Below are 72089 nucleotides of genomic sequence, written 5' to 3'. Positions count from 1 at the left end.
AGATGAGACCTCCTTCTGGAATATAGATGAGACCTCCTTCTGTCTCATCTGATATGTACCTTCTGGGGAATTCCGTTACACTCTAACTACTCTTATAGTCTTTAATATAATAACCCTATTTTCTATAATTTATATAAGCTCCCTCTTTAAACTATTTTTCTTGCTATAGAGTCCGCCTAAATCTCTTCTGCTACTAAGATCCCTAGTTTAGCCTCTACTCCTTAAACCTTTCATTATTTAACTCTTATCCTCTAGGTGTGACGGCTCGAACCATCGAACAAATGTCTCGACAGAGACTTGAACGAATGCTTGCAAGATCAAGCGAACGAATGCTGTATTACGAAGATATTAAGCTAAGGAGCAAGAGAAGGTGGTGAGGCCACGTCTATATACACACGCCAAGTCTTAAGCGAACCCCTGACTAGGTGACGCGCTCCAGCGCCGTCACACTAGGTTTCTATAGTTGTTAATTTTATTTTTAGTTTTCTTTAGTACTACTTAGGTCCATTAGCTCTGCGCTATACTATAGTTTCTAACTTTAACTTTAACTTTATTAATACGTACTTTGCGCTTTATATAACTATAAAACTCTATCCTAACCCTTCTTAGTCTACTCTCTTTAGTAGATCCTATTATTAATTTTAATTATTTAATTAATTAAATCCCTAAGAGTATCCGCATCTTCTATTAGGATAATTATGTCCTAGACTTTTACCTTAAGTCCTTACTTATACTATACCATAGGCGCCTTATTATTTTATTTAACTTATATTACTAATATTTAAAACTATATTATATATTTAATTGCTAAAGTTCTTTATACTAGGTTTTAAAGCTTTTATTCTACTATAGTAATTACCTCTAGGTCTTTAAATATCTATATTAAGTATTCTATAAACTCGTTCTAACTTAAGAATATATATTATACCTCCTAGTTAGTAGTTATTATACTATATTTCTATACCTCTATAAGATAAGGCTTAAACTACTTAAGTACCCTTCCTATTAAGAACAATCCTGCGTAAGCAACTTAATCCATAGGCGTTCCTAGTTTAACTCCTTCCTATATAACCTTAAAGTGCATTTATATAAGGAATCCCTTAAGTTTTAACTTCTCCCCTAAGAATCGCTTAATTAAGGGTAACTTAGCCTTAGCTACTCCAATTCTATTAATTCTTTCTTTAAGTATTCTATTATTATCTGCTAATTAATTAACTATTTCCTATAGCTGTCTAACAGTAACTAGCTAAGAGTTAGTATTTACTATACTAGTATTATTACCTAATCCCAATATAGTCGCTGCCGTTAACGCTGTTGTGGCTGCTACTTTTAGTAGTATATTATTTAACTTTGCTAATACTATAACCTTAATAGTAAATGTATAACAAAGCCTTGTAGCAAGAACTATAGTAAACTTATTAATAGGCTAGGTATATAGGTAAACAAGAAGTTAATAACGTAATAATAACTAGTGGAGTAGTTACCTAATAGATTAACTCTAATTATATTTTAAGATTTACTATAAAGAAGAGAAACTATCTATAGAGACTGTATGTCCTTAAATATATAACTCCTTCCCATAGTAAAGGGTTTAGTATATTAGTACATTAGTACGTTAGTATATTACGTTCCTATATTCCCACGTTCCCTTATTCCAAACTTATAACGTAACTAGCCATATAACTTAGCTACCTCTTATTCTATAGCTTAATTGGTTCCAACGCCTCCTATACTATTTAACCAACCCGTTTATATCTGTCCTTAGTAGTCGCACTACTGCTAATATAAGGTCTGTAACATTAAGCAGTTATATAGACTAATTTTCTTTTAGCCTTTATCTAGTAAATAGATCTTTATATTTCTTAAGTTAATTAAATATAGTATTAACTTTTTAACCTTTTAACGGTACGCCTTACTTCCTTTTTAATTTATATCTTAGAGTCTTAAATCCTTAAGATACTATATCCTTCTCTTTTATATATATATAATCTATTATATTATACTATATATAATACTATATATATGGCCTCTAAGCTATAGCGCTATAGTCCTATATATATAAATCCTTTCTAGGCAGCTTAATATAGCATTAATATTATTAAGGTGCTAAGACCCTAAAGGCCTCTTAGAGGTCGTGGTCGTCCTAATAGGGTCCTAGTAGGCTCTTAGCAGGATTTTAATTTTCTTAATTATTTTAGTCGTTTTAATAGGCTCCTAGTAGGCTCCTAATAGGATTTTAATCGTCTTAATCGCCCTAATAGGCTTCTAATAGAAAACTAGTATTTCCTAATTGTCTTATTAGGCTCTTAATAGGAAACTAGTATTTCTTAACTGTTTTACCGGGTTCCTGGCGGAAGACCCCCTAAGCAACACCCTTTTTAATTATCCTCCTATATACGCGTACACGCAATATATAGTGCTATTAGGTCCCCGTTATATTCCTAATAGCCTATAATAAAGCCTTATAGTAGTTACTACGGTAGACTTATTAATAGGCTAGGTGTATAAGTAAATAAGAAGTTAATAATACAAATATAACTAGTAAAGCGGTTGCCTAATAGATTAACTCTAATTATATTCTAAGATTTACTATAAAGAAGAGAACTATCTAAGGTAAGAATGGTAGTCCTTTAAATATACAACCTAACTCCTAAGAAAAGTATTTAGTACGTTAAGTACGTAAGCTCTATAACTTATTATATAACTTAGCTACCCTTTATTCTATAGCTTAATTAATTCTAACGCCTTCCGCGCTTCTATTGCTAGTCCGTTTATATCCCTTTTAAGTAGTTATACTACTGCTAATATAAGGTCTATAATACTATCTCCCTCCTCTTTACCTTTGTCCTTAAAGATATTGCCTATCTTTAGGTTATTAATTAGAGGTATAGTATTCCCGTCTTTAATTTAATAGTCTTTATTATTCGTAATACCTTTTATTATATCCTTATAATCTAAACATTATAATAAGCTTATTATAGCCATCCTTTCCCCAGTAAAATTATACTATCTTATACCCGTTATACTAAGAAAGGGTTAATATATATTATAGTTACAGCTCTTTTTAGTTGCTAACTTCTTTCATATACTAAATATACAAAATTAAATATACGATTGTCCTATAACGCTTAATCCGTTTTTAACGCTAAGTATATATATCCCGTTATTCTCTATAGGCGTTTAGTACCTTATCTAATCTATTATAGGGTTTTGTATTTAATTTAAGGTCTCCTATCTTAAGAGTAAACTTATCTCTACCCTTACTAATATATAGCGTCTTTATATTAAAGAAGCTTATATACTTAACGCTTAACTAGCTACTTATACTTAGTTATACTATAGTAGTATAGATTAGACGACGCCTAGTGTCTTGGCATTTTCCTATATTTATAGAGCCTTTGGCTTCCTTCTTACCTCTATATATATTACAACTCTACTAGTTACTAGAAATACACTCTTTTCTTTTTTTTCCTACTAATTAATTCTAACTATTTTACTAACTAATTATAACTAACTAACCGACTAACTAATAGATAGACAGACTAACAGCACTGTGACTTCCTATCTAAGAGAGGCCTTACCCTCTCACAATACTATCTTAAAAAGAGTTATAAAAAGATATGTTTAAAGAAGTAGAAACTTATTAAATAAGACCTAGTAGAGCTTAAGTCCGATAAAAGAAAGGGTTCTCCTCTAGCTAAAAAGGAAATAATTTTAAGTAGCTTGATAACTATTCTTTCTAGGTCCCCCTTAGGTAACTCGTTCTTTAGCAATGATTTTTTTTATATATTACCTAACCTAATTTCTTCTAATACTCCATTACCTTTCCTATAGCGTTCTTTAGATTTTATAATAGCTCCTAAGTAGTCTTATTATAGCCTATCTACTTAACCTTATACTATATTTTATTATCTATATCTTTATAACTAATAATCTTTAAAACTTACTATTTATCTTCTTCTTATCCTCTATATATGTCTACCTTATAAACTCGTAGCTCTATATCTTTATACGCTAGCTTTAGTATCGTAATATGCTATATAGGGTAGATCTTTATTTCCGCTAGTAAGTTAAGTCTATATATAACTTTTAAAGTCTTTAATATAATTTTAAATAGTCCTAGTTTAACGTAGTCTAATTTCTTGCTTAGTCGTTAACTTATAAAATTTTTATATAGTAGCTATACTTTATCTCCCTCCTTAAGATCTGGTCCCTTAGATCTCTTACTATTATAATACTTAGCTATTTACTTTTATACTATCTTTACTATAAAGTAAAGGTCTTTATAAAGATTTATAAAAGTCTCTATTCTTTACTTTACTATACTACTTATCTTCTTTACATATTGTAGTAATAATAATATTCTAGGCTTATATCTATAATTCGCCTAAAATAGTAATATCTTTATACTTTCTTAGTGTTGTATTGTATATAAACTATATAACTAGTAGTAGTAATACCTAATTATTCTATATATGGTCTATATAATGTCTTAAATACTATTTTAGTATCTAATTTAGTCTTTCTATCTATCCGTCCGTCTATAGATAGTATATAGTGGAAGTTACTACTCTAACTTCTTATTCCGCTAAGAATACCTCCTAGAATATTATTATTGTTACGGACCTTATATTGGCAGTAGTAGAACTACTAAGGAGAGACATAAACGGACCAGTAGTGGAAGTACGGGAGGTGCTGGAACCAGTTAAACTATAAGACGAGGGGTAGCTAAGTTATGTGGTTAGTTACGTTATAAGTTCGGAACGTAAGAATGTAGGAACGTAATATACCAACGTATTAACGTACCGACGTACTTAGTACATTTTTTAGGCGTAGTATTGTGTATTTAAAGGATCACAGTTCCTATCTAGATAGTTCTCTTCTTTATAGTAAATCTTAGAATATAATTGCAGTTAATCTATTAAGTAATTACTCTACTAGTTATATTATTATTATTAGCTTCTTATATACCTATATACTTAGTCTATTAATAAGTTTACCGTAGTTTTTACTACAAGGCTTCGTTATATATTTACTACTAAGGTTATAGTATTAATAAAGTTAAACAACATGCTACTAAAAGTAGCAGTTATAACGGCGTCTATAGTAGCGACTACCTTGGGATTAGGTAACGACACTAGTATAATAAATACTAACTTATAACTAGTTACGGTCGGATAGTTATAAGTAATAGTTAATTAATTAACGGACAGTAATAAGATACTTAAAGAAAGGATTAATAGAATTAGAGTAGTAAAAATTAAGCTATTATCTATTAAGCGATTTTTAGGGGAAAAGTTAAAGCTTAAGGGATTCCTTATATAAATGTACTTTAAGGTTATATAAGAGGAAGCGAAGCTATTAATAGCTATGGACTAAATAGCCTATGCAGGACTATTCCTAACGGGAAGGGCACTTAAGTAGTTTAAGTCTTATCTTACAGAGATATAGGAAAACGGTATAGCAACTACTAACTAAGAAGTATAATATATATTTACTAGTTAGAACGGGTTTATAGAGTAACTAACACAAATATTTAGAGACTTAGAGGCGACCACTATAGCAGAAAGAAAACTTTAAAATTTAGTATAATAAACTTTAGCAATTAAGTATATAATATAGTTTTAGACGTTAGTAATATAGATTAAATAGAATAATAAGGCGCTTATAGTATAGTATAAATAAGGACTTAAAGCGAAAGTCTAAAATATAATTATCTCAATAGAAGATACGGATACCCTAAAGGAACTAATTAATTAAGTAATTAAGATCAATAATAGGATATACTAAAGGGAGCAAACTAAGAGAGGTTAGGATAGAGTTTTATAGTTGTATAAGGCGCAGAGTACGTAACGATAAAGTTTAAGTTAAAAACTATAGTATAGCGCAAAGCTAATAGACCTAAGTAGTACTAAAAAATATAAGAATAGACGACTATAAAAACCTAGAGGATAAGGATTAAATAATTATAGGTCTAAGAAGCAGAGGCTAAACTAGAGATCTTAATAGTAGAAGATATTTAGGCGGACTCTATAGTAAGAAAAGTAGTTTAAAAAAGGAGCTTATATAAATTACGGAAAATAAGGTTATTTTATTAAGGACTATAAAAGCAGTTAGAGTTACTATATAATAATAATTCATTGCTTAACGTCCGATTTAGATCCCTATTAGGCCCACGCGGACTACTCCTTATATATATATAGGGAGAAAACTCCATTTAAGAAAACCCTATAATCCATCTCCCTGCCTTTTAGGACTCGCCTATAAGGCGCCTGCGAGGCGCCTACGAGTCACCTATAGTGCTCCTACTACCTTACTTTTTAACCTCCTTGGGAACCACTGCTGCCGTAGTAAGCCTATGAACGCGCTAGTATCGCAAACTTTACTCTACTACTGTAGAGTTATTAGGGGGCGCCCGTTGCTCGCCCCCCTACCCTTTATTACCATTTCCCTTATAACCCAGAACTGGTTTAGTATATTTTAGCTAATAAGCTACTAGGTAACCGCCTTAAGGCCTTTTTATATTAAGAGCAGTGTATTATAGTTCTCTATGCCAGCTACTAAAAGTATTACTTCTTAGTTAGAGTGTAAGGGGTATAATAGTATTATATATTTTGGTATCTATCTTAGCTAGCTATATTTATATCTTAGGCTACCTACTAGGATACCTACCTAGTAGAGCTAGTTTTTTAGTCCTATTATTTCTGTCCTTAAGAGTATTGCTATTATATTTTCTGCCTTTATTAGGCCTTCTTAGAGCCTAGAGTGTTTATCCCCTATAGCGTTAACCATGCTATAGCTTGGGTTCCTCTTACCTTAGTTAGCCTCTATACCTTTAACTTCTATACGCTTCTCTAGCATTAGTCTAACCAGTATTATATTACGGTAGATGGTTTCCTAGCGTTCTTTTATACTCTACTTTAGCTTCTTTTTCTCTTTTACTGTTATCTTTACTGGCCTCTTACGCGTCTCCCTTCCTCCTCTATATGGGCCTGGGCCCTAAAGTAGCACTATTTTTCTTCTACTTTCTTTACCTGTTTCTCTAATATATCTTCCCTACTTTAGGGTTATTAGTTTATTCTCCTATAGGGCGCCCTAAGGTCCCTCTATAGTTTATTTAGGCGTGTCTTAATATACTTTATAATATTAGAGTTACGTTTATTTTAGGCCCTTTATATTGCAGCGGCTTTAATATATAGTTATAGGGGGGAAATATTAGCTTCCTTTTTAAGTAGTGCTGTGGCCGTTCGCTTATATCCGCCTATTATACTTTAAAGGCAGGCTATTTAGACCTTTTAAAGTGGTTTAAGAAGTGACTTAGGGGGGCCTTTTTTAGATTCTCTAGTGGCCCAAATACTGGACCTATATGTTATAGTTGGCCGGATAACTGCTGTATATAGTAGACGTGACCTCTAGAAGCATAGGCCCTATATAGAATTAACGATCCTGGATAATGCGATATACTATACTTAGCCCTTATGGGCTACTTATACTATATATACGCTCTACTAGAGCTTACTATCTACCCATACTCCTAATACCCTTAGGCCCTAAACTGGTTAACCCCTAAAGCCTTAAATGCGGATTATATGCTAGAGATCTATAGATTAGTTGCGTTTTCTTATAAAATAGATTAGCTGGTATTTCTCTAGTGAGAATTGGACTCTATATTGTCTTGCCTATTTTATATAGGTGTTATAAGCTTTTTCTAGTATTCTGTAATTCTTTGTGGCTAATAGCCCGTATATAATTAGGTTTGTATTATTAATAAAGCCTATCCCCTAGGTCGCCCCTTCTTTAAAGGAGTTAAGTAGGTTGCTTATAAAGAAAAGGAAGAGTATAGGCGAGAGGGGTAATCCTTATAGTATTCCTATTATAACTATAATAGGGGGGCTCTAGTATCTGCTAAAGACTAGTAATGTTTTTTTCTAACCTGTAAACCCTTGGACAAATTATACAATCTATTTTAAGAAGCCTTTTGCCCTAAGGATGTATAGGAGACGCTCGTAGGGTATATTATCATAGGCGCTACTAATATTTAGGCTAAGTATTTGTTCGTACTAACTTAATAGCACGAGTGAGTCGTATCCACGGGCACGAAATACATGTAGTATCGTATGCTTGTTTAGATGGTGACTGTCAATTATATAAAGCAGACTACGTGGTCTATATACTGATGCACCTCCCCCCTAATTAGTTAGTGCTTCATAAGTGCACCAGACGCGTAAGTAAGTGGTTAGTGCACTGAACGCGTAAACGCGTACCTGGTGTACCGAACGCGTAAGCACGCGTTTAGTACAACAGGTGCTGTAATTATACACTAGTGGTACTTAAAAAATAAAACCACCTATATACAGCCTCCGTAATTGCTTTAATAAAACCATAGAATACAAAGGAAAATATATAGGAAATCTCCCCCGAGGTGCCGTCTAGGCTGCCTTCCAAACGGTACCTTAAGCTAGCCGTAAGTCCTGCTTACGGTCCGTAAAATAAACCATACGGCCTTTTAATGGGCAGTAGACGAGCCATAAGTTAGATTTTAAGGGCCGCTAAGGCGCTAGTGCTAAGTAAGCCAATAGCGATTTTCTATACCCGGTATAGAAAATCGTAATTAGTTAATTTAACCACTATGGCAGAATATAGCAGAATTTAGCAGGTTACGTAAGTCCACTAAGTTCTATTATAGCTTTCTACCATTTTTCTACCTAATAGCTTACGGTCCGTAGAATAGGCCGTATAATAAGCCGTACGGCCTTCTAACGGGCTATAGGCGTACCGTAAGTACTCCATTAGTCCCATTCTACCCATTCTATAACTTTTAGGTTAAGCTTATTTATGTTAATTAGGGTTTTAAGGACTTAACACGGCTTTGCCTTAGTTATAGCGTCCGCTAGGTTNTCTCCGCTGCTAATCNATTTAACCTNNNTAATCTNACGTNGTTTATANGCCTAACGTAAGCANATTAGGTTAACTATAAGCCTCTTCTCTTATATTATACCTAGTTTAACTAGGCAGTTATAAAGGGACTTTAAATCGGTATATAAAACTAGGGGTAACTGCTCTAGTTATAGAATCTTCTAAACCGTTAATTTAATTGCGGCTGCTATAAGCTAGTGCATATAGTTTAGAAGCTAGTACACTATAGGTTACTTATTTGCACTTAATTAAAGACTAGTATAGTATATTTACGTCCTAATTGCGGTCCGTAAGTACAATTACAAAGCCGATTTATAATAATAGGTCTTTATTATTAGTAAAGGAGGCGTCTGTAAATACTAGTAAGCTAAGGGAATTTAGGTCTAGTGGTACGAAAGTAAGTCCCCTTACTATATTATTAATTTACCACTAAATACGCTTATTAAGTTACTTAATATTTTCTTCTTATAGATCTACTACCTAGGCCGCAAAGGATAAGTTATAGGCAGATTTAGGTTAGCAGACTATGGCGATATAGGCACCTCTTACACGCTATACAGCGTATTAGTTCTTTATATTTACGGTCTTATAGGTCTCTCTATAGGAACTAGTAAGGTCCGTAGGCTTTACTATAACAAGCTTTAGGTTTTAAGCTTAGCGTTCCTAGGTTAGCTAGATTAAGTTACCCTTTTATATAATTAAGCCTCCGTTAAACTTAATTGGGGTCTACTTAGTTAACTGCTCTTACGGCTTTGCTAGGAACTTAGCTTCTTACAGTTTAGTCTCTTTAGCGTCCATAAATATCCGGTCTACTAAGAAGAGGGTATTATCTATTTAGAGTCTAACAATACTAAGGCCATTTAATGGGCTGTATAGGAGGTAGGGGTTGTAGGTCAACTGTTCTATTTTAAGTTTACTAATATAGTGCTAGTAGTATATCTTAAACTAATGGTTTTTGGCTTCTGGTACTCCGTAAAGAGGTTTTATAACCCATAAAATTGTTCCTAGTTATAGGTTAAGCTTATAGGGTAGTTATATAAAGATATTCCTACTTAAGTAGGTATTAGACTATATATAGGCTTATAAGATGTCCCATAAGTAAAGGGCTATAGATTTAGTTTGCTATAGTCTAGGCATAAGTATAAGTATAATCCGTTAACTAACCCGTTAAATTATAGGCGATTGCGTAAGAACTAGGTCCTTTCCCTAGTTATTATAAGCTTATATAATAAGCCTTAATTTCTTAAAGGCTTTATTAGTATTAGGGTGCTTAATCTTATTAATAAAGCGTAAGTTAAATGTACGGACGCCTTGCAGAACGTCTCTCTCCGTTATAATCGCAAAGATACCCTTTTTAAGTAGTCCGTTAATCTCTTTACGCCATAAGTCCATAAAAGGGGTTTCCTATACTAAAACTAATATATCTATAGGCAGAAATTACTTTGCGGATGTGCCTATAGAGGTTAGGTAGTTCTTTATTACGGGATTCTTATAGGGGCGTCCTCAGCCACGCTTTATAGCAGGTTTAGTAGGTTTAGTAGGTTTCTAGGGGACCTTTAGGGTAGGCAAGGGTGCCTCCAGTTTATCTAATTCGGTAGTCGTTTCTAGTTTATCTGGTTTAGCGGTTGCTTCTAGTTCGTCTAGCTCAACGTTATAGGTGTTTTTAGGCCGAAAGTAGGGTTTTACGGACGTGCTTCTGAAGCTAGTTGGCCCACTAAGAAGCTATACACAGCACGTCTTGTTTTCTACGGCTAGTAGATAGTAAGGTCTATTCCAACTGCTGCTTTTATGCTATATAAGGACTTTAGAGTTAAGCGGGAGGTTATATACTAAGGTTGTATTAGGTCTATTGCGGTAGTATAGGGCGTTATTAATAGTTTGTTTAGCCCGTAATTTAACTATTTCGGCTATTGCCCTCTATATTATAGCTGCTTATTCCGTAATAGATAGGGTAAAGGGGCCTAGGTTACTTATTCTTAGGTAGGCTCCATAAACTAAGAGGGTGGGTACTAGTCCGTTAGGGCCAGCGGTGTTATTAACGGCTTTTACGGCCATCTATAAAGCCAGTTCCTTTTAGATATCCTTATACTCGTCTATAATAATCTAATAAGCTCTCTATAGAGCTAGGTAAGCTTACTTAATAAGCCTAACAGACTAATGCGCCTTAACTAGAACAGCTTTTGTTAATATAGCTATAGCCATAGCATACTGCTAGAATTCCTTATTAATGAAGTTCCTACCGGCATCGTAGGTGATATACTTAGGAGGTCCAACGTACGTATTAATCCAGCAGGTCCGTAAAATATCCTAAGTATGCTTTATGGATATATTTTATAACTAATAGGCGGCTTAGTAGTGGGTTGCCTTGTTAATTATATATAATACTAGGCTGCCGTTAATATATATAATGTCTACGTACACTAAGTGGTTGAAGTTAAGGTCCTTATAAAGGGTAAACTTAAATTAGCCTAGGGAACGTCCATATTTCTAGCAAAAGGAGCAGTATTTAGTTAGGTAATTAACTACCTTCCTATTAACATTATCGTGTCCAGAGCGTTTAAGGACTCTATATAGCTTTTCGGCTAATAGGTAGCTGAAACGGCGGTATAGACGGTAGATCTCCGTATTGGTAAGGTAGCACGGGTTATAGTTAAAAGATTTCTAAATATAGGTCCGTAAAGTCTCTCCCTATATAAGGAACGGGTGTCCAAATTGTTGTATAATTAGTAGGGTAATATACTTGCTTCCTAGGGCAGTTGCGGGGCTAATTAAGGTGTCCGTAATATTGTTGTAGTAAACCTATAACCTATTTATGTCCGTAAGGCAAAGTAAGAAAGGGGTGTCTGCTTTTACTATATAGAAGTTAACTAGGCTAATTAGGGTCTTAACTATAACTAATCTAATTAATGTAGTTAAGCTAATGCCAAATTAGACGTTTACGGCCCTAGTTTGCGTAATATTAATGTCCGTATTATTATTTGCGGTGGTCCTATATACAAGGTATTATTTATAGCCTACAGTAGACTTTTTAGAGGCGCCTATGTCGATTATAACACTATAGAATTCCTTAGGGGTATAGCGTTCTATAGTGATATATGCAAATAGGTCCTACTTATAATCTATAACGTTTATAACGGGGGTGCTTATGGAATAGTTTTTGGGTGTAACTAAGTGTATAAAGAAACAGTCGGCTAATATAGTCGTAATATTAAAGGCTTGGCTGTCCGTAAAAGGTCTAAAAGTAGTTAAGAATATCTCTAGGGTCTCCTGTTCCTGGTTATCTAGGTTAAAGTTAATTATAAGGGCTTTTATTAACTTATTAGGGGGCTCCTCTTCTTCCTCTCCTTTATATTTTAAGATAAACTGGCTAATCCGTTTATTAAATCTCTTCTTAGACCTATTACGTTCTTCCTAGGTATGCCTTATAGACCAACATCCTTCCTTACCACACACGAAGTATTTCTAGCTTGTTTGTTTGCGGGGGTATGCTTTTATATAGGAGTTGCTGCGGGGGTTATAGGTAGGACTTAGTCGGTATAGGTGCTGCTAGCGGTAATAGCGGTCCGTAAAGTGGACGTCTAAGTCTATCTGCGGATATTAAATATTTATAGCAAAGGCTTAAGTGCTGCCTAGTGGGTTTAAGACTTTATATATTATAATAGAGGAGCGTAGGTTATTAATAAGGCTAGCTAAGGTATCTATAGGCTTATAATAGGCGTACTTATAGGGCTCTACTTCCTAGCAAGCCGTAATAAGTTTATTGTATAGGAAGTCGTCTATTCAAAGCTTAGCGTTAAGGCTATACTATAGGTACTAGAGGTCTTTAATAAGGATTTGCAGACACTCTATAGTCGATTTTTTGGTATTCTTATTAATTACGGTCCGTAGCTTAGTTGTATTCCATTAGGTAAGGATATTATACCTATATTCCGGTCCTTTAAAGTAGTTACGGGTAGCTTTATATAGCTTATTAAAGGGGACACCAAGGGGGTTGCTCTTAAGGTTAGTGTAGTAGTAGTTAAATGCTAGGCCGCGTAGTATGGTAGAGTAGGCTTGGCTAAACTCTTATTTAGGAATGTTAGCCTTCTGGTAGAGGTCCGTAAAGATAGTTAGTTTAAAGTTAAAATTATTATTTTCACCGCTATACTTAGATTCGTCGGTATAGAGCTTAGCTAGGTTAGCTAGCTCCTTACCGTAGGTCTTTATTTAGGTAGGTTACGGATCTATAACTTATAGATCTGTGGCTTGCGGATATATAGCTTGTGGATCTATAACTTAAATAGTAGGGGTAATTTAGTCCGTATTTTAGTTTATAGGGGTATTATAATCCGTAACTTAAGAGTAGGGTATATTTTAGCTAATAAGGTTAAGTTTAAAGCCGCTTAGGTTTATGGGATAAATTTAGTTAAGTGGGTTAGGTATAAGGCCAGCAATTATATTAAGTTTAGAAGAAGTAAAGAGTTCTTTAGTTTCTTAAAACTGGTCTAGGATTTCCTCTTTAGTCTATTCCATTTAGTCCTTCTTATATATTATATTGTACAAGGACTATATAACAGTGACTTATTTATTCCTTTTAACCTATACACCTTAGTTACGTAAAAGGGTTTATAGTTTACGGATAGTAATAGGGTTGCAGGCCTTAAGAATAGCTTCCGTAAAGTCTGCAAAGTCTTCCTAGTATTGCTTCTATAGGTCGTCATTTATAAGCTTAAAGTATTTATATTTAAGGATTTTAAAACTAATATAGTCGTTAATGTTGTTTATAGACGTAACGTTAACTCCTTATCTTTACTTTTTTTAACCTTCGCTAACTTACTTGCTAATGTCTGCCATACTATAATATAGTGTAGTGCGTAGTGGGTGGTAGCAGCTTATAACGGGTAGGGGAGGTCTTATAATGGTCCATAAAATCAATTAATAGGTCCATAATAGTTCGTAGAAGGATAGGGGGTTTCCGCAAAAGGTCCGAAGAGGTTTAAGGTTTAAGGGGGTTAAGGATAGGGGTTCCGTATAGGTCTATATTTACGTCTATAACTTCTAATAAACCGTACTAAGACTTAAATAAGTATACAGAGTTAGAAATAAGTCCGTAATCCCCGACTTCTAACCTTCTAGTAGGTCGTACTAGGAGTCTAAACAGGTGGTCGCTATCGTATGTATCGCTTAGGGGGAGGTATTAAGTAATTACTAATCTGTGCGCGCTTACTAATCAGTGTTCGTACTAACTTAATAGCACAAGTAAGTCGTATCCACGGGCACGAAATACATGTAGTATTGTATGCTTATTTGGATGGTAACTGTTGATTATATAAAGCAGACTACGTAGTCTATATACTGATGCACCTCCCCCCTAATTAGTTAGTGCTTCATAAGTGCACCAGACGCGTAAGCGAGTAGTTGGTGCACTGAACGCGTAAACGCGTACCTGGTGTACCGAACGCGTAAGCACGCGTTTGGTATAATAGGTGCTGTAATTATACAGTATTAATACTACAAAGTCCCTTCGCATCGCCTATATAGATTTAATGGTAATAGCGAGTAGCGTAAGTACTAATAGTGTTAAGCGGTTCTTTCTTACCCCTATTTAGCTCTATAGTAGTAGGGCATGTTCCTTAGCCGTGTCTACTATATAGTCCGCTATTACCTTTTCTAAGATCTTGCTAAGGGTGTTTTTTAAGGTAATAGGGCGGTAGCTTTCTGGGATTAAGTAATTTACTTTACCTTCTTTTTATAGGATAACCGTCGTTATAGATCTTCTAAGTTATAGGTAGTAGCCTATAGTAAAGCATACTCTAGCTATATCTATAAGCTAGGGTGCTATAAGTAATCTATAGGTCTTTAAGGCCTTATTTAGAATCCTATCTAGACCTAATGCTATATTATTTAAAAGGCGGCTAATAGTTCTAGCTATTTCCTCTATTATTATATCGCTGTTAACCCGTAGGCGAGTTACTAGTGCTTTACCTGTAATGTTACTAAGGTTTACTAGAGCCGGTTAGGGGAAGAACCTCTCTATAAGGACCTTTACCTTCTTATTATTATTATTAGTGGCCTGTAATTCCCCTGCTCTTTATAGGGTTAGTAAATATAGGTCTTCTGCTAGTCGCCCTACCTTTTTCTTTACCTATTTTGCTATAGCCTATAGGCCCTTGTTATGGGGGAGGCTTAGGTTAAAAGTATGCTCGTTTATAAATTATCTCCAGTTATTCCTTGCTTCTTTTTTTAGGATATTCTTTAACTAGTTTTTTATATCTTTATATTGTCTCTTATCTTTAGGGTTATAGCTACTTAAGTATTTCCTTTTTACTTATTGTTAACTAGTTATAAGAACCGCGCATTATATAGACCATACGTGTCGCGTATAGAGGCCCAGTCTTAAGACCAGGCAGTGCTCTTTTAGCCTATTTTTAATCGCTACCTAGATCCTTTTTAGTCTTTGGTTAATTTCCTTAGGGGTAGCTAATAAGCCTTGCTTATTTAGTATCGGGTGGATTTCTTCTAGGTCTTAGAGTTGTTGTTCTACTATATTAAGGAAACTATCTACCTTAAGCATCCTTATTACATATCTTTTGCTATTTAGTTACGCCTTAATATCCAAATCTAGCTATATCTGGATGGGGATATAGTCTAAGGTAAGTGCCTATTCTTCTTTAGGGTTATACCTTTTAAGTCTCTGGTATAGGCCTTTGTCTATAAATATAAGGTTAATTATGCTTCTAGCGGGTCCTTATTGCCATATAATTGCTCTAGGGGGGGTGGCTAGCTTAAGGCCCTAGGTATCTATAGCTTTTAGTAGACACTCTGCCTATTATTTAGTAGCGACGTAGATACCCCCCTACCGCGGGTAGTAGAGGTTTATATCTCCTAATAGGATAGACTCTATGCCTTTTGTTTTAAGTAGGCTTATTACTAATATAATATTCTCTGTTTATAGGACCCCTTTAACCCTAAGGTTATATATATTAATAATTTGTACCAGTCCTCTATATATCTAGATTATTATAACTATAATATCTGGATTAACTGCCTGCTATAACTATAAGGATAAGCTAATAGTCTTGCTGATTATAAAGCATACGCGTATAGCTGCTTTTAGTTTATATAGGAGCTAGAATCCTTAGGGGCAGTATATTAATTATATGTAGGTATTATAGTACGGCTCTTATATAGTAAGGATATAGTATTTCTCTAGGTCTAAACTGTCTAGTAAGGGCCTTGCAAGACGGTGGTTTGTGTTACTACAGTTATACTATATAATGGATAGGTGGCGGACCCCCAGCGAGGGTCCTTTGCCTCTTTATTATTCCTTACTTCTTCTATTTCTACTTTCTCTACAATATTTAAAACTTCTGTCTCTTATATCTGCACCCTAGTTACTACTTATTTTATATAAAGCTTTCTATTCCTATATCTTATATTCCTACTAGCGCTTCTATATCTAAATCTGTTATTATCTCCGGTTCTTCCCCTATTCTTACTAGTTAGCTATATACCCTTTAAAAGTCGGCTGTAAATGTTATATTTGCCGCGTTAAGTCTAATTCTTAATTATCCCGGTCTTAAGCTTACTATAGCTGTCTATAAGGGTCTTCCTATAGGGCGTCCTCTCCCTTATATCCCCTATAACCTTTATATCCCTATATAGTCTAGTAATATTACGCAGCGTCGCTTCTAGCCTATTAAGGCTTGGGATAGCTAGCCTAGCCCCCTAGTATTAAAGGTAGGAAACGCTAGGAAGGCACCTGCGCCCCCCTAGCTTATCACCTGTTGTTTCCATTTATATAACCTAGTATACAGTTATTCCCGCAGCTATTAAGCCCTTACCTTCCGTCTCCTGTATTTAATGCAGTCTTCTCTCTCTTACGCCTTATATGTGCTTTGGTGGCAGTTTACGCATTTTATTTAGTCTTAATTTAAGTAGTATCTTATGTTATAGGGGCCTGCATAGTGGCCGTAGTATACCTATACTGCGCATATAGATTAGGTATGCCCCTATTATACGTAGCAATAATATTATTTTAGGCGGAGTCTGTGGTTATAGAGCCTTGCGTCGTATATAAGGCTATTTATAATAATACCTTTTTAAATAAGGAGTTTTTACGTTCCTAGTATATGTATGCTAACGATAAGGGAGCTATACGTTTAACTGGTATTTTCCTAGCAAGTCTCTAGCGACCCTTATATTCTTTTATTATTTTTATTATATACTTAGTTTGCATTTTCCTATTAAAGCTATTAGATTTAGGTAATCTTAAGTTCTAGTATAAGGCGTTCTATTTGTTTTACTATTTTATATATAGTTGCTATATTATCCGCCTAGCGTCCCTTTTTTACCCTAAGGCTTAGGGGAACCGCTAGGACTTTAACTAGGTAATTTTCGCGGAGCACTTTTACGCTAATACGTTCTTCTAGCCTGTCCCCTACCCTAACGGCTTATTCCTTTACCTATTGGTCCCTTAGGGTAACTCTAATATCTCCGCTCCTAAGGTGTCGGACTATAATAGCGTTATAGACCTCTTTATAAATCTTTATAAGGACTTCTGTTTCTAATTATCCCCTAAGCCCCTCTACTTTTTCTATATTTGGTTATATTGTAATTATATGCCCAGATATTGTCTTTAGGGGGGTAGGTTTCCTATACTATAAACGCATAGCTACGGCGGCCTAAATACGGTTCGCCAGTAAGGAGGGGTTTTATTTATTTTTAATTTTACTTAGCCGTTAAAGGATTTAATTAAGGGTTTACTAGAGAGGCGCCTAAGGTTCGCTAAACTAGCGGAGCCATTCTACTAGCTATATTAGTTTATTATAGCTAACGGTTACTCCCCCGCAACTATGGATACTAGACGCATCTAATAGGCTTTATATTTTATTAAATGCCTTCTTAATAGAGGTCTTTCCGCTTTATAGTGTGGTATTCGCCCGTTTTTATTGTAGAGGGCTATTGCTAGGCGTGGTTCTGGTGGACGCGCGCAAGTGCAAACCACCGTCGTTTGACGTGTGCCTCCCCTGCGATGCATGCATCTTAGGGGGATTCTCTAGGTGTTTTTCAGGGTTCTTTTGGTTGGTTTTAGTCTTTTTGGGCCAGGTGCAGTAAGAGCTCCTCTAAACGTCCGGAGATCTAGAGTTACTATATAGTAAAAGGAATAAGACTAGTAGATAATATATATATATATATAGAGGGATAATAGTATACTATAAGGAATAAAAGAATATTTAATTAAGAGTTTTACGTTTTGTTATAATAATGTATACTAAATTTATAAGGACGCTAAGTATAGCGTAAGCTATTAGCTATAGGAGCCAAAATTATTAAAGTTTAAAGAAACTAACAAACTATCTCGTAGATTGGATATTAAAGATAATAAATTTAATATAGGTAAAATATTTAGCAACAATAAGGTAATAAAGGCAGCTTACTAAAAGCATGTAAACCTTAAAGAAGTTATAATAGAAGTAGAGACTAAAACCACTATAGAGCAAGGGTTAGTAATGGAAATTATAACACTATTAGATACGGTATCTATTACTTTATAAAATAGAAGGAGAAATATTTAAATAAAAAAAAAGAAAAAAAAGGATTAAGTAAGTAGACAACTACTAGTGCTAGCTTACTACTTAATAAAGGCAAAAGGCTATAGGCTTAAGATTCTTAAGATAAGAAATAACTAAGATTTCTAAGACAGGATAAGGTAGGCTTAAGGACCTATAATAGACGATAACCAATAAAGTAAAGCAATGGCTTAGTTTAGTAATATATAAATAAGCTTGGGATAAAGTTTCCTAAAGGTATACAATTTTTAAAGTAAGATAAGTAAGATTTAAGATTCTTAAGATAAGATAAAAATACTACGGAAGCCTAGTTAAACTAAGGCTAGGGCTAAGCTTAAGGAAGAAGTAAGCTTAGGATTAAGAGTTCTATAAGACTAAGATTTTAATACACAAATAAGAACTATTAAGAAAATTAACACTAAGATTAAGAAGTAAGAAGACTTTAAGGATTTACTTATAAGGCGAAAAACAAAAGAAACTATAGAGGAATTTAGATAGAGAATCCTTATATAGTAAGAACAAAAACTAGATTAGAGATCTAGTATACTAGGTTATATAAGTGTGACGGCTCGAACCATCGAACAAATGTCTCGATAGAGACTTGAACGAATGCTTGCAAAATCAAGCGAACGAATGCTGTATTACGAAGATATTAAGCTAAGGAGCAAGAGAAGGTGGTGAGGCTACGTCTATATACACATGCCAAGTCTTAAGCGAACCCCTGACTAGGTGACGCGCTCCAGCGCCGTCACAATAAGGGATAGAGTACCTATATAGAGAATAATTAATAAGCCTAAGATAGGCACGCTAAGAGTAAAATGGCTTACTAAACTGGAACAAGAAGAGGATTTAGGGATCTTTATTAGGTTTAAAGAACAATATATAAAGGGCTGTTATAATATAGTAATAAGAAGATACTTCCTTACGGATAAGCCGTATATACTCTAATAGTTATATTAAAAGTAGTATAGGCAACGACATAATAATAAGTAGGAAGATTTCTATATATAATTAGATAAGCGAGTTATTTAGGACTACCCTATTATATGTAAAGGCTCAGTTAAAAGAACAAGAATCTATTGGTAGCCAGTAAATAAGAATTCCAAAACAAGGTCTGGAAGAAGGTCGAGGAAAGGACACGTCTATATACATGGCGCCAAGGCTTGGCCGAGCCCCTAACTAGGGTCTATAACAGTGCCGTAACATTATAAAAAAAGCTATAAGTTATATTAAGGGAGCCTTAATTATAATATTAAAGAATATAATAATAATTCATTGCTTAACGTCCGATTCGGATCCCTATTAGGCCCACGCGGACTACTCCTTATTTATATATAGGGAGAAAACTTAACTTAAGAAAACCCCATGATCTATCTCCCTGCCTCTTGGGACTCGCCTATAAGGCGCCTGCAAGGCGCCTACGAGTCACCTATAGTGCTCTTACTATTTTACTTTTTAACCTCCTTAAGAACTACTGCTGCCGTAACTAGCCTACGGACGCGCTAGTATTATATACTTTACTCTGCTACTATAGAGTCATTAGGGGGCGCCCGTTGCTCGCCCCCCCTACCCTCTATTATTATTTCCTTTGCGACCTAGAACTAGTTTAGTATATTTTAGCTAATAAGCCACTAGGTAACCGCCTTAAGGCCTTTTTATATTAAGAGTAGTGTCTTATAGTTCTTTATGCTAGCTACTAAGAGTATTACTTCTTAGTTAGTGTGTAAGGGGCATAATAGTATTATATATTTTAGTGTCTGTCTTAGCTAGTCATATTTATATCTTAGGTTACCTACTAGAATACCCACCTAGTAGAGCCAGTCTTTTAGTCCTATTATTCCTATTCTTAAGAGCGTTACCATTATATTTTCTGCCTTTATTAGGCCTTCTTAGAGCCCTAGGGTGTCTACCCCCTATGGCGTTAACTATGCTACGGCTTGGGTTTCTTTTGCCTTAGTCAGCCTCTATACCTTTAACTCCTATACGCCTCTTTAGCGTTAATCTAGCCAGTATTATATTACAGTAGATGGTTTCCTAGCATTCTTTTATACTCTACTTTAGCTCCTTTCTCTCTCTTACTATTATCCTTACTAGCCTCTTATATGTCTCCCTTTCTCCTCTATATAGGCCTGGGCCCTAAAGTAGCACTATTCTTCTTCTATTTTCTTTACCTATTTCTCTAATATATCTTCCCTACTTTAGGGTTATTAGTTTATTCTCCTATAAGGCGCCCTAGGGTCCCTCTATAGTTTATTTAGGCGTGTCCTAATATACTTTATAATATTAGAGTTACATTCCTTTTACGCCCTTTATATTATAGCGGCTTTAATATATAGTTATAGGGGGGGAATATTAGCTTCCTTCTTAAGCAGAGCTATAGCCGTTTGCTTATATCCGCCTATTATACTCTAGAGGTAGGCTGTTTAGACCTTTTAGAGTAGTTTAAGGAGCGATTTAAAGGGGCCTTTTTTAGATTCTCTAATAGCCCAGATACTAGACCTATACGTTATAGTTAGCCGAACAACTGCTATATATAGTAGGCGTAACCTCTAAAAGCATGGACCCTATATAAAATTAACGATCCTAGATAATATAATATACTATACTTAGCCCTTACGGGCTACTTACGCCGCATATGCGCTCTACTAGAGCTTACTGTCTACCTATACTTCTAATACTCTTAGGCCCTAAACTAGTTAACCCCTAAAGCCTTAGATGCGAATTATATACTAGAGATCTATAGATTAGTTACGTTTTTTTATAAAATAGATTAGCTAGTATTTTTCTAGTAAGAATTGGACTCTATATCGTCTTACCTATTTTATATACTTTCTCTAGTATTCTGCAATTCTTTACGGCTGTTAGCCCGTATATAATTAGGTTTGTATTATTAATAAAGCCTATCCCCTAGGTCGCCCCTTTCTTAAAGGAGTTAAGTAGGTTACTTATAAAGAAAAGGAAGAGTATAGGCAAGAGGGGTAATCCTTATGGTATTCCTATTATAACTGCGATAGGGGGGCTTTAGTATCCGCTAAAGACTAGTAATATTTCTTTTTAACCTATAAACCCTTAAACAAATTATATAATCTATTCTGGGAAGCCTTTTACCCTAAGGATATATAGGAGACGCTTGTGGGGTATATTATTATAGGCGCCACTAATATCTAGGCTAAGCATTAATACTATAAAGTCCCTTCGCATCGCCTATGTAGATTTAATAGTAGCAGCGAGTAGCGTAAGTGCTGATAGTGTTAAGCGGTTCTTTCTTGCCCCTATTTGGCTTTATAGTAGTAGGGCGTATTCCTTAGCCGTATCTACTATATAGTCCGCTATTACCCTTTCTAAGATCTTGCTAAGGGTATTCTCTAAGGCAATAGGGCGGTAGCTTCCTAGGAGTGAATAGTCTACTTTACCTTCTTTACGTAGGATAAACGTTATTATAGCTCTTCCGAGTCTTAGGTAGTAGCCTATTACAAAGTATACTCTAGCTATATCCGTAAGCTAAGGTACTATTAATAGTCCACAGGTCTTTAGGGCTTTATTTAAAATCCTATCTAGTCCTAATACTATATTATTTAAAAGGCGGCTAATAGTTCTAGCCATTTCTTCGGTTGTTATGTCACTATTGACCCTTAGGCAAGCCACCAGTACTTCGCCCGTAATATCGCTAAGGTCTACTAAAGCTAATTAAGGGAAAAATCTTTCTATAAGGATCTTTGCCTTCTTATTATTATCACTTATAGCCAGTAATTCACCTAGTCTTTGCAGGGGCGGAAGGTATAGGTCTTCTACTAGACGTCCCGCCTTTTTCTTTGCCCATTTTATTATCTTCCAAATACCTTTATTATAGGGGAGGCTCGGGTTAGTAGTATGCTCATTTATAAACCGTCTCCAGCTATTCCTTACTTCTTTTTTTAGGGTATTCTTTAGCTGGTTTCTTGTGTCTTTATATTATCTCTCGTCTTTAGGATTATAGCTACTTATATATTTTCTTCTTACTTATCGTTAGCTGGCGACAAGAATTGCGCATTATACGGACTATATATATCGCGCGTAGGGGCCTGGTTTTAAGACCGGGTAGTACTCTTTTAGCCCGTTTTTAATTGCTGCCTAGATCCTTTCTAGTCTTTGGTCGATTTCCTTAGGGGTAGCCAATAAGCCTCGCTTGTTTGGTATTGGGTAGATTTCTTCTAGGTCTTAAGGTTATTATTCGACTATATTAAGGAAGCTATCTATCTTAAGCTTTCTTATTGCGTATCTTTTGCTATTTAGTTGCGCCTTAATATCTAGATCTAGCTATATCTGGATAGGGATATGGTCTAAGGCGAGTGCCCATTCTTCTTCGGGTTTGCACCTTTTAAGTCTCTAGTATAGACCTTCGTCTATAAATGTAAGGTCAATTATACTTTTAGCGGTGCCTCGTTACCATGTAATTGCTCCTAGGGGGGTGGCTAGCTTAAGGCCCCCAGTATCTATAGCTCTTAGTAGGCACTCTACCTATTATTTAGCAGCAATATGGATACCCCCCTACCGCGGGTAGTAGAGGTTTATATCTCCTAATAGGATAGACTCTATGCCTTTGGTTTCCAGTAAGCTTATTACTAATATAATATTCTCTATTTATAGGACCCCTTTAACCCTAGGGTTATACACATTAATAATCTATACCGGTCCCCTATATGTCTGGATTGTTATTACTATAATATCTAGGTTAACTGCCTGCCATAACTATAAGGATAGGCTAATAGCCTTGCTAATCATGAAGTATACGCGTGTGGCTACTTTTAGTTTATATAGAAGTTAGAATCCTCGGGGGCAATATGTTAATTATGTGTAGGCATTATAATACGGCTCTTGTATAGCAAGGATATGGTGTTTCTCTGGGTCTAGGCTGTCTAGTAAGGGCCTTGCGAGACGGTGGTTTGTATTGCCGCAGTTATACTGTATAATGGATAGGTGGCGGACCCCCAGCGAGGGTCCTTCGCCTCTCCTTCGTTCCTCGCTTCTTCTGTTTCTACTTTCTCTAGGACATTCAGAACTTCTATCTCTTGTGTCTGCACCCTAGTTACTACTCATTTTGTATAGAGCTTTCCATTCCCGTATCTTGTGTTCCTACTAGCGCTTCTATATCTGAATCTGTTATTGTCTCCGGTTCTTCCCCTATTCTTGTATTAAAGAATATAGAGGAATAATTAGAGGACTAAAGAAGTAAAAAATAAATCTTAGTACCTATAAATAAAGTTATAATGTTTAGATTAATATAATAGAGGTTTAAACTTAAAGATAAAAATAAGTTAAGAGTGAACCTAAAGCACCTAGCGTATTATACGCTATTATGGATTATATATATAGATAATATAAATAAGATATATAAGAATCTAAAAGAAAAGAATTAGAAGTACCCTATAAGGATATATTAGGCGCTAGATAAGTAATAGTATAAAAATGCTAAGTATATATACGGCTAGCATTTAGTAAAAGTTTAGAAGTTAGAAGCCTTAATACTTTAGCTAAAAAGATTCCTTACGGAAGAATACTTAGATAGATAATAGTAGTAGAAGTGCCTAAAGAATACGTATTTATAGTATATTAAGGATAAGAAGCAAACTAGGTATTAGCTAAAGAGCGAGCTAAGTATATAGGGATTAAGTAGCCAATAGTTGGGAAAAGTAGAGGCCTATAAAACTAGAGGGACTAGTAATAGAGCCTTAAACTCTTAAAGGAATTTAAGAATAATACCTATATTTTAAGTTAATTAGTATAATTAACAGTTTAAAGCACTAATAGATATTAAAGTAATAAGAAACTATATCTTACTAATAGTAGTTAAAAAAAATAGGATTACCTTATAGATAAAAGGAGTAACCTTATCTATTAGTTATAATTTTAGAAGATCTAATAACCTATAGAGGAGGTATTATTAACCTTAAAATAGGACCTATTTAGATAACTATTAAAGGGAGATAAATTAAGATGTCTTTTAATATTCTACCATTAAGATAGGATAAGGTAGTATTAAGTATGCCTTAGTTATAGGAATATAATTTAAAGATTAATTAGGTTATAGGTTAAGTTAATATTAAAGATACTTAATAGCATAAAATATAATAATAAACTAAGATAGTATAGTACTAGGTTAGAGTAATGTATAAAGAGACTAAATAAGGCTTAAGTTACGTACTAAAGAGATACTATAAGTATAGTAAGAAATTATAAAGTTTAGAAAGTAAGAAGCTAGTAAATTATATAGTATAGGACTATAAAATAGAGTTAGAACTAGAAATAAGTTTAAGGTTCTTTCTAACCTATAAGCTCACTTAAGAGAAGTTAAGAGTACTTAAGGAGTTTATCTAAGAGAACTTATAAAAGGGATATATTAGACCATTATAGTTATTAGTAGAATATCTAGTATTATTCGTACTAAAGAAGAACGGAAAACTTAGGCTATATATTAACTATAGATAGTTAAATAGTATTACTAGAAAGGATAGGTATCCTTTACCCTTAATTAGTAAATCTAAAACCGGATAGGTAATGCGTAAATCTTTATAAAGATAGATCTAAGATAGGCGTACTATTAGATTAGAATTAAGGAAGGTAATAAATAAAAGGCAGCCTTTAGGTTAAAGAAAGGACTATATAAGCTATTAGTTATATAATTTAAATTAATAAATATACTAGTAATATTTTAAAAGCGAATTAATAGTATATTAGGAGAACACCTTAATAAGTTTATTATAGTATACCTTAACAGTATTATTATTTATTTAATAACTAAAGAAGAATATAAAGAATATATTAAATAGGTTTTAAAGAGACTATAAGAAGAACAGATGCTAGTAGTAATTAAAAAATGCGAGTTTTTTACTAGGAAGACTAATTTTGTTAGATTTATTATTAAACTAGGTTATATTAGTATAGACCTAAAGAAGATTAAATCTATAGTAAGTTAGCAAGAACTAGAAAATATAACGCAGTTAAGGTTATTTTTAGGGTTTTGCAACTACTATAGAAGGTTTATAATATAATAGTTAAAGAATATTAAACCATTTACTAGGCTTATAAAGAAAGAGGAATTATAGGTATAGGGAGATAAGTAGAGGAAGCTATTTAAAGAACTTAAAAAGTTATTTACTTAGGAACTAATCCTTAAGATTTATTAACTAGGACCAGATATAGTTATAGAAATAAATATATTAGACTTTATATTAGGAGTATATTTACTATAAAAGTATAGAAGTACATAGCACCTAGTGGCGTACTATAGTTGGAAGATAATACTACTAGAGTTAAACTATAATATCTATAATAAGGAGTTATTAGGTATAGTTATAGCACTTAAGGAGTAAAGAGTATTCTTATAAGGTATAGAGAAACTATTTATAGTTAAGATAGATTATAAGAACCTAATAGGGTTCCTAATAATAAAAGAACTTAACTATAAATAGGTTAGATAGGCAGAGATACTTATAGAATACTATTTTAAGATTTAGTATACTAAAGGCACTAAGAATATAAAAGTAGACGTATTAAGTAAAAAGGCCAAACTATAGAATAATAAGAAGCTATTAGGAGCAATACTATATAAAGATAAGGATGGATTAATTAGATATAATTACCTTAAAATAGTAGTAACTTAAAAGAATAACGAACTAAGAAGAGTCTATAAGATACTAAAAAGCTTTTAGGTATAAAGAATTCTAAAAGTATAACTAAAAGATTTATAGATAGATATATATAAAAACTAAGAAGCGAAGTATATCCTATGAAGCATTGTAAAGTATTTTATAGAAGATTTCTATAGGGAAATAACTTAAGGGTATAATAGAGTAATAGGCTTAGTGTTAAGACTTTAGGAGGAGTATATTATTAATAGAATCTAGGGTATTACCAGAAAAGTAATAAAAGAGTATCTAGATTGCTAAAGGAATAAATTAATAAGGTATAGGCTATATAAAGAGCTATAACCTATTAAAATACTAGAAAGACTATAGGAGGTTATATTATAGAACTTTATTATTAAGTTACTAAAGTTAAGAGATCCTATTACTAGATAGGAGTATAATATAATCCTAATAATAGTAGATAAGTTAACTAAGTAGGGCTACTTTATAGTATATATAGAAGAAATCTTAGTAGAAGATATTGCTAGAATTTATATTAAGTATTTATAAGATATAGAGTACTAAGCAAGATTATATTAGATAGAGATCCAAGATTTATAATAGTATTTTAAAATGTATTCTTAGCGGAATAAGGGGTTTGCGTAATAATATTAATAGTATATTACCTGTAGATAGACGGTTAGATAGAAGGATTAAATTAAACACTAGAATAGTATTTAAGATATTATATTAATTACGCATAAAATAATTAATAATAATTCATTGCTTAACGTCCGATTTAGATCCCTATTGGGCCCACGCAGACTACTCCTTATATACATATAGGGAGAAAACTCTATTTAAGAAAACCCCGTAATCTATCTCCCTACCTTTTAGGACTCGCCTACAAGGCGCCTACGAGTCACCTATGGTGCTCCTACTACCTTACTTTGTAACCTCCTTAGGAACCACTGCTGCCATAACAAGCCTACGGACGCGCTAGTATTGTAAACTTTACTCTACTACTATAGAGTCATTAGGGGGCGCCTGTTACTCGCCCCCCCGCCTTTTATTACCATTTCCTTTGCAACCTAGAACTAGTTTAGCACATTTTAGCTAATAAGCCACTAGGTAACCGCCTTAAGGCCTTTTTATATCGAGAGTAGTGTCTTATAGTTCTCTATACTAGCTACTAAGAGTATTACTTCTTAGTTAGTGCGTAAGGGGTATAATAGTATTATATATTTTGGTGTCTATCTTAGCTAGCTATATTTACATCTTAGGCTACCTACTAGGATACCTACCTAGTAGAGCCAGTCTTTTAGTCCTATTATTCCTGTTCTTAAGAGTATTACTATTATATTTTTTACCTTTATTAGGCCTTCTTAAAGCCCTAGAGTATTTACCCCCTATAGCGTTAACCATACTACGGCTTGGGTTCCTCTTGCCTTAGTTAGCCTCTGCACCTTTAACTCCTATACGCCTCTCTAGCATTAGTCTAGCCAGTATTATATTACGGTAGATAGTTTCCTAGCGTTCTTTTATACTCTACTTTAGCTCCTTTCTCTCTCTTACTATTATCTTTACTGGCCTCTTACGTGTTTCCCTTCCTCCTCTATATAGGCCTAGGCCCTAGAGCAGCACTATTTATCCTTTACTTTCTTTACCTATTTCTCTAATATATCTTCCCTACTTTAGGGTTGTTAGTTTATTCTCCTATAAGGCGCCCTAGGGTCCCTCCATAGTTTATTTAGGCGTGTCTTAATGTACTTTATAACATTAGAGTTACGTTCCTTTTACGCCCTTTATATTACAGCGGCTTTAATATATAGTTATAGGGGGGGAATATTAGCTTCCTTCTTAAGCAGTGCTGTGGCCGTTCGCTTATATCCGCCTATTATGCTCTAAAGGTAAGCTATTTGGACCTTTTAGAGTAGTTTAAGGAGCGATTTAGGGGGGCCTTTCTCAGATTCTCTAATGGCCTAAATACTAGACCTATACGTTATAGTTGGCCGGACAACTGCTGTATATAGTAGGCGTGATCTCTAGAAGCATAGACCCCATATAGAGTTAACGATCCTAGATAATGCGATATACTATGCTTAGCCTTTACGGGCCGCTTACGCCGCATATGCGCTCCACTAGAGCTTACTGTCTACCCATACTCCTAGTACTCTTAGGCCCTAAACTAGTTAACCCCTAAAGCCTTAAATGCGAATTATATGCTAGAGATCTGCAGATTAGTTGCGTTTTCTTATAAAATGGATTAGCTGGTATTTCTCTGGTGAGAATTGGACTCTATGTCATCTTGCCTATTCTATATAGGTATTATAAGCTTTTTCTAGTGCTCTACAATTCTCTGCGGCTGTTGGCCCGTATATAATTAGGTTTGTATCGTCGATAAAGCCTATCCCCTAAGTCGCCCCTTCTTCGAAGGAGTTAAGCAGGTTGCTTATAAAGAAAAGGAAGAGTATAGGCAAGAGGGGTAATCCTTGTAGTATTTCTGTTGCAACTGCAATAGGGGGGCTTTGGTATCCGCTAAAGACCAATAATGTTTCTTTTTAACCTATAAACCCTTAAACAAATTGTATAATCCATTCTAGGAAGCCTTTTGCCCTAAGGATGTATAGGAGACGCTCGTGGGGTACGTTATCGTAGGCGCCACTAATATCTAGGCGCATAAAATAATTAGGTATTATTATTACTAGTTATATAATTTATATATATAATGCAACACTATAAGAAGGAATAGGCATATTACTATTTAAGGCAAATTATAGATATAAGCTAAGAATATTATTATTACTAAGTAAAGAAGGCGAGTAGTATAGCTAAAGAAAGGATAAAGATACTAATTAATCTTTATATAGACCTTATAGAATTAGCAAAAGTAGTATAAAAAAAGATAAAAAGGTACTATAATATTAAGAGATCTAAGGGACTAGATATTAAGAAGGGGGATAAAGTATAGCTACTATATAAAATTTTAAGAGTGGACGACTAAGTAAGAAATTAGACTATATTAGACTAGGGCCTTTTAAAATTATATAAAGGATTTTACCGGTTATATTTAAGTTAAACCTACTAGCCAAGATAAAAATCTACCCTATATAGTATATTATAATACTAGAGCCAGTATACGGGAATATTAAGCCACTAATTTATAAAGTAGATATATATAGAGGATAAGAAGAAGATAAATAGTTAGTTTTAAAGATTATTAGTTATAAAGATATTAACAATAAAATATAGTATAAGGTTAAGTAAATAGGCTATAATAAGACTACCTAGAAATTACTATAGAATCTAAAGAATGTTATGGGAAGGATATAGGAGTATTAGAAGAAAGCGGGTTAAGTAATATTAAGAAGGAGCTAAAGATAAAGGAATTTGTTAAAGGTAATAAATAAGCCGAATTATCCAAGAAATCTACTACCGGCGTATTAGTTGTTTCCGCCTTATCTTAATTAGAATCCTTTTTAGCCTCCTTAGCCTTAAGCTTAAAGAGACCTTATTTAATAAGACGTAACTCTTTTAAGCGTACTTTCTTATAAACCTTTACTAGACGGCTTAGACGAGTATAAGTATTTAGTTAGGCTTTTAGAGCCTAAGACGCCTCATTAAAATAATAATAAACTTTAGTAAGGGCCTTAGCTAGCTTACTTTCTAGTTTTTCGGCCGCTACTAATACATAAAACCCTAAGATAAATTAGATAAGGAACTAGACGGTTATAGAAAATAGTAAAACGTATATATTTATCGTTAGGAACGGATTAAATATTATAAGACAATCGTATATTCGCTCGCGTATACTTAGTATAGAAAGAAGGGTAGCAACTAAATAGAGCCGCGATTATAATATATACTAACTTCTTCTCCGCATAATAAGAATAGGACTGTATAACTTTACTAAGAGAAAGAATAAACGTCACTAGCTGGTTATAATGATTAGACGTAGAGGATTTAATAGGAGGTATTAGAAATAATAAAGGTTATTAAATTAAAGATAAGAATGCTATACCTCTAATAAACGACTTAGATAGAAGATATCTTTAAGGATAAAAATAAAGAGGAGGGGGATAGTGTTACGGACCTTATATTAGCAGTAGTAAAACTACTAAAAAGAGATATAAACGAACTAATAGTGGAAGTATAGAAGGTGCTAGAACTAGTTAAACTATAAGATAAGGGGTAGCTAAGTTATATAATTAGTTACGTTATAAGTTTAGAACGTAGAAATGTGGAAATATAGAAACGTAATATACCGACGTACTAACGTACCGACGTACTTAGTATATTTCTTAGGCGTAGTATTATATATTTAAAGGACCACAATCCCTACCTAGATAGTTCTCTTCTTTATAGTAAATTTTAGAATATAATTGGAGTTAATCTATTAGGTAACCACTCTACCAGTTATATTATTATTATTAGCTTTTTATTTACCTATATACCTAGCCTATTAATAAGTCTACCATAGTTCTTACTATAAGGCTTCGTTGTAGTTATAAACCTTAAATCTCTATCCAATATAATCTTGCTTAGTACTCTATATTTTATAAATACTTCCTTAATATAGATTTTAGCCATATCTTCTACTAAAAGTTAGGTACTTCTAGTAGTTTAACTAAAGAGGTAGAGTATTTTAGGTTCTTTGGAGAGGAAATAGTTATTATTAACGCGGAGCTTTTCTTATACTTAAATCCTCTAATTTTTAAAAGATAGGGGTTATTCTATTAAATAGTAATTAGGGGTTAGAAAGCTTAATAGACTTTAATTACTTTATTATTATATCTATACTCCCTAGTATATTATATTTAGTAAAGTAAATAGGTTAGCTAGGGCTTTAAAAAGGGGAAGCTAGGCTATTTTATAGGGTTATAAGGGTTTTTTGGATCTCTTATAGGGTCTCTTATATATATTTATAGTATTATTATTATCTTTAATTTCTAATCCTAACTAGATCTTAGGTTTCTCTTAGGTAGAAATAGTTCTTTTAAATAAGCTTACTTTAAGTGCTATTATTAGCTTTCTAAGGTTTATTAAAATTATATAATTTAGTTTTAAGTCTAGGGTTCTTTTAGGGGTATAGGTTAAGTACAGTCTGGCCTATAAAGTAGGATATTTTAGGGGGCCTTCCTAGGCGGTATAGGGTAAGTAACTTTTAGTGTCTAAGTATATCGCATTAACGCGTCGTTGCAGATAATGGTTTTCTTAGGGTAGGATTTTTTAAGGCCTTCCTAGGCAGTATAGGGAGAGCTTAGTATAATATAACGGGCTTAGATAAATGCCTCTAAGACAAAGCTTATAGATTGCCACTATATAAAGATACTAAGCTAAAAGAGAAGAGGAAGAAGAAGAAGGCCCTTAGGGGTTGACGTAAATACAAAGGGATCGCTAATGCGCTAGTGGTAAGCGAGCCAATAGCGATTTTCCATCCCAGGGATGGAAAATCCTGATTGGTTAATAGAAGTTAGGGTCGGTAGAATATGGCAAAAGCATGGCAGAATTTGGCAGGTGACGCGCCCTAGCACCGCCACATACACGCTTAAGATTAGAGCGGAAACTAACTTAAAAATAGGGCCTCTGCCTCCTTAGCTAAAGTACCTTAACACTCTATTAAACCTCCAGATATAACATAAACTAGGCAAATAAGGATAGATTTTTAACCAGGTAATGTTAATTTATATATACTAAAGTGCTGCCAAAATTTTCAACTACTACTCTAAAAACTCTATCTAAATTGCCTAATTAGGAAACGCTGATAGCGCGCTGTAGTCTTGACCTTGATTTGGGCAGCGCAGCGCAGCTAGCGGTCTTGATTGGCCAGCCCGCCCGCCGCCAAGCCCCAAAGCCGCCGAAGACTCGCTATTGGACACCTTGGGAACATTCATTTCGTTCTCGACATTAATAGTTTGTTGAAGGTGAGCCTCTCCTCAAGGCTAAACTAGCCGCAGCCATAGTAGCTACGAACTGTGGGCGAGACCTGAATGGACCACTATGGTGTACGGATTTGGAGATATTTTTGAAATCATACACCGTTTTAGCTGCCATCAAGCGCCATGCCGGGTCTTCTATTATGGTAGAATTATATAGAGAGCTTGCCTATAAACAACAACTCAACCAAACAAAGGAAACCATCACTCTCTCTATTATATTCCACCCCCCTAAGGGGACTTCTGCCGTATAGTGTATCCATAGCCACACGTACTGTATACCAACTCCACCCCAATTAAATATCCCCTAAGTAGTAATGTCGAGGCCTCCACCTCTTGCGTACCGTGGCGTATATTTATATCGAAAGGATGGCGAATCTAATAGAGGCAGGGGCTGTGGGTAAGCAGCTCAGCGCCGCTAAAACCACGGCGTTTGACACCAAAACGTGGTTTTTCTTTGTCGTAGGCTAGCAGTCGTAGTGCAACGGCCGTTCCTCTAAGTCGTTGACGGCTGTAGTTTTGAGCGCTGAGGTTCGAGGTATTCGGATCGAGGTTGAGTCGTGTTTGTATAGACCCTGTGTACGCGTCGGATTCGATTCGATCGGTGGATGAGAGACTGCCTTCCTCTCTCTCCCCCTATTGTGCGTGGCCGCTCGTGCCGTCGTCCACTCGAACTTGTCTTAGCTTCTCAATACAAGTCGGTTCACCACTCCGACAGGTAAAGATACTAGACACCGGACACCACGAGAAGGTGCGAGTCCATTCGTCCGGCCGGATTTGGAGATGCATGCCCAACTACGCATGTCCAACGGCACCTTCCGGCGGCATTCCCCATGTAGTCTAAGGGGAAACGCCATCTGATGATTTGACGATTCAGTCGGGGGAAAACTTGACTCAAGATCCTCTGAACCCGCATCAACCCCAGCCCTTGTCTCCATACTACCTTTTGAAAGTGCTGCGAAAATCGAGATTAGGCGCACGCATGCACTCGCTTTACAAAAACGCTTCTACAACCACCAAAAATAAGTCTTTAATTTATAAAACTAGTAGATAGAACTATAAAATAGATACTACTTTATAATTTTTAGATGCGTAACAGCTTAGTAAATAACGTGGTTGTAGAATTTTAGTAGTTCTATTTACCAGTTTTATAAAATAAGACTTATTTTTAGTGGTTATCCCTTGCATCAAGATAGTGGCCCGTGCTTAGCCAATTACTATTGCGAAAATCCGATTAAGCGAGCCTCGCCTAAATTTGATGCTGGGTGAGGCTCGCTTAATCGGATCCTCGCAACAGTAATTGGCTAAGCATGGGCCACTGTCTTGAGCACGCATCCATCTATGCAAGGGTTAGAAGCATTTCTGCCAACAAATGCATGCAAAAGGTAGTTTTCCCCGCATTGTTTCTCAGCCCTTTCCCCCACAGCCTGGAGCCGAGTGCATTAAGTTAAACGGTGCTGACAGGGGGCTGTGGCTCAAACTAGGGTAGACGCCGCCGACTCAGCATCGATAGAGCTTCTTCGTAGAAGATGATCCTGGTACCAGAGGGCGCAAAAGAGTTCCACATATAAACGGAAGCTCTCCCAACATCCTAGTTCCGATTGTCTAGTCCCAGTCTCCCTCAATTATTTCATTGTTGTCCAAACTCTTGAGGAAGGATTCCACTAGGGGCATCTGGACTTTTATTTCGTGTTTCAGTGTTTATCTTAATTTTCTCTTCACCCAGCACACCTCGAAAGGCTATCCTCATTCACTTTCCGTGTCCCCGCGCCCACCATCTTTCTAACCAACCTCGCGATCAAAACCTAAGACCATATGGCCTCAGAAGAAAAAGTGGATCCTGTCATTATGACCAAAAAACACGAGAACATCCACGATGTGCATGTTGTCAAGAAAATCCACGCCGATGGTGCTGTGGATTTAATTGACGCACATGCTATTGGTGGTGCGGTCGAGGAAATGCCAAAGGGTTACTACTATAGCCCTCAATTCATTGGCACTGTAGTCGTACGTTCAAGTTGTATTTGTTGGCTGTATTCCTCGCTGATTATATGACATAGGCTGTTTGTCTTGGGAGCATATGTGCGTTTCTGGGATGGGTGTTACCGGCAAACACTCTGTGAGTCATATACGATATCTGTGTTTTAATGGGCCACTATACGTATTCTAATGCTATCCTAGATCACTCATCAATGAGGATATCGGGCCCTCCCAGGATCTTAACTGGGTGGCTACAGTATGGACCCTGGGAACTGCCATCGGGTTCCTGCTTGTCGGTCGTCTTTCGGATATTTTTGGTCGTAAATGGATGGTGATGGGCACTTCGATTCTTGGACTCGTTGGTTGCATTATTGGAGCCATGGCAAAGAACATCGACACTCTTATTGGCGCCAATTTCTGCAATGGTTTGGCAGCTGCTGGACAGCTTTCTTTCGGCATTATTCTGGGAGAACTTGTACCGAACAAGCAGAGAGGCCCTATTATCACCCTTGTGTTTCTATCGTCGCTGCCTTTTGCTGGTGAGCCATCATTAGAGAATCACTACTGAGAAAAGTTCTAATAGTGTTATAGTGTTCGGACCAATCATCGCTCGGTCGTTTATTCTTCACACCACTGCGGGATGGAGATGGAGCTACTATCTCGGCATTATCATGTCTGGATTGGCCATTATCCTTTATCAGTTTATGTATCACCCTCCTACCTACGACCAACTCCACGTTCACGGCAAGACCAAGTTTCAGATGTTCAAGGAACTTGACTTTGTTGGCATATTCCTCTACGTGGCCGGCCTGGTACTCTTTTTGATCGGCCTCTCATGGGGAGGGAGAACGTATCCTTGGAAGAGTGCGGCGGTGATCTGCACAATTGTTATTGGTTTCTTAACTCTAGTTGCTTTTGGTCTCTATGGTAAGTTGAAGGGGTATATGCTTTGGTCTAGCTCTCTAACAGAAAACAGAGGCGTTTGTCTTCAAAGGACAAGCCCTTATGCCGCTGCGCCTTTTCAAGAACGTTGGTTATGTTGCAATTGTCATGGTAGCCACTATCGCGGCTATGGTTTACTATAGGTATGGTATCAACAATGATCTTCTATCATATTATGCTCACAGATTTCACAGTTTGACCATCCTTTGGCCAACGATCATTGGTACAGTCTACACTACGGATGTAATTAAAATTGGTTGGCAATCTGTAGGTTCTGCTTTGTAACTCGCTCGGCGTATTCTAATGCCTTGTTAGTCTGTGATTGGTGGTGGAATTCTTCTTGGCGAAACCTTCGGTGGCTTCGCTATCACTTATCTGCCGAAAGTCAAATGGCAGGTTATCATCCTCAGTATCATGGCTACCGTATTCTTGGGTGGGCAAGCTGGCATGGCTGCTGATGCACACACAACTTTTATTGCACTCGGAGTTATGGCTACTTTTGGTATGCGCCTATTATGTCCACAATTGCTATTCGTCTACTAACATGATCCTTAGTTATCGGCTGGATTGACAGCACTACTTTCTCTGGCGTGACTTTGCTCTACGAAGCCCAAGATATTGGTCTCGCAACGGGTGTTCTGGGCAGTATCCGCGCCGTCGGGGGAGCCGTCGCTCAGGCTCTATACGTCAGCATTCTCAAGAACAAAGTCTCGACATACATACCCGAATATGTTGTTCCAGCCGCAACTAACGCCGGCTTACCAGCGTCGTCGTTGCCGGCGCTGTTCGCAGGCATCACTGCGGGCAATTTGACCACCGTTCCTGGTATCACGCCAGATATCATTGCTACCACTGGCGCGGCTGTCGCGCATGCGTACCTCAGTAGCTTCCGCGTTGTATTCTACGCCACGATCCCGTTTGGATGTCTGCTCATCTTCTTTGCCTGCCTGACGCCGAACTTTGAGAAATACCTGTCTCAAAATGTGGCCAAGCGTCTACAAAATATGGGCAAACTGGATGGAGAGGGGGTGGATGCCGAGAAGGAAGTTGTTTGAAGATATTTCATATGATTATTGCGTATGAACTTTTTGCATATATGGTTTTCTCTTGAAAATCAGAAGCATACTATGGTATCAGGTTTCAGCCAGGCAGGTATCACGAAATGACTTAAGCTGGCTGGTAGGTAGAGACACAGAATTGTACGAGTGATCTGTTCTATTCAAGGTGGCTCTCGAGGGTCTATATATACACGAGGAAGATGCTAGAATAGGAAAGGAGGGAGGTACAGGCAATAGAGATACGTACTAAGACATACGAAATACGAGGGTAAGCACTAGGGTAGTCTTTACATAGGGTACTAGACATCAAAGACAATTGTAATACGGTCGAAAGCTACCTCCGTGGCCAATACACCCCCTTAGATCTAACGTAGAGCGGCAGAGCTAGATTACCGGATTAGGTAGTTAGGATAGACGACCTGGTGGTGAGCTTTGCTGCTATCCGAGTGTTAATTTACCAGATATCTAATATCGCGGAGCCCTACTACATTAACAAATTTTTAATAATTTTGCTTTAAGAGAGCTTTAGTTAGTCCATCTATAGCCATTTCGCTTATTAGTACCCACTATATAACGAAGCTTCCATTTTAGACCTCTTGGCAAAGCTAAAATTAATAAATATCTACGTGTCGGAGCTTTATAGATACCGTAGGAGTTTTTTTCGTTACGATCCGTACTAACTGCTAATTATTACAATTAATAATAATGTCCTATTCTAGGTCGAATCTAATGGCCTTAAATATCCGCACTATATACTTAACCTCCCTACTAACATATAAGAGAGCTAGGAGTTCTACCTCCGTAGTAAACTTAGTTACTACCTTTTATTTAGTTGCCTGCTATACTATAGGCCCATTAAATAAGCTTATTAAGAAGCCCTGTGAGCTCCAACGTATTAAAGCATTATTAGTAAAGCTAGCATTAGAAGCAGCTTTTAAAACCTGGTTTATCTTATACGGTGTAATAGTAGAGAACTTAAGAGCGAGGTATCTAGTATCGTAGAGATAGGTAAGTAATCTATTAATCTCCGCAAGATAAGCTAGTAACGGATTTTGCAAAAACTCAGCCAGCTTACTAACAGAAAAAGCGACGTCTAATTATATAGTAGATACAGGATACATTACAGAACCTACACGGCGTTAATATCCTTTCATCTGATTCGGTATAGCTTCTCCTTCATATAGTGTTAATTCCTGGCCCGATAGTGGTATAGCTAATAGCTTTAGATATTCTAGATAGTATACTAAAACTAGCTTCTTAAGATACTAATCTAAACAGAGCTAGAGCTTTCCCTTTTATCGATCTCACATGACATAAGTATTTAGGAATAACGTGAATTAAGGTATTTTACGGATCTCAAATCGATCTTATAGCTGCTTTAGAATATCCTCTATCTACTATTAACAGCTCAGGTGTCCTATAATTAGGATATTGTTAATATAGAAGAATATAAAAATAGGTTTAGTAGGGTATATATAGAGATATGGCTTATCTGGTACCGCTTTTAAACCCATACTTTATAGAGCAGCAGATATTTCCAAAAACTACAATTTTAAAGATTTCCGTAGTCTATATATTACCTTTCTTAAACGGAGAGAGAATCTAGGTAGTAGGTCTACACCCTTAGGGGGAATAAGGTAGACCTTATTATCAACTAAGGCATTAATAAAGGCGTTAACGGCGTTAATCTATATAACGTCTAGGTCAAAGCTGGCGATAAGAGCGTAGAGCAGACGGAAGGTCTAATAGGCTGCCGTAATAGCTTTAACCTCCTCTTATAAGACTGCTTAAAGGTCTCCACAGACAACTAGATGAGCTTTAAATCTCATAATAAAGCCATCCGAATCTTCCTTATACGTAAAGACCTATATAGTAGGAAGTCGATAAACCTTCTTAACTAGTCGTACCTCATCCCAGGTATATTTTCCTATTAAGGCCTTTATCTCAATATAAGCAGCTACTTTAAACTCCGTAGCGTACCTATAATTAAGCATCTCTTTCTATAACTTTAGTAGTAATAGAAAGTTATCTTAATGTCCGTATGTCTTTATAGCAGTAGTATAAAACACGTAAGCCAATGGTGTCGTATCTAAATTAATAATATTATCACCGTTACTATTTTAAACTATAAAGGCTCGTTATTATAGATCCTAATTTAGCATATCTTTCTTCTTTACCGTAGGCCGCTTTTTACGGCTAAAACGTCTCTTACCTCCTAATAATAAGCCTACTGTTATCTAAGGTTCGGAACGAGGTATAGGGTCTATAAATGGTAGTTTAGTGACTTTAGAAGATGACTAAGTAGTAGATAATATCTATAGCGTAGATACTACCGTAGATAGTAATTACTAAGGCACCGAAGACGCTAATAGTATAGACGGTTCTAGAGTTAGCTTTAGGGTAGGTAGCTAACGGAGTTCTTCTATTAAGATCTAAATGCTTTTTAACGTAGGAGTAACGTTAATACTTGCCAAATACGGCAGTCTTACATCCAGTTCTTTATCAAAGTTCTCCATCTAGTCCTTATTACCATCTTAAAGATTATCTAGTAGGTTCTAGACTTACTAAAAACGGTCCTTTTAAGCCTATAAGATAATAAGGTGTTCTAGTATTTCGGGAAATTGATATCTCTTTAACTTATTAATTTATATATTACAAGATCGGATAATACGGTTGGTAGTTAGTATCTATATCCTATAAATATTTAACGCTTCCATACCAATAAGATAGCCTATTTAGGCTTATAGCTTAAACTTTGCCTTCCTAGGAATGCTATATTTAATAAGTATATAGGTTAAAGATCCGGCTATACAAAGCCCTGCTAGCCATAGCTTCCGTTTATACAGCATCTTAAATAGGGTTTTCCAGTTAATGGACTTAATAGGAGTTTAATTAAGTAGGAACACTGTAAGGAGTATAAACTCGGGCTACAAATCTACGGGTAACTTTGCTTTAATAATAGTAGTCCTTACTTATTTGGAAATAGCTCTTTCTAACCTCTCTATAAATCTATTTTAAGCAGGAGTATCTAGTGTTAATTACTTAATAACACCTCCGTTAAGCTAAATAAGGTTCTTTACCCTAGCGCCTATACCTTACTCCTTATCTATATACTAAATGCGGATACCTTAAGCATCAAATTTCTTCGCAAATGCTATCATTGATTCAAAGAGTGGAAACAGCGTCTCTTACTTATAGTTCTTAATAGGAAAGGCACGATGGTACTTTATATAGTTACACTAAAAATAAGCTATATATGTATCTCTATTAAACCCGTCTTCTTCTATAATAATATCAAAGTATACACGTTTAAAAGGGTAGGTTCCCTTTATGGATATTTTGTGAGATATCTACTATGTTATCTTTCTAAGAACATATAGTTCACAAAGTGGTACACCATACAGAGTTCTTCCTCTGTCTGTCTTAACTACCTTAACCCCATCTACCACAGTCGGCAGATAATCCACTAACTCTATATCGTAGTATAGTAAGCGCTGATGCCATACTTTATTATATGCTGAGGTCTTAAAGAATCTAGTGGACGTAGCGTAGGCAGTAGGAGTAAGTGGTAAGTAGGCAATGGCATCAATAAGGTAAAGACCTCTATATTCCATAAAGTTAGCGAATAGGCTTCTGTTATTCTTATAGCGTAAATAGTTTATAGATTAGTCTATAATTACTCCAACCCTATAAAGCTTTACTATAGATATCAGATTAATATAAAAATAAGGAGCGTACGCTATATTCCTTAATATCAGATACCTAGTTAGACGTTATTCGCCTACCTTAATGGCCAAGTTAATATTACCGTATTTATAGATTTCTGCTCTAGAATCTCCAGCCGTTGCTATAAACATACTTAGCTTAAAGTCACGGAAGTATCTGATATTGTTGCAGAAGTGGGTGTCTACTATAGTATTATACCCCCAGGCGTTAATCAAGGACAGATCTGGATGTTCCTACAATAATAACGATAAGTAGGATGTTATTATAGCAGCTGCTGTAGCTTAGGGCCTATCCAGATCCTTAATCCTTTCAGCAGAAGCTAGAGACGTCCTTAACCTAGGGCCTTCCTTCTTAATCTGCTTAACCCTTTTTTTATAATACTGCTTATTTATTAGGCCCTTAAGCCATTCCTAACACCTCTATAGACACTCGTTATTTGGTACAAAGTTTAGACCTTAAAAAGACTAAAATAGCTGCTTATAATTCTTTAACTTATAGGGTAAACTACAAGCAAAACACTTTACTTTAGGTAATTAAGAAGGTGCTAGGGTAGTAGACGTTATAGGATCTGCAGACGGCTGCCCTAATAGTGTAGTATGGGCGTTATATTCCGTATTTGGATGCTTATAGAGGAGGTTAAATTCCTTAATTATTATCGATATTTTAAGCTTCTCTAACCTCTTCGCTACCTTCTAGATAAAGGCATAGTATAGAGCTGGACAGATCTTCTTACAGTCCTAAACAAAGGCTTATATAACGCTGCTTTCCGTTACCTCTATCAGCCCTTCCTCTAGCTCTTCGCCGTTCTGTATAATAGTGATATAAAGCTAAAGCCATAATTTCAGAGTCTAACGTTTAGGCCCTTGTTTCCTTTTTTTAAGATCGTCCAATACCATCTACTATAGCATAGCTTAAGATGGCTTTGCTACCTTCCTTAACTATCTTATAATTAAATATAGTATAGTAAGGTTCTTAAGATATCCTAAGAAGTTGGTGCCCACGGTGGTATACAAAAGTACTGTAAACGTGTGGAGCTTCTCTTCCTGCTTTAGGTAATCCTGTCGTTATAGCTTATAGAGCTTAAAGAGCATTCTCTATATCTTTAAAGATTACTAAGGTTATTATTCTTGTTAACTTAATAACCTAGGTATAGTTATTCCAGTAGACGCTAGAGTTGCTGCTAGAGCTATAGGGTCCGCTACTAGTGCTACAGGGTCTATAGGTGCTGCTATAAGTGCTATAGGAGCTGCTAGTACTGCTATAGGAGCTGCAGGAGCTGCTACTATTAAAGGTATAGCTAGCTCAGTATTTTACTTAATTTTGTTCTCCGTCTTATCTAGGTTAATATAGTCCCAGATCTTCGCAAAACTTGCTTCTTAACGGATAAATTAAAACTATATAGGCCAGTCTTTCTAGGTTAGCAAAAGAGGGTTCGTAGAGTCCTTGGTTGCCATAGTGGCTCTTGTTTTAAGGTTCTTTTAAGGTTACGTAAAGAGACACGCTTACGCGTAAGGCACGCGATATTTCGTGACGAACTATGCTTAAAGAGGCTTAGTAGTAGTCGTTTGGCCACTAAGATCTCCCTAGTGCTTAGAAGGTTACCAGGCTTATAACTTTCAGCCAGGTAGGTATTACGAAATGACTTAAGCTAGCTGGTAGGTAGAGACACAGAATTGTACGAGTGATCTGTTCTATTCAAGGTGGCTCTCGAGGGTCTATATATACACGAGGAAGATGCTAGAATAGGAAAGGAGGGAGGTANAGGNAANAGAGATACGTACTAAGACATACGAAATACGAGGGTAAGCACTAGGGTAGTCTTTACATAGGGTACTAGACATCAAAGACAATTGTAATACGGTCGAAAGCTACCTCCGTGGCCAACATCAGGCATAAGTTTCGTTAGCATGCGTAGGGCTTGGCAAAAGAATTCCTCTTTTCTCATTGGTTACTTTAAAAGATTATTGGTCGGATGGCCTGTCTTATCCTTGTCAATAATCCATGTCAGACGGGACGTACTAACGAAACTTATGCCTGATACCGTAGTAGCATTGGAGGATAATTGACGAATGATAGGGCAAGTGTTTTGTCGCTTACCGGTATTCTCGTAATAAAAAAAGTCCTCCCGCTTTCAATACACAGCTGGCAAGGGTCCCAAAAAATATTGATTCCAAACCCCACAATCACACACGCACACATTCTCCCAATTTCTTCCACCATACCTCAGGAGCGTCCCCGTGCCATGACCTCCGCCAAGTCTTCCAACCCTTCCAAACCCTTCGACCCTCAACTCACCATGCCTCCCACCCCCAGCACCCCGGCCGCCAACGTCCGCGCCCTCATCGACCTAACCCACACGACGCAAACCCTCCTCTCGCACTTCCAGTCCTCTCTCGCGCCTCAACCCTCCACCCCATCCACATCCGCCTCCTCGCCCTCCTCAAACACATCCTCAGCGCCCACCACAAACCCCCTCGACGCCGCCCGCACCACCGCCACGCTACTGAAATCCCACACCACGACGCTCTCGCTCCTCCTCCTGACCCCGCCCCTCAGCGCGCCCGCCATAAGCCGCAAGATCGGGGACGTCAGCGCAGGCTGCCTAGCCGCCATGGTCGCCGCCGCGAGCCCGCCCACCGCCGACGCAGCACCAACACGACCCGACATCCCCGGCCTCGCCCGCGCCGAGCTCGCCGCCGCCGTGCGCCGCGTGCTGAGCGCGTGGAGCGGCGTGCTGAGCTGCGTGCGGAGCGGGGCGTCGGCGGCAGCGGGGCAGCAGGGCGACGGCGGCGACGCGGCGCGCGGCGCGATATTAGCGGCGACGGGGGTGGTGTGGGAGGGGTGCGACGCGCTGGTCGGGCTGTGCGAGGCTGGGGTGGTGGGGCTGGCGGTGCGGCGGGCGGAGGAGTGGCGGGGGGTGTTGCTGGATGCGGTGGTCGAGATGAGGGAGTGGGGTGAGGAAGCGGACGAGGATGGAGATGGTGATGAGGATGGGGGGGAGGGGAGTGGGGAGGAGGGCGGGTTCGAGGTGTTTGGGGCGGCGAATAGGTTGGGGAAGGGAGATGGAGAGTTGAGAGCGTTGCTGGAGGCGAGCGTTAGGAAGCTGAAGACTGTGGCGGTGTTGTATCAGGCGCTTGTGAAGAGGCGACTGAAGACGTTCCCGCCGCCTTTCGCGTCGGCGCCGTCGTCAAAGGATGGCGATGCGGATGCTGCCGCGGCTGCTGCTGCTCAGCGCGTGCAGACACTGGATGAGCTCATGGCGCTGCTGAAATCTATCCCCGAGTCGGTGGATGAGCTCGCGAGCGCGTTCTATGATCTCGACGGCGACGAGGCAAAGGTGTTGCTGAAGAAATGCTGCGATGATGCTGTTAGAGCTGCTACAATCGTTAAGCAGAACTGGGATGGGAAGGACGATGAGTTCACGGCATGGTCTGGGAAGTGGAAGGACGCCATGGGAACTTCCTAAGCTTTGGTTCCAGCCCAATTTACTAATTGAAGAACTCAAGCGAGCATTACAAGACGCAAAATCGAGAGAGAAGACACCTGAACTATCCTCGCCAAGCTCTGCCCGAGCCGTATCCACCTTAAAGAACCGAAGCAAAAGCATGCCTAGAAGAGAAACACCGTACAAGCTACCTTGTGCTACAGACTGGTTTTTTTCTGGCCGCATAGAATTTAAACACCCTTTTTGTCTACCGTCCGAAAACTGATAGCTACCATTGGCTCCAGTCTTTCCCTCCCGAAGACGTCCTTACTAGTACAATTCCAGAATTCGCCCCAGCAGCTATTCCACTCCATGCCCCGCTTAAATGGCCAGAACGGCAACGACGAGACCCACAACAGCGGCACCAACACCCACCATCTTGCCCTTGACATCGGCAGCGGCGTTGGTGGTCTGGGCCGCCGCGACACCGGTCCCAGAGGACGCAGGGGAAGTGATAGTGGCGGTGGAGGCAGCTCCGGAGGCAGCGGCGCCGCTCATTGTCGCGGTGGTTCCGCCTGTAGAGGCGGAGCTGAGAGCTGAGGCGCAGATGGCATTGCCGGCCGAAAGAACCTCTGTTGGGAAGTTAGAGATGGCGGTTAGAGTGAGTTGAGAGGTCGAGGAAAGCGGGGCGAGTGGGAGGTTGTCCGGGAGGGAGTGGCATCGGGTCGAGATGCGTCAAAAAGATAACTGGACATACAGGTACGGCGGGTCCAATTGGAAGCTTTAGGTAGAGTGCAGCTGGCTACTGTATTGAGACAGAAAAGAAGAAAAGAGCACGTACTAGCAGCATCGTCGGCCGAGCACGACTTAGAGATGCACGGCGTGACTGAGGCGGTGATCTTATCCTTACCCGTCGTGCACTGGCAGACGGTATCGCTAGTGGAGCAGCCCGAGTCTTGGATGGCGGCTGCGAAACAAGCAAGCTGTAATGCAGTCAACACAGTCAGCTCCTGTCTCACTGCTCTGATGCATCTTCTGCAAGATGGATTTGTTTATGGCATTGGGGGCGTGCGGAATTGGCTGCGCCATGGAGGACGATCTCTTTCAAAAATTTCCGATTAGAGGAGAATTAATGACGTACAGAGCATGATGGCAAGCCGCTCACGTCTTGAGCGCTGACAGCAGCGAAAGCAGCGCAGAATGCGACGATGGAGGTGGTGAACTTCATTTTGATAGATAGAAGAGTAGGCTTTCAATTGAGATAGAGAATCAGGTTGGAACGAACGATAAAGGGTCAATTGACAGTATACGCGGGTGGACAGAGCAATCAGAGAAGGAATAGGGTGGTGAAAAGCAATTATCGAGGTTGGGGCTGTGGCAGTGGACAAAGAAAGTGAGAAGTGTTTGAAGCCGGAAGCATCTTTCTTCGTAGCAGAACTAGCGTCAAAGAATAGTAAGGATGGAAAGAAAGGGTGAAACCAAAAAATACCCGTTGTCTCTCACTCGACGACTGGATCACTCAGCAGATGCTCACTTTAGGGGAGCCGCAAGCAGATGATTGATGCATCTTTCCCAGCCAAAGGCTCGTAACCAGCCGTCATAAACTTTCCACAAAGTCGTGCAGAGCGGCAGGGGGCGATCCGCACGCGCCAGAGAAAGCACAAAGCTAAAACCCGACTCGCGGGGTCAGACCTATCATGCCGCCTCTTTCTCGTCGCGCAGATCAGGGGCATCAACCTGCTTTTGCTTGTCGGGGCTGCCAGGGGCATGCAGCTTGTCGGGCCTTTAAGGCGCCCTCTTTTGGTTGGCCGCCGCACCCAACGCCCAGCCCGCCGGTGGAGATATTGGCTGCACGTTTAGGCACCCCGTTGGCTGGGTGCGTGTGCTACCCGCGTATTCGTGATTGCAACCTCCCAATCGCACAGCCGCGGTGCTCCAAGAAAGACTGCTCTCGCACTTGACTCGTGCCTAGCTGCAAAGAGCCAAGAGCCAGCTCCGGCTGCGGGAAACGTTAAGCGGTGCAGTAATGCGTCAATCCGGCGTATCAACGCTGCAATCCTACTCCACTGCTGTGCATATCAGCGTCTCACTTTAAAAGTCAAAGCAATATGACGCATCACCGAGTCCCATGCAGTGAGAGATGCATATACTGTTTTACAAGTTGCCGTTCTTTACACAACTAGTTTGCATAGTAGTACAATGCCAATTCATTCTTGCCCAGAGTCACCCCCTTCCAATATGCCGCCACCCGACCTGAGCAAACCGCCCGTTCCACATAGGCGTGGTGACAGACGAGACAGCGTGCACCACACTCCCGGAGAAGCACAAAATAACATACAGACCCGCTATATGCCAGGTGCGTTCGAGCATGATCACCAAGCAAGGGAAAAAAAAAGGTAACCGTAACCCATCTACTCCAGCCCACTCCGTGTCCTGTTACCCACTACCCTCCTGGACCCCACAAATAAGACAAAAGTATATCGCAAAATGCAGCCACAGATATGTGGAAGAAAATAGATTGGCTCAAGGACAACGTCCAACAACAGATGCAGCAGCCGAAGCTAGGTATTGTGCAAATGCGACGCTACAACGTGTTTAAAAAAGAAAAGGTAGAAGCAGAAAACAACGATATCGTAAGGGAAAATAAATCGTAGAATTCTTGTACTGCTTTTGTTACCCACACGCCAAAACATTAAGAAATGAAACTCCAAACCCAATTCGAAGGCGAAATACTTCGTGTACGGTCTTAAGTATGTAACAGAAAGGAAAAAAGTGCAACTTTGTTGCTTCAAAACATCGCCCCATCGGCGATGGGATGTGGTGGCGATCCATTCGCGCCGCCAAAGGGGTGCGGTGGCATAGCTGGGTTTGATATCACCGGAGCTTGGAGGTTTGCTTTCGCGTGAAGGCTTCGTCCTTCGCTCATAGACTTGCGCAGTTTATGTCGTGTTTGGCGGGGACGATTGTCGGTCTCATCAGCCGAAGCTGTCCTGTATGGTTCCGCGAATGGAGGTTGCGGGGGCTGGACAGCTGTGTCGTGGGCTTCGGAGCGGCCAAACCCGAAGCGACGCCTCATGGGGTTAAGGGGAGGAACGGGTGGAGGTTGTTCTAAGCCACTCCTAAGAGAAGCCCCAGTTGGAAGGTCGATCGTATCCATCACCGATGTCGCAGAGATGAAGACCGGCTCGGAGATGTCCGACTTCTGTATCGATTTCTTACGATGTGAAACAACTCTGCTTGACGGCATCGTACCGTTAGAGCCGAAAGATGAAGCAACTGGCGTGGTGGAAGCTGAAATTGGCGGTGTCGAGTTGGCCGAGAACGGCGTAGGAGACGGTGATGGACGGAAAGAGTTGACACCAGGGCTTACGGGCCCAGGAGGTGGACGAGATGACAGTGGCAAGCCTGGAGACAATCCTGGCGACAAACCAGGCGTCGGACTGTTGGCTGCAGGAGATAGTCGAGGAGACGAACCCAGCATCGGGCTATGGCCTACTTGTAGAGGATGAAGGGACTTCTGATCGAAGTAATTAGCTGCTGTTGACCTACTGTTACTCCGAAGTCTTCCTTGTTGGGGAGCAGCCGCCGAATCTTGCGAGAACTCAGGAGACGGGGATGCGCGGGTGGACGATGTCATATGCTGAGGAATCGATGGTGACATGCTGGAATAGACGCTGGCACTGGATCCTGTTCCCTCGACCATTGCCTTCTCCAAGTCATCCCGATACCGTCCTGTCCGGCTCCTCGAGCGGCCAGCTGATACCTCGGAGCTTGAACGATTCCGCGTTGAGCTCCTGCTGGATGCAGGTGGTGAACGACCCTTGGTAGATCTAGGATCACGGCTGTTCTCCTCACTGGCACTGCGCTGTAAACGCTGTTCTAGTTCTCGTCGTGCGTCTTGTTCACTTTGCTGTGGAACTCGTGACGGCTTCGGCCGCGATGCCGGTCCGCGCTGGCCAACCCTGTCTTCTTCTGACCTCCAGTAATCGTTCGCATAAAACCTCTCACTGGATCCTGCAAGTGACGTAGTGCTTGTACTAGCCGACAGTCCACCCAAACCCAACATCTTTATAGCTTTAGGTGCAGGATCTTGCTTGTTGTTTCCCGTGGCCATGGAGTCTCGACTTGACTTGGATCGCAGCATTCCCAACGCATTCTTGAGGCTCCCTACGGCAGGTGCTGGGCTGGCTGACCGACTATTATCCGAGTCAACTTTATTCCTAAGACTCTCCTGGATTGCTCGTTGACGCTGAGCAAGCTCGTTCGCAAATGCTTCCCGCTCCTGTTGCGTTTCGGTGCTGGCCCCTCGAGTGTGCTTTTTCTTCAGTTCTTGCTCCCAGTGGGGAGTGTTAGAGTCTTCAGAGCCGCCCGGATTAGGATATTCGCCATTGGTAGCGAGAATCCCGGCGTTCGACGAGCGGGCCTTTGGCTTGTGCGAGTCTGTTGGACTGGTCGAGCTTATGCTATCAGCTTCTCCATAGTATGCACCGTCAAAATCCTCAAGATCCCAGGGGTTAGAATGGCTATAGCTTGAATGCGCAGGAGTGTCAGCCTCAGAATTTGGTTGCCCACGGCGGAGCCCAACATCCTGTGTTCGAAGAGCCAAGGGAGCTACGGGAGCATCTCCACACATAGAGGATACTGAGCTAGGGTTGCGAAGATGTTGTCTGACAAGACCGCTGAGTCCACTATTGTTGGGGCCAAGAGTTGGAGAATCAACATCAGTGTCAGACTTGACAACGGTTCCCAATGAAGATCGATTCTCTGAAATCTGGGGAACCGCATCGGTAGATGGGCGGCTCTGCAGTATGGTGTGGTCATTGGCCTTCTCTAGTTGAGAGTTGTTGCGAGACCGTAGAGCAGGATGCTCAAGGATAGGAGGAGCAGGCCGGGTTGTTAGCGGCGCTGGAGGCTGAATCCCCTGAAGCCGACGATCCAATTCGGAGAGCTTCATAGGCTGTGTCTTGTGAGCAACTTCCTCTTCACTACTATCACCAGGAGAAGCGAAGAACGTGGTACGCCGCTCTGGCACTGGCTGCTGCTGCCGAGGGCTCTGGGTAGGCCCAGTCCTCATTTGATTGGCGGCATTTTGAAAGACAGAAAACGCTGATGGGGCTTCTTTCTTTTCTACCGGGGCGGACCTCAAAAGATCGGATGCACCAAACTCTGCACGTTTTCGTTGTTCCAGCTCGGCTCGCTCCCGCAAGGTTGGTTTCGCCGGCCTGCCAGGCCTCGGCGGCGAAGCTTGCCTACCCTGTTGCATTTGCTTAAGGCGTTGCGCATATTGTTGCTCATCAAACTGTTGTTTCGGCTTGTTGAATGCGCCCATCGCAGTGGCTTTGCCTCGATCATTTGGCTGTAGAGCAGACTGAAGCGCATTGTTCTCATCACTATCACTTCCTAATGGACTCATGCCTCGATCATTTGGCTGTAGAGCAGACTGAAGCGCATTGTTCTCATCACTATCACTTCCTAATGGACTCATGCCTCGATCATTTGGCTGTAGAGCAGACTGAAGCGCATTGTTCTCATCACTATCACTTCCTAATGGACTCATGGGAGGTGATTGAGGATGGGATATTACTGGACTTGAGCTGGAAGATTGCGAATCTTTCCCAGTACCGATTGACCCAAAGTTGTTCATAGGGGCAGAGGGCGTAGGGCTTCCCGCTCTAAACTGTGCTCCTGGACGGGCAAAGCGATCGTTGAGATTCGTCGCGCTCTTAGCCTGGGAAAGGAAAGGTGGTGTAGATCTCCCAGTGGGAGCACGTTGCTTTTGAATCGAGTTCAGTCTGCTCATTGCTGAGGACTGTTGATCATGAATATGTTGATCTAGGCCTTGGTCATAAAGTCTCCGCGCTTTCGTAGTAGAACGGTCGAGTCCCGTAGTTGGTGGTATTGGAGATGGTGCGCTTGGAACTGCTGGCGAAGAAGCAGAGACCGAGCTGGCGCCTTGAGAAGCAATAGATGTGGCCGCAGTGGACGATCGGGTATTTGACGGACCAGAATTTGTTGAAGAGGATGTCTCCCGTCTCCGGTTGTATCCTGAAAGGGATGGGGAATAAGACACGTCTTTCACTGGGCTTGATGGTTCGGACTGTCTAATGTCATCTGCCTTCTCGTCTTTCTCCGGGCTGCTCAACTCTTTTTCTCTTTCTTTCTCCCGTTGTTGGCGAAGTTTCTGGAAAGCAGACATTGCGACATCATCGTCGTAAAGCGCTCTTCCGCCCATACCATTACCACTACCCAAGCTCTTCGAAGATCCAGATGCGGGAATTTTGTATATTTTCTGACGACCACCAAACAGCACATTTCCTTCGCCAGGTCTTGCTCTGCTCATGACACTGCCACTCTGGGAATCATCATCCGTGCCATAGCCATCGATAGAGTCTTGTCGTCCAAACGCAAACGGAGGTCGTATGGAGCCATTGATAGATGAAACCTCGGCTATATCAGAAAGGCCGCCTGGGACAAAACTGAAGTCATGTAGACGGGACTGCCGTTTTGGTTGCAAAACGCTATCGTCGCTTGCTTTTCCTATCTTCGAGTTCGGATCGTCTTGTTCTCTTAACATGCTGAACCGAGCGGAAAGGTTAGGCATAATCAAGCTCGTGCGGAAATTATCGGTTGAGGGCAGAACCGCCGTGAGATCCATTTCGACCTTTGGCTCTGGCTGTCCTTTCTTCCATTTTTTTGCCTTCTTTGTACCCGATGTTGCGAGAGGGTTGACTGACGTATCGTCGGGCGCATTCCTTTCTTTCTTCCTGGTCAGGAAGCGATTCATTGTCGCCTTATGTAGGTTAGTTAAAGTTACTTGGCTAAGCGGTCGTCCGCGCATCGAGCTCTTGCGCGACCGCGGGACAAACGACTCGCTCATATTATGTTGAGAGAACGTACAAATTGTATGAGCAACTTGAGCAGGGGTTGTCAAGGCAGCAAGTGCGGAAGCAAACGTTCATCCGATAGAGCTCCCGCTGCCCGTTTCTAATAAATTATCCCACTGTTCTGCGAGCCAGTTTGGCGACTTATAATTTTGGACCAAACTGTGAATGTACGAAGGAGATGCGTGTTACGCTCTATATAATTGGGAGACAAGTGGTCAGCAATGTACATAATTCACTCAGGTATGCGGTCAGCCAAGTCCCTTCACGGTCCTACCAACATCCAGGAGTTGCAGATATGGGAAACGTACAAACGATTGGCAGAATCCCAATTATATTCCGAAATGAGTCGCGGGGAATATTGTCTATTTGTGACAGCTTGTGGCGCGGTGATTGTAGGCGTAGGATGCCGTCTCCATGCAAGCGCAGGGCGTGTGCGAGCAATTCAAAGAGAATTGAAGGTATGGTACAAGGTTTGTGATCGAATATGGTGAGGAATCAAGGTTGAATGAACGGACGCTGGACGTGCAGCGGTAGGGTGTATCGACAAGGAAATTCCTGGGCCAAGGCGAAATCGAGGAGCAAGAGTTGCTGTCCGGGGGTCGGTGCGTTAAAAAAGATTTGGCTGGACGAATGGAAAGGTGAATTAGAAAGAGCGTAGGGAGTAGTGGGCTGTGGAGAGAGAGAGAGGTAAAATTGACGCCAGCGCGCGACAATGCAGTGAATGGAAGAGAAGGAATGAAGGTCTTAGTGCAGGCCAACGAGCCAGAGAAGGAGAGCGATGCTTGGGGGTGCCTGGGTGCTGGTGCTTGGGTGCTGGGGTGCTTGGACTATGGGAAACACGTGAGGAATGGCTCTTGACAGCGAGGGTGTCCCTGGGTGACCGGGAACAATTTCCACGTCCCGGAAATTACCACATGGCGCTTCATCACACCCAAAAAAAGGCCAGCTGAAGACCCGCGGCAGCTGATCTCAGAGGCGGGACGATGATCTCTTGGGAATCTGAGGACGCCGTGGAACAAGCCAATTCGGTCGCGTCGAACAGCCGTCGAACCCCGTTGCTGCCGCGCTAGCAGAGAGCGTGCAGCTCGGAAGGCCTTGGCATGCAAGGTACCAGACTCGACCGACTTCACCGACACCCGGCAGTGCCTGAAGCTGCACTCGCCGACAAGGAATCACCGACTCGCCACGAGCTCGCCATGGCCAGGAGTTCTGCTTCTAACAGCCTGGGGTAGAGAAAGGTACAAGTCTCCCAGCGTCCAAGCGATAAAAGACTCCCAGAGGCACGCAGCAACAATCTGCGGAAACGCTCCGGCAGGCGCCTCAGCCGGCTGGCAGCTGCCCGATCATCTACGGCTTACTGCTCCGAACCGTTGGGGAGAAAGAGTCTGCACAACAGGAAAACTAACTTCATCAGCGACAGCCCATGCGTCTTTTGTCCGCCGCCGTCAGCATTCCTGTGCGATTATTCGAGAACTCAAGTGTGCTGGCTGTGCGGGCGGTTAACTCGAAAGGGGCCTGTGAGAACGTGGGAGAGAGTCTTCCATAATTCCATCCAAACGCCGGCATATCTAGCAACGTGCATAAAAGCGAAGTGCAAGGCTCGTCCCCCAACCGATGCCAATCAACGGCCGTATGGCTAGGCCTTGGCGTGCTCTCTTAGGACAAGCTTCCCCAGCCTACTCAAGCCCGCAAAAGCCACGCGGCCCTTGCGGTCTTGCCAGAAACCCCACGCAGCATCCCGAGATCACTTGAAGCTGCGACTAGCATGGATCACTCTACGCTGCTCTTTATGCGTCGCCACAAAGAGCCTCCACGATCGACGTCCCTTTGCTTGGTACTCTGCTACACGACTGGTGTCTTAGTCCAACGAAGGATGTCGACATTGCTTGTGGTCATGTCTCCGTTTCATCTTTCGCCAACGAGGCTGCCCAAGCGCACAGGAGCCGCTTACGTGTGGCAACACCGCATGCGACATGCCTAATCACATCGCAGACTCCCCCCAAGCCAGAGTGAGGGGTAAAGCAGTTGGAAATGGGATGGGTCATGGCAGAGGCTGCTTCAGATATACGCCTCAGCCAAACGAAGGTTTTGGTCTTTTGACGAATGATCAAAAAGAAACCTGTGGACATAACAAAACAACGGCTGGTGTGCAGATCGGCAGTCTCGACTGGCCCAGCCTACCAATTACTGTTTTCAAAGTCCGAAAAGGCCGCCACTCTTGATATGATTGTGGGGAGAGCTTTATTGGCAGGCTTCCGTCTAGTGCCATTTACATCGGGCAAGGAGGGCCGATATGGCCAAGATAGGAATCACGAGAAAAGGAACCACGACAAAAAGAAGATAATATTGGTTTCCATAGCCTTATGAGTTAATGAAGAGAAGTCTATGGGACCGACGATCAATGTAGGGAGATGGAATGTGTTCCGAAACCCCTTGGAAATTGCTTCAGGATTGCCACTTTCGCCTACAATTGCGGCATGGTGCGCCACGGCGTCATATCGTTCCAAAAATGCGTTAATATCATGCGTTTGACTATCGCGAAAGCTTTTCTGAAAGGGGACGCTCGTCTTTCGTGTGCCCGGTAGCCGGGCCAACGTCGATGTGTCTAAAATCCTGGTGGTTTCATGTTTAAAGACTTACTGATATAGCATGTAAGCATGAATACACAATTCTTTCCCGGTCAGGACTCGATCAAACCGTTATTTTACCAGGCAAATATCATAGTCGCTTTCACTTCGTCAAGCAATCCCTGAACAAATGGCGAAATATATTGCTCCACGGTACCGCTCTTCTTACAAAAGTTACGTCCTGCCAAGCACTGAGAAATGAAACTAATCGTCAACATACCGGAATCGCCGAGGTACTCCAAACGGGGAGCCCTCAGATTCATCCGTGCCGCGGCTTCGACTTGAACCGAGCCTTGGAACTTCAGCGCGTTTACGTTTGCACGGATTGGTGTTCACTCGAACGGCATACCAGCTGCTATCGCAGATCTCTCGATTAAATAGATCTAACTACATTCTTACAATTCATCCTTTGCCGACGCTCTATTGCCGCCTGCCGCCTGGCAGACAGCCGGAGTGCCAACCTCCATTCTATATACGCATTTCTCCTCTTCCACAATCTTCCAGATTTCATCCTTCTCTGCACATGCCAAGATGACTTGAGTGCTACGGTTTGGTCCGTTCCAACAGTGCTGTCCATTTTCATATTTCAATGCGTAACGCTCGCCCGATCCAAGTCCCTTGCCATCAGGAGGGAGGTCTTCATCCACAGTGATCTCGTCAATGCGTGCAAAATTGCCCATATTAGTGTGCCCGCCGCCTTTATTAGATTTTTGAGTGGTTTTATCCATCCAGCAGAACTCATAAGTATATTCACCGGATTGCTTTTCTACGCATTGGCCCTTGAGGGCACGGAAGACTTCATCAGGACCATAATCTTTCTCCAGATCCTCTTTGTGTGACCTGAGCTCATTGCGATCATCTTCAAGCTCCTTTTGGGCTGCGGTCAGTTGCTGACGGGCCTCTATGACCAATTTAGAATCTGACGTATCTGTGTGTGGAGAAGCGAGGATTCCATTTTCGATAAGCATAATTCGAAGGTCTCGCAGCTTTTGATCGAGCCAGTCCCGCAAAGGTTTAGGAAGGTATTCTTCGAATTGATACACTGTAATATGTTTAATGCCACTGAAGCTTGAAATGTACATAGAATACAACTTACAGACTTCAACGTCGTTGTTCTCCGTGCTCTCGAATTCTTCCCAGTTGAGGCCATTTTCAGCATCTGACTTGAGCATTTCATCAAGGTCCCTATCATGTGCAGGATCTGAATCTGACCCCTTGTCCCGAGCAGCATAGTCTTCCCATGCCTTGACGGCCCTCTTGACGCCTTCGTCGTTGAAGTTAGGATTGTATTCCTCTTTGAATGTCGTCAAAATACCCTCTAGCTCTTGAATTCGTGCTCGCGCAACATCACGCTCAGACCGTACTCGTGCCAAATTCTCTACCAGTTCGGTAATCCTTTCTTTCGCCAAAGAACCCAGGACAGTAATTTTGCCACCTTTCCCAGGTCCCTTGATAACTTTCCCCCTCTCCCGCCTCTCGACATCGGCCAACTCCTTCTCCAAATTCACCACCTTCATCTGCGCTCCTTCAATTTGCGTGCCAAGTGTCTGTATTCTATCCTCGACTTCTTTCCTCAACTTCGCCGCATCCGAGACCAGCTCTTTCCTCCTCTTATTTGCAGCGCCCAACGACTTTTGCCTCAGCTCATCCTGCTTCTTCCATTCCTTGCCAATTTTCGCGCAGCGATCCTCACATTTTATTCCTCCGACACCTTCCCATTCATCACTACCATCGCAACAAAGGTCATAATCGCACACACCGTCGTTGACAGTCGTAAATGGTATATAGCTGGGCATATGCCCTTTATTTTTGCAATAGTATCCCGGTAGGGCCAAGGTTTCGTTGAAAACACCGGCTGTCACCTCAGACGGAGATGGGGGAGAAAGTGGGGAGATGTATGTGCATGCTGAGGTCCCAGGTTCGTCAGAGCCATCAGGACAATCGCAGTAATCGTCATTGATCCGGGAAATGGAGAGTCGGATCGAGGGGTTTGATATGCACTCGAAGGTATCCTGCCCCTTATAAAACTTCGCAACTGGTTAAGTTCATTAGCTTTGGATTCCAATACAGCTTGTAGAAATCGGGATGGATGATGAATGTTCACGCACATTCCGGACCCACTCCTCGGGGACGCGGTGTCTCAGAAGCCTTGATGGCTGGCAGCGTAATAACTGAGCACAGAAGTGCAATTGCCTCGAATTTTAGCTTCCCCATTTCGAATAGTGGTCAAGAGATCCTGGGGGTAGCTGTGTTGAAGAGCCAGATTTCGCTTCGGAAATGCCAAGGGCTCGCAAAGGACGCAAACATGTCTCACAACACGTGAACCGGCGGGATGTCCTCAGAGAGTCAACCCGTAGAAAGTTAACCTTACTCCACCACAGAGCTCTGAATTGAAATTTCTCAGCTCTTTATTTAGCTTATTCGTTAATCTCCATTCTGCATCACTAAACTATACTTCCCTGAAAGTTTGCCTGGTCATTCTGCTTTATCGAACAATTTCTCCAATATTTGTCCATTTCTTCCCCATTTTGGAGAATAGTAAATTCCACAACAACCACTGCAACCACTGTGAAAGCCACCATTGTCTTTGAGACCATGTAAGCGTCATTGATCTTGTCCCTACGCGATGAATAGCGATAGTAGTCGGAGATGTCACAGGTTGCGGAAGATAAACCTCGTCTTGCTCATCCATTGCGCCTCCTCGGACGACGAACAGACCAATTCCAACGTTAAACGGACAGCTTCTTTCGGGTTCATGCTTTGGTAACTTTCGGGGTTCTTAGGGTTCTTGGATTTGGTTATTTGCACACGGTGTTCTTAGAGTTTGTAGCTCGTATTCTTCAGACTGAGCCATTCTGACACTATTATACGCTGGTAGCATGTCCTACAAAAATTAGCATATTCCAGAAAGAAAAACTGTAAGCAGGATAGAATAATACTTTAGCGATAGGAACAATCCAGTCTTCCTACTTTAACTATTAGCACTAGATTGGCAGCAACGGAAGGGTATTTAGTGACCTTAGAAGTGAGTGTCCCGTCGTAATGATAGTCTCGGGCGAGTATTTCGTTGTTTTTATAGTCTTCGGAAAGCGTTATGTTTGGCGAACTCGTTGGAAAGTTAGAGAATCCATCTTGCCTATGTTCAGCAAACTATAAGTTGCACTTTCTGGAAGAAATTAGGGAAGGCACAAATTTATATATGCCGCTAACTTATGAAAGTCAGGGTTAAAAAGTCAGATTTTAAATTTGTCAGTCCATACAATTGGGCGGCTCTTTTTGCCGGAGTACCACATGACCCATGCTACGTGGTACATCGTTGGAATTCGTAACAATATCAAAAGATTGCGTAAAGCGGTGTGTGGGTAGGTAGAAACACGGACTTCAGTGCTGCCCACATCTTGTTCGAACAGCAGAGAAATGGTCACACTACACCGCATGTGTTCCTCCTAATTCGGGAGTAAAGCCCTTCAGCAACTACAATTCTACTACTTCTACCCAGTCCAAGTTTCACAGCTTGTCATGCGATGTAACAGCTAACGAGCAGATAATATAATACAGTACTACCCTTCGGACACCAAAGTTTTGGAAGGGTTCTCTATCAGCTATTCTCCTCCTTTCTATAGTGTACACTCTCAATCATATAAGGAGATCGCCTATTGGATACTTGCTTGTAACCAGAGCACAAATTGAACCGCAATCCGGAAGTCTTGTACAAGACTAGTGCACCATAAGAGACCGTTTCAAGCGCGGAATGAGAACTTCTCTATTGATGACATGTAATATCGGAAGGATTATCTAAGTTTTTCTGTTTTCAAATAATAACTAATCTAGTTCACAATTTCCTATTGCATGGTTCTGGGGCTTTGACCTGTGTCGACGTGTGTCGACCTATGAAACTTTAGAAATCGCATTAGTCCTTAGTTAAACGACTAATGTTTAAAACTCTAACTAATTCACTAATTACGTTATAAATTAGATAAAGCTAACGACGGCTTCTTAATATACATATGGTCTCTTTTTCTTTATAGATTAATCTACTCACAAGTTCTCCTTTTCTAACCCTGTATTTTTCGGCTGATAATTATAATCCCGGGTTTCTTCCCCATATAACATTTAGTTAAAGGATTAGTTATAGCTCGTGCCTAAGTATTCACTTATTAACCTCTTTTCTATATAACTAATTTATAACCACCTACGACAATTCAATCAATTTAACTAATAAAGTATCGACCAACTCGATCAATAAGAAGCCGGCACCTTACTACCATAAAACCGGAGCCGTCGTAATAGGCGACGCACAAAGAAGCTAGCACCTTGCTGCCATAGCACCAAAGGATCCGTTGTAATGAGCGACGCGTATAATAAGACGCTGGCACCGCACTACTATAAAGATAACAACATTAAGGCTATCGCAGTAAGCGACGCGTTATAATCAACGAGACGCTTATACCGTACTACTACGACAATCAATTCGTCCCTCAATTCGTCCCTCCTTCCTTAAAGACAAAGGTAACCCAGATACACAACCATTCGATAGAGTCGACCTACTCCACCACAGCGTAACGACCCCACGCGACGTCCAAGTAAGAGCCCAGCTAGAGTAAGATGCTAGAGCACGGAGCTAGAGCAAGATGTTAGAGCACTGTTCTCCTTCAATCGTTAAGTCCCCCACTTTGTCAATTTTCTCCCCCTTAAAAGTGGGTACGCGTCTTTTATCAAGTAATTAAGTGTATATACATTGGCTCTACTTTATAAAGTGAGATAGAATTAAGATTACACAATGCTTATCGGCCCCTCAAAGTCCGCCCGAATGTTACACTATCGAGTAGATATGTCGTACATCATTCACAGATAAAACCTCAGTTCTCGTCATAAATCCAGAGTCTCCGCCAGAAAGTCTCCGCTGGAGGGCCTCCGTACGTAAAGTCTTACTATATAAGGCGTTACTACATAGAGCTTCCCTATATAAAATCTCGTGCAGATCTCTAAGCACAGCTCTACAGAGAGCGAGAGAAAGCTCCGTATAGAGCTCTAGGGAGAGCCTTGTCTAGAGCCTTATAAAATTCACAAATATAACGCGTAAACTTAACAAAACCTACCTCTATTATTATAAAGCTCTATAAATTATATTAAGTTAACCTCTTACTTAATAAAAAGACGCGTATATGCTACTAGGTAGGGAGATATCAATCGGAAGACCAAAAGATAAAAACAATAATAACTCTGTCTTATTGCAAGGGGCTCTAAAGCCTCGCTATATACACTAAGTAGGTAGCAAAGGCTAACGTCAATACTAACGTTGATTTAAAACTATTACCTCATTACCACTTAATCGATATTAGGTAATAGGTAATAAAAAGGTAATAGAAACTAGTTAAGTTATAGGATAATAGGCAACTAGAACAGGAATAAGGTAATTAGCAAAATCCAACCTAGATTGACCCCCCCCCCCAGCTTTAAGCCCCTATAGGTTAAAGCTACATCGCGGGTCTTAGTATAATATTAAGTCAAATATACCCTATATCTTCCTCCTCGCTTACCTTTATTAATTTAGATCTTCTTCTTAATATTAACTAAATTTAGTTAATAAATAAATGTCTTATGCTTCTACTTCAATAGAGCTTTAATTAAACTATCTGCTACTATTACTATAGTAGGCGTCTAGTTAATCTTAATTTAATCGTTATATACTTCTTAAAGTAGCTAGTAGTAGTATATATTAATATAGCCCGCGAAGCCCTACTGCACGCGTCCACGTCGCCGCGGGTGGAAACATCATCAGGAAACCCTTCCTTACGATGGCCAAGTGCAGAGGCGATGGTAGAGAGCCGTCGCAGCGCGTGCAGCGCGCTGTCGTCGCGGTTCTGTGGTGTTGAGCTCGCGACGCGTACGAAGCATCGTACAAAGCATCGCCCCCAACATCACCAGGAGCCTCACTGCCTCCGCTTGAGGCTTCCGCTCTACCATCTAGGGAGGCAATCAATCAAGGGAAACTGGGATACGAAAACCACCCGACGTACGACTACCTAGCTCGTAGCTAGGGCCGAAACTGGCCTTATTAAGCCAGCGGATGCGGACGCGTCCTAGGCGTACGATAGGACACCCTTGGGCTTGCACTAGCTCTGAGATCGTAAAGGAACGCGGCGAGGGCGTAGGGAACCTCTTTTTTATAAGAACTTGTTAAGGTTAACGCGTTGCAGATACCTCGTACGAAACTTGTTAAGGCCCCAAGGCCACCGCGAAGAACTTGTTAAGGCCCTGCCTAGAGAACTCGTTAAGGCCCCTCTACGAGGGCCTATCTGGTATCCGGTACACCCAGGTGACTCAGAAGAGGGTCTTAATAGGCGTGGTGCGCGCGACCTGGACGACAGACGCGACAGCGACGCGATGGCGACGCGACGGCGACCAGACGGCTCGACGAGGTGGAAACACGGGTAAAGCCCTAGGCAGCGGAAACACAGGCCAGCTTCGACGGCCCCATGGCGTTCGACCTACGGTCGACTTACAGGTGACTTATAGGAGGGTCTTAATAGGCGTGGTGCACGCAACCTGATATATATGTATACGTATACGTATATGCATATATATATGGGGGAGGCTGTAGGGGAAACACAGGCTAGTCGGACGAGGTCTCGATAGTTAGAGACACAGGCCAGCTTATAGGAAGGGGGGACACAAGCTTGGTTAGTAGGAGAGGGGGGAGCAGGTTGCCTGGCACGGGACCTGGTCTATGGCCCCCTCCTGCAAGATACGGTTGGCCTGTCATGAGGAGACTCTTATAGGTAACGCGAAACGACTACCTAGAGTAGTTGCGGGGCGTAGTGCGTAGTAGCTACTGCTGGCTCTAGGGACCTTACCCCTTAGCTGGGCTCTGACCCCTAGTGCACCTGGTAGGCAGGCAGGATTACGTCCTGGCCGGAGAGACTATTACGTGGCTTGAGAGAACGGATGCGTGTGTTGGTGTACCAATAGATAGGACTGCTCGCTAGGGCAGTATGCTGGTGAGGTACGCTTAAGGAGCAAACAGGAGTTACTCAGGCGGGAGAGGCTTGGCTAGCCTTGACCGTAGAAGGTACCTAAGGCTTCCATATTGCAGGATGCAGCCACGACGCCCTTATAGGATTACGCCAGTAGTAGGCGCGTGAGACGGGAGTTGCGACCCCTGTAAATGGCAGCTTATGCCCGTGCCGGCGGAAATGATAAAGAGAGGCGTGAAACTAGAGGCTATGGAAGGCTCCCAAGCCGTGCGAAAGCGTACTAACTCTAGGAGGAGACTCTTATATAGACTGCTGGGGGGTAGACTAGTACTTAGGCTAATAACCTATTATAAGATACCCGAGAGAACTGGTGAAACTCCCCGTGTTATTGGTGGTGGCAGCTAACTGCTTGTGGAAAGCCCTAGGCCCTTGGGCTTGGTAAGGGAGAGCTACTTGAAAACTGAGGTAGAGGCCTGGATAAGTAGGTATGTCGAACTCTACTGTATTACTAGCTAATATATAACTACCTGCCCTAATATAGCTAAACTATAAATAGCTACAAATAGGGGCCAAATTAGTATAATTAATGTCTANAACCTAAGCNANAANAGGCCCTAGATAACTANGTNGGGGCTACTCNAATAAACAATTNANANAGNAGAAGGCGAGATAATAGTCCTAGGGGACTTTAATATATACTATACAGCATGGGGAGGATAGTAGGCTATAGTAGAAGTATAGGCGACTTACCTGCTTAATGAACTAGAAACGCGAGGCCTTGCCCTAATTACCCTAATAGGCGAACTTACCTGGAAAAGAGGAACCTAAGAGAGTATAATTAACCTTATATTTATATACGAAGCACTAGTAGACCGGCTAGCTTTCTGCGGGCTAGAGAATATATGGGCAATAACTGCAGACTATATACCTATACGGATAACCCTTAATATTAACACACTAGCGTAATGAACCCGCTAGAGATACGCCATCTAGAAACTTGATTAGGAAAAATATACCTAGGAAATCACTAATAGGCTAGCAATAATACCTTAGGCAACGCTAGAGGATATCTAGAAGACTATAAGTAACTGCCTAGACAAGCACTGCCCAATGGCCTAGCTTAGTAAACACGCCCGGCGCAAATGGTTACCGGAGGCAGCGCAGATACTCACAGGCTTAAGGAGGGTGAGGCGACAGTATAGTGAGATGGGCGAGGTCTACTACTAATAGAGTTATAAAGCCCTAAAGAATAGGCTTAAGAAGATAATATGGAAGGAGAGTAGAAATAGCTGGCGCTGGTTCCTTGAGGAAATTACTTTAGACTCTACTAAGCCACATAACTAGGGACTCTGGTGAATGTTAAAGTGGAGTAGGTGAGCCGCAGGGGAAACGCCAGGGGACCCCTACCTACCCGCACTATGTTGGATAGCATACGACTAGTATATAAATAATAACGGGGAAAAAATAAGAATATTAGTAGAGAGGTTCTTTTTAGGCGTAGGCTAAGCAGACTTATAGGATACCAGCAACCAAGACTACCCCCTACCCCTAGAGATAAGCTAGATAGTCTTAATAAAGGATATAAAAGAAGCTATTCGGAAGCTCCCTATAGGTAAAGCGGTAGGACTAGACAGGATTTTAAATAAGGCAATTAAGGCTACGTTAGAAGCCTTAGCAATACCACTAGCAAACACTACAACCACCTGCCTATACAAAGGCAATCTACTAGACTGCTGTAAAGTAACAACTACAGTTATCTTAAGAAAGCTAAATAAAAAGGACTACTCTTTCCTAGGAAGCTACTAACTAATCGCCCTTAAAAATACGCTAGGAAAGCTTCTAGAAAAGATAGTTATAGAGCGTATATAAGACGCCGCAGAGGAGTAAGGACTACTACTATGGACATAAATAGGCGCAAGAAAGAAGCAATTAACCCTCTTAGCCCTCTCCCTAATTACCTCTAGCGTCTAGGCGGCGTGGCAAGCCTGCCTAGGATGCGTAGTATCTATACTCAGCTTAGACCTAAGTGGAGCCTTTGATAATATATCATATAAGAGACTCTTATAGATCCTAAGAAAGAAGGGTCTACTAGAATGGATAGTTAAGTTTATATAAGCCTTTCTAACAGGGCGCACTACTAAGATAGTGTTTGAGGGCTATGAAAGCGAATTAATACTAATACCTACAGGCATCCTATAGGGGTCGCCCCTATCGCTAATCCTATTCTTATTCTTCATATCTAAGCTACTAAAGATATTTAAGAGCAACTAGGAAACAGTAGCCTTAGGATTTATAGACAATATAAACCTAATCACGTAGGGAAATATAGCAGCAGAAAACTGTACCAGACTAAACTAGGCGCATAATAGGTGCGTCATATGGGCAAAACGGCATGGCGCTAAATTTGCACCAGATAAATACCAGCTTATTTATTTTATAAGGAAAAGGAGGGCAAATAACGACCTAACGTTAATAGTAAGCATCTAGGGCTGCGAAGCAAAACCAGAAGCTACCCTTAAGGTCCTAGGGGTATAGGTAGACGCTAGACTAAACTGGAATGCGTATATTATATAGGTGACTTATAGGGGAGCAGTAGCATTCGCAGCGATATCACGTATCGCAGCCTTAACCTAGGGACCCTTATTTAGACGCACACGACTACTATACACAGCTATAGTAAGGCTAACAATGCTATACGGCGCCTAGATCTGGGGCGTAGACCTAAAAGGCAAGCCACTAGCAAAAAGCTCCCTAGAGCTATTAGTTAAACTATAAAACTAATGCCTACGTAGAATTACAGGGGCCTATAAAAGGACACCACGTGCCGCACTAGAACGCGAAGTAGTAGTACCTCCACTAGATATATATACAGACACAATTGCTATATAGAGAGCAGCTATAGTATAAGACCACCTAGTGGAGAAGGATATACGCTAAATACTTAATCGTATATAAGGAGTAAGGGCCCCCCGGAGGGGCAACGCGCCCAAGCTTATAAGCTAGGAAGCCCTCCGCCTATGTGCGGCAGAGAAAGAACAGGAAATATGGGAGCTACTACAACACCAAGCGGAGACCTGGCGCCACGCCGGCGGAGTGCTACTATGGCAGCAGAGGATAGGAGGCCACTAGTATAAGTGGAGATCCACTACATGCATCGCAAGATGGGCAGATATTAAGTGGAACTAATAATGAAAGAAGGCGGCAAAAATACAGAGGGCAGCCACATGGATTACCCTATAGATAATACCAACTCTCCCCCTATATAAAGGACAAACGAAGGCAGAATCTACGGTTGCCTTCCTACTAAGGATAGAGGTCCTAGGGCTAAATGCATGGCTAGTAAGCATCTATATCCCAAATATTACGCCATACTGTACGTGCGGATGGCCTATATAGTTAGTACGCCATATACTACTATTCTGCAACTAACGCACTGTAAGAGACTAGTTGTTTGCTAGAGCAGGCACAAATAATATTACCTAAATGCTCTCTATAAGTAGGGGTCTATATGAAGCAGCATAATAGCTTATAAGCTAAGGAGTCCTTTAGCAGTTCTAGATAGCAAATGAGATCTAGTAGGAGGACACTAAAGGATACGCCCCCTTCTAGTCCCTTAGAGACTGGACACCCCCTACCTAGTTAAAGGTGGCACGCCGGCGAATTACCAAACCCTTCCACTACCCCCTAGATCTTCTAAGACACCTTGGAAGCATAGTACGTAAGGTAGATATTATATAAAGGTACACAGGCTAGGCGAAGGCGGAGCGCGTAAGACTAGCTAAAAGGATATACCTAGGTTTTCCCCCCTAGGGGGTTTTTCCTATATATAGAAGGTAGAAGCCTATATGGACCTAAAAAGGGACCGAATCGGGCGATAAATAGAATTAATAATAATAATAATATATATTAATATATTAGAGCTTTATAAAAAGATCTAGTCCGTTCTTTATAAGTAGTTAAATTATTTATAGATTATTATAGTTGATCGTTTACTTGTTATTTAAAGGGGCAACTCCACTAGATTAATTTTATACCTATATATAATAGAGCTATAAGCTCTAACATTGTGCTTAACTTTATTACTAATATCTACTTAGTAGAGCGCTAATTAATTAGTCTCCTAAATAAAGTAAATAGATATTCTTCTATACTATATCTATTTATTAATATTACGGCACTAGTAGAAAACGGTGGATTATAGTAGACGTTATAGTAGACGTAGAGTTATGTAAAGCTTACGTGACTTAAGGACTACATATAACATTAAACGGCGCTACTCTCCTTCCCCTTTTATTTCTCTAGCTTTAGACCCTCGTTTATAGACAATCCAATTATATAGGCTTGCGCGTCCCTCTTGCTATACTAGTGCCTCAATTAACTAAGTCGCTAATATTATCTAAAGCTTATCTACTCTTTTTTCTAAAAAAGAACTTAAATATATCTATAGACTATAAATAGGATAAGGATATAGAAACGGACCTAAAAGATATTACTAGAATAATAAGAATAGAATAGGACCCTAAGGATAGGATAGAACTAAAAAGATACGTATAATATAGCCTAGAGTATTACGGACTTTATATTAGCAGTAGTGCGACTACTAAAAACAGATATAAATGGGTTGGTTAAGATAGTATGGAAGGCGCTAGAACTAATTAAGCTATAGGATAAAAGGTAGCTAAGTTACATAGCTAGTCACATTACAAGTTCGGAACGTAGGAACGTAGAAAAGTAGAAATATAATATACCGATATACTAACGTACTAATGTACTAAACCCTTTACTATAGGGAGGAGTTATATATTTAAAGACACACGGTCTCTACAGATAGTTTCTCTTCTTTATAGTAAATCTTAGAATATAATTAGAGTTAATCTATTAGGTAACTACTCCACTATTTATATTTACGTTATTAATTATTCTATACCTATATACCCAGCCCATTAATATATCCACCGTAGTATTTCCTATAAGACTTTATTATACATTTACTACTAAAGTTATAGTAAAAGAAGTTAAATAATATGCCACTAAAAGCAGTAGCTATAACGCCGTTAATAGTAGTAACTACATTGGGATTAGGTAACGACACTAGTATAGTAAATACTAACTCTTAGCTAGTTAATATTAGACAGCTATAAGAAATAGTTAATTAATTAACAGATAATAATAGGATACTTAAAGAAAGAATTAATAGAATTGGAGCAGCTAAGGTTAAGTTACCCTTAATTAAGCGATTCTTAGGGGAGAAGTTAAAGCTTAAGGGATTTCTTATATAAATGCACTTTAAGATTATATAAGAAGGAGTAAAATTAGAAACGCCTATAGATTAAGTCGCTTACATAGGACTATTCTTAACAGAAAGAGCACTTAAGTAGTTTAAACCTTACCTTATAGAGGTATAGGAGCATAGTATAACAACTACTAACTAAAAGGTATAATATATGTTCTTAAATTAGAGTAGGTTTATAAAACGCCTAATATAAGTATTTAGAGACCTAGAGGCAACTACTATAGCAGAAAGAAAACTTTAAAACCTAGTATAGAGAACTTTAGCAATCGAATATACGATATAGTTTTAAATATTAGTAATATAAGTTAAATGAAATAATAAGGCGCTTATAGCATAGTATAAGCAAAGACTTAAAGTAAAAGTCTAGGACGTAATTATCCTAATAGAAGATGCGGATACTCTTAGGGAATTAATTAATTAAGTAATTAAAATTAATAATAGGATCTATTAAAGAGAGCAGACTAAAAAGGGTTAGAATAGAGTTTTATAGTTATATAAGGCGTAAAGTACGCAATAATAAAGTTAAAGTTAAAAACTATAGTATAGCATAAAGCTAATAGACCTAAGCGGTATTAAAGAAAATAAGAAATAGAATAAATAACTATAGAAACCTAGAGGGCAAGGATTAAATAATTAAAGGGTTAAGGAGTAGAGGCTAAACTAGGGATCTTAGTAGCAGAAGACGTTTAGGCGGACTCTATAGTAAGAAAAATAGTTTAAAGATGGAGCTTATATAAATTACGGAAAATAAGGTTATTTTATTACAGACTATAGAAGTAGTTAGAATTACTATATAGTAAGAGAAATAAAACTAGTAGACAATATATATATATTGTAACCGACTACCGAGGCTCGCATTACCTTATGACTCACCACCCTTGTTTTCAGCTGCAATTGTACATCGTTTCAGCTGCAATGGTACATCGTCGTCGGCTTCGCCGACACCCTTTTGCCACCTATTTCTTGTATATAGTCTACTCGATTTCCATAGATTTACAATCAAGTTGCTCGTTCAATTCCCACACACTGCAAAGCTTACATATATAGAGGGATAATAATATGCTATAAGGAACAAAAGAATATTTAATTAAAAGTTTTACGTTTTATTATAATAATGTATACTAAATTTATAAGGACGCTAAGTATGGCGTAAGCTATTAGCCATAGAAGCTAAAATTATTAAAGTTTAGAAAAACTAATAAACTATCTTATAGATCGGATATTAAGGATAATAAATTTAACGTAGGTAAAATATTTAGTAATAATAAGGTAATAAAGGCAGCTTTCTAAAAATATATAGACCTTAGAGATATTATAAAAAAGGTAAAGGATAATTCCACTATAGAATAGGGAATATTAGTAGGGATTAAGACCCCACTAAATATAATATCTATTGCTTTATAAGATATAAGAGAAGTAAGATAGCGAACTACTTTAGCACTTAATAAAGGCAAAAGGTTAAAGGCTTAAGATTCTTAGGAAGAGATAAAAGATAACTAAAACTCTTAAGATAAGATAAGGTAAGCTTAAGGACCTATAATAGACGACAACCAATAGAGTAGAGTAATAGCTTAGTTTAGCGATATATAAATAAGCTTAGGATAAAGTTTCCTAAAGGCATAAGACTCTTAAAACAAGATAAGTAAAATTTAAAATTCTTAAGATAAAATAAGAACACTATAGAAGCCTAGTTGGACTAAGGTTAAAGCTAAGCTTAAGAAGAAAGTAAGCTTAGGATTAAAAATCCTATAGGACTAAGATTTCTAGATATAAATAAGAACTATTAAATAAACTAAAATTAAGAAGTAGAAGGACTTTAAGAATTTACTTATAAGGCGAAAACCAAAAGAAACTATAATGGAATTTAGACAGAGAATCCTTATATAATAAGAATAGAAACTAGACTAGAGATTTAGCATACTAGGCCGTATAAGGGATAGAGCACCTATATAAAGAATAACTAATAGGCCTAAGGTAGGCATGCTAAGAGTAAAATAGCTTACTAAATTAGAAAACGAAGAGGATCTAGGGATTTCTATTAGATTTAAAGAATAATATATAAAGGGCTATTACGATATAGTAATAAGAAAATACTTCCTTATAAATAAGCCGTATATACTCTAACAGCTTCCTAGCCATCTAAGAATCTATAAAAACGAAATAGCAGATAAGCTAGCTAAAAAGGGCCTCTCTAGAAGAAAACTACAATCTTTTTATACTTCTTTAGCCTACTTAGGGAAACAAGTAAGAGAAAAGATACTAGAATAGTGGAAAGACAATTGGCAACAGAATAAAAGCAAAGAAAAACACTATACTAGAAACAGTAAAGGAAACTACCCCTTTTCTTTTAAAGCCCCTAAGGATAAATATCCTAAAAGGCTATAATTAGCTCTCTTTCAACTAAAAGTAGGAAAAGGCTTNTTTAAATCCTTTTCTAAAACAATAGGGAAGGATAAAGAAGGTGGATGCTTTAGGGACTATACCGCGGTATAAACCCCTACATATCTATTACTAGAATATAGACTATATTAGGAAGATAGAAAGGAAATACAAAGACAAATATACTTTTCTCTCTCCCTAGAGAAGCTTTTTTGCACAAAAAAAGGAAGAGGGGCGCTTTTTCTATTTCTAAGTAGGATAAAAATAGCTACTAGAAAGTAGCTAAGAGCAGTAGGATCTCTAAAAGGAGGTAACCCCTACTAAAGTCCTAGTAGATAGACTATAGAAAGCAAAAGAATAGAAATAAACTATAAATAGGACAGGGACAGGCGTTAGGATTACTTTTATTTCAATTTTTTCTACTATTTTCCTACCGTTTTCTTACTACCTAATAGTTGCTAGTAACCTAGTATTTACTAGAAAGCTGTAAATCCCTAATTTAGGGATTTATAAACTACTAGGACATAGCTACTAGTACATATTAAGCTGCCTAGAAAGGATTTATATATATAAAACTATAGCGCTATAGCCTAGAGGCTGCATGCGTAGTATTGTACGTAGTATAATACAACAGATATAAAAAAAAACTCTAACAGCTGTACTAAAAGTGGTATAAGCAATAATATAATAATAAATAGGAAGATTTCTATATATAATTAGATAAGCGAGTTATCTAGAACTACCCTATTACAGAAAAGGCAATAAGTTATATTAAAGAAGCCTTAATTATAACATTAAAAGATCTAAAGGAATAATTAGAAGACTAAAGAAGTAAATGTTGTATCTTAGTACCTACAAATAAAGTTATAACGTTTAGATTAACACGGTAAAGGTTTAAACTTAAAGATAAAGATAAGTTAAGAGTTAACCTAAAGCACCTAGTATACTATATGCTATTATAGATTATATATATAGATAACATATACAAAATATATAAAAATCTAAAGAAAAAGAATTAGAAGTACCCTATAAGGATATATTAGGCGCTAGAAAAGTAATAATATAAAAATACTAAATATATATACGGATGGTATTTAACAGAAGTTTAGAAGTTAGGAGACTTAATACTTTAACTAGAAAAATTCCTTATAGAAAAATACTTAGACAGATAATAGTAGTAGAAATGCCTAGAAAATATATATCTATAGTATATAGAGGATAAGAAGTAAACTAGATATTAGCTAAAGAGTAAGCTAAGTATATAAGGATTAAGCAACTAATAGTTAGGAAAAGTAAAAGCCTATAAAACTAGAGGGAGCTAGTAGTAGAGCCTTAGACCCTTAAAGGAATTTAAGGATAATACCTAAATTTATAAGTTAATTAGTAAGATTAGTAATTTAAAGCACTAATAGATAGTAGAGTAATAAGGAACCATATCTTACTAGTAGTAGTTAAAAAAAATAGAACTACCTTATAGATAAAAGGAATAACCTTACCTATTAGTAATAATCTTAGGGGATCCAATATCCTATAGAGGAGGGATTATTAATCTTAAAATAGGACCTATTTAAATAACTACTAAAAGGAGACAAATTAAGATATCTTTTAATATCCTACTATTAGGACGGGATAAGGCAGTATTAGAAATGCCTTAGTTATAGAAATATAATCTAAAAATTAATTAGATTATAGGTTAGGTTAATATTTAAAATACTTAATAACGCAGAATGTAATAATAGACTAAGTTAGTATAGTACTAAGTTAGAGCAATATATAAAGAGACTAAGCAAGGCTTAAGTTATATACTAAAAAGATACCATAAATATAGTAAAAAATTATAAAGCCTAGAAAGTAAGAAGCTAGTAGATTATATAGTATAGGACTATAAAATAGAGTTAGAACTAGAAATAAGTCTAAGGTTCTTTTTAACCTATAAGCTCACTTAAAAAGAGTTAAGAGTACTTAAGGAGTTTGTTTAGAAGAACTTATAAAAGGGATATATTAGACTATTATAGTTATTAGTAGGTTATCTAGTATTATTTATACTAAAGAAGAACGGAAAACTTAGACTATATATTAACTATAAATAGTTAAGTAGTATTACTTAGAAGAATAGGTATCCTTTACCCTTAATTAGCGAAATTTAGGATTAGATAGATAATACGCAAATCTTTATAAAGATAGATCTAAGATAGGCGTACTATTAGATTAAAATTAAGGAAGGCGATAAATAGAAAGCAATTTTTAGATTAAAGGAAGGACTATATAAGCTATTAGTTATATAATTCGGGTTAATAAATACACTAGTAATATTCTAGAAATAAATTAATAGTATATTATAAGAACACCTTAATAAGTTTGTTATAGTATATGTCGGGAATAAGGCAAGCGGTCGTCACGTGACGCCGCGGCACTAGCGTGGCGAGGAGTCTTAAGCTCCTTACCCTTCCTCATTCCAATAGAATAAGCTTTATTAACCAACATTACTATAACCCTACTCAAGTAGTCGTTATTAGTAAGTTACCCTATGTAACTAATACTAATTAGTGGTTAAATATATAGTCAACTATAGAGCAGCTAGGTTTTTAAATAGAAGAGACAGTCTTATATAGGGGTGCTATATACGCTTATATGGAATGGATTCCAGTAATACTGTGCTACCTTAGACTTATAGAAAACTAGTAATAAAAGTGTTACTAAGTACTAGGAGATATTAAGTTGCGTCTATTACGCAGAATAACTACGTTTACGAAGATTTAGTCGAGTACTTTAGGTTAGAAGTGTTACTAAACCTATAGTCCTAAGTTAACGTCCAAAACGCGTTAAATAATGTCTAAAATGCGTTAAATAATATCTCGAATTGCTTACCTCTTGATAGTAAACCTACGAGATCCTATAAAACCGAAAATCCTACCTACCTTTAACGTACGACACCCTGTTAATTCTGCACCTACTATAGCGTTAACCTATCTAAAGAAGTATAAGAAGGATATTAACCCGGAAATATAGAATACCAATATAATCGACTTTATAAATATTAAGCAATAGGACCTAAACGGATTCTTATTATACTGTATGGTATACTATAAAGACAGCAAATACAATAATACTATGCTATAGTACTGTATAAGGGAGGACTTTATTAGATAGATAAAGGAAACATAGACTCCTGTAAAGAAGGATATTGTATAAGACTTCCGTAACTTCTTACGGAAGTATAAAGTATTTATACCTATAGACGGGGGTACTATTAGAGATAATATTTAGGAGTAGGTTATTAACATAAAAGAAGAGCACGAATGGACTCTATAAGAGATTAAGCACTAACTACGCACTATAAGGAAGCTTAACTTACGATAAAATCTAAGCAATATACCTTTAGAGATGAATCTACCTCCGCCCTTAACTCCTCTGTATTTAATTTAACCTATAGCTTTAATGTCGGATACTATACCCTAATAAGAGCAGGCATAGGATCCTATTACTCTATAATTTAATAACCTTTAGACTCTACCGATTAGACCTATATCCCTATTGTAACCTATAATATAACTCCTACCTCCTTTATCTTAATCTTAAATTAGAGGTGGTTTAAAATTGCTTATAGAGCTTACGAAGCTCTATTTAGATTAGGAGAAGAAGTTTAGTAGGGAACTATATAATGTCCTTAATTTAAAACTACGTATCTTTTATAATTATTACTAAAAAGTAGAAATAGAGTCTAATTAATACTATAACGCCTATTCTGTTATGCTTAAGGGCCGAGCTAGTACCTTCTATTATAACTATTTAGTAGGAAAAGGATATAATTTTAACTGTATAATATATAAGTTAAGATGCTATTTTGAAATAGAAGAGAATAAGTAGCAGTATATATTAGAATAGAGAGAGACTATCTTTTTAAGGATTATTGCTATAAACCTAGGTGTTCCTCGGCTTGATTATCTTTAAAAGCTCTTTAATTAACTTTAGATAATTTAGCGTGGTTTATCCAAATTATATTAAAAGGATTTTAGCCTATGTGACTAAGTTATTAGCGTATACTAAGGCGTTAAAGAATATAATCTTATACTCTTTAATCCTGTAAATACTTATAAAGGAGTGTGTGCTTAATTAAGATCTTCTATTAGTACTGCTCTACGCTTTTAAGAAGTATAGTAATTTAACGCCTAACTTTAACCTACTTTAATTAACCCGCCTAATTAATGTGATTATAACTAGGCTAATTAAATATATAGTAGCTGGGGTGGATAATACGGCAGAGGGTATAATTAACGACTATAAGGTAAAGGTAGAGGCCCTTATGGAGGTTTATTTTGAAGTAATTACTAAAAGAAGTGCTATATTTATAAGAAACCGAATTACTAGTTAACTAGGCATTTTCTTAATAAGTAAAAGGAGGTATATAATAAGTTTCGCTAGAGTATAAGAAACGTTAGAAATTATAAAGTTATTATAGCCTACTTTTAAAGCTTCCTGGTTTAATATAAAGGCGTAGAAGATCTTAAGGGTAAGGTTAATAAGGCTAAATAGCTCCTTATAGATATAGAAATTAAGGAGTACTTACCTAACTAATACTTTATTAAGTATAGTGAGGTAGATGGTATATAAACTGTTACTATTTTTAATAACTAATCTACGCTCTATTTTACCACGAAGTTAGATATCTTTAATAAGCTAAGGGAGAGTTCCGCGTTCTCCTTTAATGATAGATACTTAGCAAATATCTTTTATAGTATTATGCCAGATACTAGAGCCGCAGGAGTATCTATAGTAGGAGAACCTTAAGTTT

General features: G+C 39.0%; 5 protein-coding genes across 5 annotated transcripts; 3 read left to right on the top strand and 2 right to left on the bottom strand.

Moving 5' to 3' along the window:
- Positions 1-33855: 33855 nt before the first annotated feature.
- K441DRAFT_715273 (fungal trichothecene efflux pump) lies at positions 33856-36339 on the top strand (the record flags this gene model as incomplete). The annotated part of the gene is made up of 8 exons (XM_067653969.1): positions 33856-34014; positions 34068-34126; positions 34189-34526; positions 34579-34914; positions 34964-35072; positions 35124-35196; positions 35245-35431; positions 35485-36339. 8 exons carry the CDS (start codon positions 33856-33858, stop codon positions 35982-35984), a joined length of 1761 nt encoding a protein of 586 aa, XP_067505781.1. The 3' UTR covers positions 35985-36339.
- A 6147-nt stretch (positions 36340-42486) lies between these two features.
- On the top strand, positions 42487-43167 carry K441DRAFT_516608 (uncharacterized protein; the record flags this gene model as incomplete). The annotated part of the gene is made up of 1 exon (XM_067642115.1): positions 42487-43167. A coding segment is annotated over one exon (681 nt), but the record flags the coding sequence as incomplete, so codon positions are not given.
- Positions 43168-43350: 183 nt separating this feature from the next.
- Positions 43351-43908, top strand: K441DRAFT_58659 (uncharacterized protein). The gene has a single exon (XM_067644638.1). It carries the CDS (start codon positions 43523-43525, stop codon positions 43805-43807), a length of 285 nt encoding a protein of 94 aa, XP_067505779.1. The 5' UTR covers positions 43351-43522; the 3' UTR covers positions 43808-43908.
- A 2017-nt stretch (positions 43909-45925) lies between these two features.
- Positions 45926-49921, bottom strand: K441DRAFT_553222 (uncharacterized protein; the record flags this gene model as incomplete). The annotated part of the gene is made up of 3 exons (XM_067643179.1): positions 45926-47103; positions 47146-48552; positions 48691-49921. 3 exons carry the CDS (start codon positions 49919-49921, stop codon positions 45926-45928), a joined length of 3816 nt encoding a protein of 1271 aa, XP_067505778.1.
- A 3063-nt stretch (positions 49922-52984) lies between these two features.
- Positions 52985-54901, bottom strand: K441DRAFT_657697 (glucosidase 2 subunit beta precursor). Its single transcript, XM_067648225.1, has 3 exons — positions 54757-54901; positions 53745-54683; positions 52985-53690 (listed from the first exon to the last, which is right to left on the bottom strand). Exons 1-3 carry the CDS (start codon positions 54860-54862, stop codon positions 53044-53046), a joined length of 1692 nt encoding a protein of 563 aa, XP_067505777.1. The 5' UTR covers positions 54863-54901; the 3' UTR covers positions 52985-53043.
- Positions 54902-72089: the final 17188 nt, after the last annotated feature.

This window comes from Cenococcum geophilum, assembly GCF_001692895.1.
Source record: "Cenococcum geophilum 1.58 unplaced genomic scaffold K441scaffold_14, whole genome shotgun sequence".
NCBI classification, from domain to species: domain Eukaryota; kingdom Fungi; phylum Ascomycota; class Dothideomycetes; order Gloniales; family Gloniaceae; genus Cenococcum; species Cenococcum geophilum.
This window is presented reverse-complemented; position numbering and strand designations above follow the sequence as displayed.

Coding starts and splice junctions, on each gene's coding strand:
- K441DRAFT_58659 (XM_067644638.1), top strand. CDS start 43,523: ATGGCCAGAACGGCAACGACGAGACCCACAACAGCGGCACCAACACCC.
- K441DRAFT_657697 (XM_067648225.1), bottom strand. CDS start 54,862: ATGGGGAAGCTAAAATTCGAGGCAATTGCACTTCTGTGCTCAGTTATT. Junction 54,684..54,756: donor CCGAGGAGTGGGTCCGGAAT/GTGCGTGAACAT, acceptor GAACTTAACCAG/TTGCGAAGTTTTATAAGGGG. Junction 53,691..53,744: donor GAACAACGACGTTGAAGTCT/GTAAGTTGTATT, acceptor AACATATTACAG/TGTATCAATTCGAAGAATAC.